This window comes from Mustela putorius, unplaced genomic scaffold, assembly GCF_011764305.1.
Source record: "Mustela putorius furo isolate JIRA1106 unplaced genomic scaffold, ASM1176430v1.1 tig00000127_pilon_pilon_pilon, whole genome shotgun sequence".
Classification (NCBI taxonomy): domain Eukaryota; kingdom Metazoa; phylum Chordata; class Mammalia; order Carnivora; family Mustelidae; genus Mustela; species Mustela putorius.
In genome coordinates this window covers 3,596,097-3,668,185 of record NW_025421288.1, presented here as the reverse complement: position 1 = coordinate 3,668,185, position 72,089 = coordinate 3,596,097, and the positions used below count along the sequence as shown (strand labels likewise).

At 38.3% G+C, this 72,089-nt stretch overlaps 6 protein-coding genes across 6 annotated transcripts; 5 read left to right on the top strand and 1 right to left on the bottom strand.

The window, feature by feature from the left end:
• The first annotated feature begins 5,615 nt into the window (after nucleotides 1-5,615).
• Nucleotides 5,616-6,560, top strand: LOC123388650 (olfactory receptor 1002-like). The gene has a single exon (XM_045068439.1). The coding sequence runs from the start codon at nucleotides 5,616-5,618 to the stop codon at nucleotides 6,558-6,560; it is 945 nt and encodes a 314-aa protein (XP_044924374.1).
• A 12,134-nt stretch (nucleotides 6,561-18,694) lies between these two features.
• On the top strand, nucleotides 18,695-19,639 carry LOC101682288 (olfactory receptor 1009). The gene has a single exon (XM_004777564.1). The coding sequence runs from the start codon at nucleotides 18,695-18,697 to the stop codon at nucleotides 19,637-19,639; it is 945 nt and encodes a 314-aa protein (XP_004777621.1).
• Nucleotides 19,640-33,454: 13,815 nt separating this feature from the next.
• On the top strand, nucleotides 33,455-34,396 carry LOC101679765 (olfactory receptor 1009-like). Its single transcript, XM_004777647.1, has one exon. It carries the CDS (start codon nucleotides 33,455-33,457, stop codon nucleotides 34,394-34,396), a length of 942 nt encoding a protein of 313 aa, XP_004777704.1.
• Nucleotides 34,397-53,212: 18,816 nt separating this feature from the next.
• On the top strand, nucleotides 53,213-54,151 carry LOC101679471 (olfactory receptor 1013). Its single transcript, XM_004777646.2, has one exon. The coding sequence runs from the start codon at nucleotides 53,213-53,215 to the stop codon at nucleotides 54,149-54,151; it is 939 nt and encodes a 312-aa protein (XP_004777703.2).
• Nucleotides 54,152-59,431: 5,280 nt separating this feature from the next.
• Nucleotides 59,432-60,385, top strand: LOC101679170 (olfactory receptor 9G4). Its single transcript, XM_004777645.3, has one exon. The coding sequence runs from the start codon at nucleotides 59,447-59,449 to the stop codon at nucleotides 60,383-60,385; it is 939 nt and encodes a 312-aa protein (XP_004777702.2). The 5' UTR covers nucleotides 59,432-59,446.
• Nucleotides 60,386-62,444: 2,059 nt separating this feature from the next.
• Nucleotides 62,445-63,380, bottom strand: LOC101678865 (olfactory receptor 1013-like). The gene has a single exon (XM_004777644.2). The coding sequence runs from the start codon at nucleotides 63,378-63,380 to the stop codon at nucleotides 62,445-62,447; it is 936 nt and encodes a 311-aa protein (XP_004777701.1).
• Nucleotides 63,381-72,089: the final 8,709 nt, after the last annotated feature.

Here is a 72,089-nt window from a genome sequence, read left to right as displayed (position 1 = left end):
TTCTTCCAGAAAAAGATGAAGACAAGGAGATTTAAAAAGTTATATTATTCTGATAAGATTTTGCAAAACTATACAGTCAAAAAAGTTGCTGTTGAAAGGTATCAACAAGAATCACTTCTTTGGAATCATGCAGTGTACTTGCAATGATAGCTTTTGAAAATAGGTTCTGATAAACACTTTCAGAAAATTTTAGTGTATTTTTGTTTGGAAATAAAGATATACTGTGAGTGGCTTTGTTGACAACTGTTTTCTTCCTGTATGAATACCATTCTCATGTACATGATGACTCCAAACATAGAGGTGTATACCTATAAGGACTTTGATAATGCCTGTTGAATCTTAAAATATGATAGTTGCCCTAGCACAGTTTTGTAAGCAAAGGAAAGAAAGGAAAAACAAAGAATGATATGACATGGTGACATTTCTAAGTACCGTGTGGACAATAAGTGGATATTACCACATTACACAACATACACTGAGATGAACTCCTGCTTGTTGGGAGATCAGGATGTGAAAGGCAAAGAAATAAAACAAAAGACAATTACAGAGAATATCTCTATGAGCTTGTGAGAGGACATTTTGGCAAGGAGATTTTCCTTGTTCGACTAACTACAGAAAATCGTAAACGTGGGGCACCTGGGTGGCTCAGTCAGTTAAGCATCTGACTCTTGGTTTTGGTTCAGGTGATGAACTCAGGGTTGTGAGATCGAGCCCAGTGATAGGCTTGCCCCTGGCCTTGGAGCCTGTGTAGGATTATCTCTCTCCCTCCCACTCTGTCCCTTTCCTAACTAATCTGCTTTCTCTCTTAAAGACAAAAACCTAAAAGCAAACCCTAAACATGAAGGAGAATAATATTCTTCTGACTCCATTAAAAACCAGGAATTTGGGTCCATCAAAAGGCACTATTAAGACCATAAGTATTCAAGCCATTGGATGTGAAATGTACAAACCTGACTTATCTCTGAAGTATATGAATACCTATTAAGAATAATAAAGAAAGAGACAGCCCAGTGATTGAAAAAGGTCAATACACTTGGGCACTGCAGTGTTTGAACCTCACTAGAATTCAGGAAAATGACAATTAGATGTGCAATGAGATACCACTATGCACTCAACAAAATGGCTAAATTACAAAATTGGCTCCCATACATTATATGGAAGTGTGGTGCTACCGCTTTGGAAAACTTGCATTATTACTCAGTTTGAACAACCATCTACTTATTGACCGACACTGCCTCAGTGCTCCTCTCTGAGCTTGGCTAACCTTGAGATAGGCTTCTTCCTGACAGTAGGCCCATGACTTCTTTGTGTCTTAGTGCATGTAGTTCAGAAAATGTACAACCGTAAAGTCTTTATTTGTCCCTTTGAGGTATAAATCTTCTTCCAGTCTCTTACAATTTCAACCCAGACAGATCCTTCTTAAGGACTGGAGACATCTCTTGATTTCTCTACCTCTGTCAGAAGGTAGGAGACAAACTATGAAAAACGCAAGTGGAAAATATAGATGGTCCAATCACATTGACCAACCCATCACCTACAGTCCTCCAACACTTCTTTCCCATCCTACCTCATCCCAACACTTAAAACAGTTCTTTTTTTTTTTTTTTTTATGACGAGGTGAGTTCAGCTTCTCTCTCTTATTGCACTAATCATGAACAAGGTCCTCCTCGTTTGTATGAGCTACACTTGATGTAATTTTTCTTTGATGGTACTTTCACTCCCTGATATATTCCTACGAGAAATGCATGCTCAAGAACACTAAATGATATGCACAAAAACGTCCATTGAGAAAAATGTATAAAGGTTACAAACTGGAAAGAACTCAAATGCTCCACAACAAAAGAATGGATAAATCATTCATGGAATATCCATATCATGAAATGCTAACAGCAATAAGAGTATATTTTTTCAGCAAAAGATCAATTTCACCAAGAAAGTGTGGATGTGAAAATGCTTTATTTTCTTTTATGTTATTGTTACTTCCAATTTTATTAAGTATAGTTGAAAAATATTAATTGTATATATTTAAGATATACAATGTGGTGAGTTAATAAATGTGTACGCTGTGAAGTATTTACCACAGTCAAGGCAATGAACATATCACCTCACGTAGTTACCTTTTTTTGTGTTTGTTTTTTTGTTCTATATTGAGAATACTTAAGATCTAATATCTTAGTAAATTTCAGGTATATAATACTAGTTATTAATTATAGTCACCATGCTGTACAGTAGATTTCCAGAACTTATTGATCTTCTACCCTTTGACCAACATCTCTTCATTTCACCCACCCTGACCCCTGACAACCACTGTCTTAATCACTGCTGTCAGTTCCACGTTTTTAGATTCTACATCTAAGTGACATCATAAAATATTTGTCTTTCTCTGGATGGCTTATGTCATTAAATGTAATGCCTTCCCTTTTCATCCATATCATTGCCAATGGCGGAACTTCCTTCTTTGTTTTTCATGGCAGGATGCTTCTTTCCTATGTTTTCTTCTAGGAATTTCAAAGGGAGGGGACAGTACCAAAGGGAGAGAGAGTTTTATTTTGTGTAACTACCCTTGACTCAAAGTCCCCAAATTATTTTCTCAAAAGATATTATATTCCCTCTAGGTCTGATCTCCTGGGTTTTGGCTCCTTGAGGGAGTTAGCTCCAATGAACTGAATAACCCTTTAGAAAAACCTCTCTTGTGTGTTGTGCAGATTGAGTTAAGTCTTTTTAAAAGTGCTATCGGAATGCCCAGGTTTCAAGATGGTATCACTGTATAGTGTATCTTCCTAGACAAATGGAGAAGCTGAGAAGAATGAATGGTCTCCATTTGTAGGGTAATTCACTTTTATATCAGGGAATGCAACTTTCATAATTCACTATTAAATAGACACGCAATAGATCTAGGGCATATTTCTTCAGGTAGGTGTGTTAAGTGATTTCCTAAATTGCCTTTAGATGTCTAGATATTTAAAAAATTGGTTTAGACACCTGAAAAAGCATTGTATCTAAGCTTACTGTGAAGCATAATTTGGTATAAGTCAAATATTTAATCTGTGTCTTTTGACTTAAGGACCCAACTTGAATGTCTATGTTGGTTGAATTTTGTGTCTGGCATAGATAGTGAAATGCTCTGTGGGATTTATGGCTCATAGGATGTTAGACTTAAGAGGCCTTGGCTTCTCTGGCTCTTAATTTCTTCCCTTTCCCTATATTGGATCTTACAAGTAGAAACCAACCTCTGAATTTGCTGAGTTGAATTCCAACTTCTCATGCCCAAAGTCCCATGTGAAGATTATATTATGGTTCCTCTGCTTTAGAATCTTAGCACTGGGGATGCCCAGGGCAAAATAATGTGATAGGCATTTCTACATTTAGGAACTATGGTCTTTACACAAGATTTCAACTTGAACCCAAAAGTTTTAAAAACATAATAATTATTGGTGATATACGTACTTACCTTTGTTCATAAAGGCAATTATTTGAGAAAATAGATGTGTGTATTCTAGCTCGAGTTTTACAAAATTTTATGTCCTGAGCTTGCAACTCTCCATCTTCCATGAGTAAATATCAAATGCAAATATCAGCGCCTGGGATGAGTTTGTATGTCTAGAAAATATTAAATTCTTGAACATCTCACTACTAAAGTATTATTTTCTTCTAACTGACCTTGGATACCACCCACCTAGGCTTTTTCCTTCTAAGCTCCATTTCCTCTGAGACCACAGGACATCAGCAGATTTTCACTTCATTCCTTTCCTGTTAAGCAAAACCCTTTCCAAGCATTCTTACCAGGGGAAAGTGATTTTAGATTTCTGTCAGAACTTTCCCTGTTGCACAGCCCATTGATCTTTTTGTATGATTGTGCTGTTGAATCATTGTGATTATTTCAAGGTCCAAAACATATACCCCTTTTCCTCAGTTTCCCATTCCTCTCACTTCTCATTCATTCACGCATTTTTTAAAATTTTCTTCTGAAATAATGATCCACAGGAAACTTCAAAGATGTATAGACTGGCTCACATACCCTTCACCCAGGATCCCCCAATGGTACATCTTACCAATGACAGCACAACATCAAATCCAGGAAATTGACATTGGTGTGATGTGTGTGTGTACTGTTCTATGCCATTTTACCATGCCTGTAGATGTTTAACCCATGTGAGAACCAGGGTGCTGAACTCTTCCACTTCTACAAGGGTCTCCCTGTGCTAACCTCTTAGAGCCGCACCTCCACCCCCCTTCCCAGCTTTCTGAATTCCAGGCAAGCACTAATCTGTTCTCCATCTGTATGATTTTATCATTTGGAGAATGTCATATAAATGGAATCCTAAAAGTTTTGAACTTTTGAGGTTGAAATTTTTCAACTCAGTAATTCACCAAGGTGTTGTGTGTATCATATTTTGATCCTTTTCCTACTAAATAGTTTTCCATGGTATGGATATGCCACAGTGTGTTTAATCATATACATATTACAGGAAATTTTGATTCTTTCCAATTTTTAAACTTGTATAAATAAGATTGTATATGTTTTGTTTTGTTTTTGTGAATATAGATACTCATTCCCCTGGGATAATTGTCCAGACATACCCTCTAATTCTTAAAATTTTTATATTTTTCTCTTGAGCACTTAATAACACTAGTTGGGACACAACAGCTACTCGATATTTAAAAAGTGGTCTTTTCTTTCCTGGCTTAAAATTTCAATGGACTCACTCAATTAGTGAGAAGATACAGCATCAATATGGTAGCTCACAGGTGTTTTGGAGAAAGAGTCATAGTAAGGATAGTGTTGAGGTTGTGATCATGTTGTAAAGCTAACTTTTTTTCTTCTCAGCTTACCCTCCTCCTTGGACATAAAAACATATACTTTAGACTGCTCAAGTAATTATAAATGCTATCGTCTAAGGGGATTGAGGAACAAGCTGCATTGCCCAAACTAGTTTACCCTTATTTGGCAGTGAGAATTGGTATCATGCAGAATTCATTGAATTCACACTGCCTGTTTAAAGAGTTTTCATTAACATATAATGTATTATTAGCCCCAGGGGTACAGGTCTATGAATTGCCAGGCTTGCACACTTCACAGCACTCACCATAGCACATACCCTCCCCAATGTCCATAACCCACGTACCCTCTCCAAAACGCCATCCCCCCAGCAACGCTCAATTTGTTTTGTGAGATTAAGAGTCTCTTATGGTTTGTCTCCTTCCCAATCCCATCTTGTTTCATTTTTTCCTTTTTCTTCGAAATGTTAAAAAAAAAAAATCCTTGGTTCAAAGCTAAATACTTGTATAAATATAACCTAGTGTAATTAGAAGAGTTGCTTTAGATAACCTCCAATATTCATTTGTAGTTTAAAAATCTATGATTCTATTAAAAAATTCTCTTTCTGTGGAAGAAATTAAAGTCCCCGTGAAGTTTAGTGACTTAATCTGTATTGCATAAATCATTTGCAAATAAATAGCATGACTTAAAGATGTAGAATTCAAGAGAGTTGAAAGTAATGATATCCTTTTTTAACTGACAAAAAAAGAAGTTAAATTCATTTTAAAAATAATTTCCGTACAAGTTGATTGTAAAGAAAAGATTTTCTCTTTTTCATTGCAGATTAAGTCAGAGAATGGATTATGGAAATCAGACTTTGGTGACTGAATTCTTTTTTGTGGGCTTAACAAATCACTTCCAGCACCAGGTTGTTCTCTTTTTGACATTTCTCTTGGTTTATCTTGTCACTCTTCTGGGAAACGTGGGGATGATCACCCTCATTTGGATGGATCCCCGAATCCACACTCCCATGTACTTTTTTCTCAGCCACTTGTCTTTTGTGGATATCTGCTCCTCTTCAGTCATTGGTCCTAAGATGTTGACTGATATTTTTGTGGAGAAAAAAGTAATTTCTTTCTTGGGTTGTGCTGCCCAGTTCTGGTTTTTTTGTCAGTTTGTAGTGACTGAATGTTTCCTCCTGGCCTCCATGGCATATGACCGGTATATGGCCATCTGTAAGCCCTTGTTGTATACTCTCATTATGTCCCAGCGTGTCTGTGTGCAGCTGGTGGTAGGGCCTTATACCATTGGTCTTATGATTTCCATGACCCACACAACCCTTGCCTTTCACCTGCCTTATTGTGGCCTCCAAATCATCAATCACTTCTTCTGTGACCTTCTTCCTGTTCTGTCCCTGGCATGTGCAGACACCCAGGTTAATCAGTTCGTTCTTTTCATCCTGGGTGGAAGTATAGCAGTGGTCAGTGGTGTGATTATCCTGGTTTCCTACATTTACATCATCATTGCTATCCTGAGGATCCGCTCTGCTGAGGGGAGGCGCAAAGCCTTCTCCACCTGCTCTTCACACCTGACAGCTGTCTCCATCCTGTATGGGACACTTTTATTTATCTATGTACGTCCCAGTTCTGTTTTCTCCCTGGACATCAATAAAGTGGTTTCTGTGTTCTACGCAGCTGTGATTCCCATGTTGAACCCACTTATCTACAGCCTGAGAAACAGGGAGGTCAAGGAGTCATTCAGAAGGAGGTTTGAGAAGAAGCAATGTCTCATGTGTAAGTAAACTAGATTCCGTTTGTACTACAGATTGAGAGGTGATATTTACACAAGATGCACGAGCATGGACTGAGTGATGGGAGTGCATATTTTATGTTGAGTCTCACTATTTATTACTTTATATCTTTTTTTTTTATATTTTAGTTATTTATTTGACAGAGAGAGATCACAAGTAGGCAGAGAGGCAGAGAGAGGGGAAGGGAAGCAGGCCCCCTGCTGAGCAGAGAGCCTGATGTGGGACTCCATCCTAGGACCCTGAAAAGTCACTCAACATCTCTAGGTTGCAATTTTCTTTTTTTTCTTTCTTTTTTTTTTTTAAAGATTTTATTTATTTATTTGGCAGACAGAGATCACAAGTAGGCAGAGAGGCAGGCAGAGAGAGAGAGAGGAGCAGGAGGAAGCAGGCTCCCTGCAGAGCAGAGAGCCCAATGTGGGGCTCGATCCCAGCACCCTGGGATCATGACCTGAGACGAAGGCAGAGGCTTTAATCCACTGAGCCACCTAGGCGCCCCTCTAGGTTGCAATTTTCTCCTTTGTCATTGGTGAGGAAGGTGTTTTAAATCATTCAGCTGACATGAGAGGATTATTGAGCTTTAGTGCTTTGAAAATACTTCTAAGGATTATGAGTAGGATATGAGAGGTTCTTTGTTAAGTCCTGAATAAGTCTGATCATCATCAGTGACTGGACAGTACTTCTGTTTAGCTCACAAGGTTTTGAGATCTCTCAGTTGTCTGCAAGGTTGGCCTTGATTCTTTAAACATAAACCATTAACAAATGTATTATGGTGAAAAGTTAAAAACTTCAACTTATAAGATAAATATGTCTTGGGAGTGTAATGGGAACATGGTGACTCTAGGTAATAATTCTGTCCTGTACATTTATACGTTGCTAAGAAAGCAGATCTTAAATGCTCTCTTCACTTGAAAAAAACGTATAAGTACATAAGGTGATTTATGTTAACCAAACTTACTGTGCTGATCATTTTTAACATACACAGGTATTGAACTAGCATGTTATACACCTTGGACTAACACAATGTGATATGTGCATTATATTTCAGGAAAATGGAAAAAAAGTGAATGATTCAGAAAACATATAACCATAGTACTCTGCTATGCTACCTTCGTGTTTGGAGTAGGCATTTTACGAAGGCCTTGTACATCCCCAATACTCCTCTCATAGCAATGACTGTTGAGATTTTGCTGCTGTAGTTACACGAGTCGTGCATGTGAAAGGCAGAATGCATTTCAGTTCTTTAATAAAGTGTTTATTGCTACTGTGATTTATTGAATTTTGTTTCATAAGCAGAATGTGATTTTATTTTTGTAGATGTTCAGTCTGGCACACATGAAAAATCAATGTATTACCCATGACCACATAACTTTGGTCACACTTTTATTTTCTCCAGGTACTATATTCTTTCAACCATACTTTTGGGTTTTATTTCCTGGAATGTAGTAACAAGTCTAAGAAATGAGGGTGTTGACCATGTTTTTGTGTGACTGTAAACCTCTGTCTTCTCTTGAAGTCTTTCTTTAAAGGATGTAAATAATCTCTAAGTCCCTAGAATATGTTTGCTTGTTTTGCTTGTTTTTCATCAAGCTTTCTTTCAGTTTTTGTGACTGGGCTGGGTAATGATGTGGGTCACAATGCTATTTAATTAAGAAGATATGGGAGTCAAAGAATTCCAGCATCAATCACTCATTTAACTATTTTTTTTTTACGTAGTCCTCTTTGCCTGACCCTGTACTGGGTATTATTCATATTTAGAGGAAAAATCCCCCTGGAGGTTACAGGCTAGTGTAGTGGAAGGACAAACAAACAAGACTGAAAAGTATTTACACATGTAATCAAGAAAAGAAGAGGTAGTATATTTTAGGAAGGGTAATTAAAAAAAAGAGTTTCTTTCAGAGTCCATAGTGTCTCATGGTTCACCTGAGCTGAAAATAAATTAAAAAAATTAAAAAAAAAAAGAACTAAATAAAGTTAAAGATATACCATGTTCATGGTTTGAAAGAATGAAAAAAAAAAAAAAGAAGAGTTTCTTTTAAAAAAGGTTGGGAACGGCAAAGTTGAAAAAATTCTTATAGTATGGCTTTCCATGGAATCTAGAGGTTACTATTTGGTCATCAAAGGAGAAAGTATCCCCTCCCCCATATAGTAACAAGGCTTCTGAGTACTCTAGCACCTTGTTGGGTGGGGTGGGGCTAGAGTTTACAAACTAATTCACTTTAATTCTCAGAATACTTTTGTTCATTCCTTTATATGGTGTACGTTTTGGGAATGGGCACGGTTGAAAGTTGGAGGACACATTAAATGTTTTATTGGGAGAAGGGATTTATTATATGCCATGAAAGCACTGATGAAAATCATCACTTTCAAGAATAGATTAAAATACTTGTTAACTTTCACCAGGCGACTCCTTGCTGCATAAATCTGTAAGATCTTCCAGGCATTTTATGATGGATTAACTGTGGTCTCTTTCATACTCACTCCAGGCCTCCATGTGCCATGGAAACAGGACCATGCAAAGAGCTGAGCTGATTGTCTTGGTAGCCTTGAGCAGTGCAGTCTGAATGCTTTTTAGGGGAGAGGGCAGCAGACTGCTTAGGCCACACTCCCCTTCAGTGAGACATCCTTTGTGGGATTTCTTCAGTTATTCTTGGGGTTTAAGTGGCCTTTCCATTTCCTGTTTCCTCATCCTGGGACAATGCTGCAGGCCAGCCCTTACCATGTCTGAGTCTCTGCTCAAATGTGATGCCATCTCAGATGTCCTGTGGACCTCTTTACCTAAAATAATTCTCTGCTTGTCCTGTATATCAACTGTTTCCTTTTTTTTGATTATTATTTTTTGAACATGCTCCTACATCCCTTTCTACTGTTGCATAAGAAGTTGCCACAAAGCTGGAAAATTATAACCACCTAAATTCACTGCCTCACAGTTTCCCTGAGTCTCTAGTCCAGGTCCATCATGGCCTGATTCTCTGCTCAGATTCTTACAAGGCTGATATGAACTTGTTGCCAGGGCTCAACTCCCTCCTAGAGGCTCCGGGGAAGGCTCATTTCCAAGCTCACTGGTGTGTTTGAGAAAACTCAGTTCCTTATGGTTGTAGGACTGCGGTGCCTGCTCCCCAGTGGCGGTCAGGTGGAGCCTCTCTCAGCATCTTAGGGTTGCTCACCTGCCTTTTGTCATGGCCCCTTTGGCTTTGGACCAGCAGTGACTTGTCTATCTCTCCATATATTTCCAACCTCTCTGACTCTTCTGCTCTGAGCTGGAGAAATCTTGGGACCCACTGGTTCACCCAGGGTCATGTCTTTCAAGAAGTTTAACTGTGTCATATAATGTAACATAATCATATGTGTGGTATTTCATCATATTCAGAGATTCCTGGAATTAGGGCAAAGATTAGGGAACTTTACAGGAACATTATAGGAAATCTTCCACCCACACTAATGCTCACAAAATAAACATCTATCCTAAAGAACAGTAGTCTATGAAGGGGAAGAATTGACATCCGAGGTTGTCTTTGTTAATTTGTGTTTGTGTGTGTGTTTTCTTTACCGGATTTGCAGTTCTGACTTTTTTTGTTGTTGTTGTTAGTTTCTATGTTAACATAATTTTTAAAACAGTTATTAATGTAGAATTTTAATTTTTAATAGTAATGTTATTTTATATATTTGGTGAGGATCTGCTATATCATAATACTGTACTAAACATTTTGCAAATATCTTATTGAATATTTTACTTGCCATTGGTGATAGGTATTATTTGATCCACTTTATAGCTGGAGAATCTGAGGCTTTGGAGATCCTGAGCCACATGGATCACATCAGGCATCTTTTAAATGAAGGAGGTGCCTCTTGACCCTTCCAAGCTCCAGTGCTGGGACGGGACTTATTACTCTCTCTTTCCACTTGTATTTCTCTGAGTTCACATTTGCTTATTCCAGGCAAAAATGAGGACATTTTGATATAGACAGTTATCCTTTAAGATTGTAATTCTGGTAATATTTGTAAAAAGATGTAACTGAAAAGAATTTGATGTAAAGTCTCCAAAGGTAATCACTCCTCTGTGATCATGGAGTGCCCTTTGGAAAATACAGAATTTGCTTAGATTATGATGAACAGTTTCTTTTCATTTTAGTACATTTTCATTTTGGAATCAGGATTTCAAATTACTCTTTGAGTAAATTGGTTTGACTATAAGGTTCTTCCTTGTAACCAGCATTCTCATTTTGTCAACAACTCAGAAAATAGAAACATATGTTTACTAGGACTTTTGATAATGCCAGTTCAATCCAGTAAGATATGACCCTTCATCTACTAAAGAGTTATTAGTGAGGGACTCAAGACATAAACAAAGAATGATATGTGGTAGCATTTTTAAGTGACAGAAGAGAGAAAAAGATGCTGTTAAAGTTCAAAAAGAATGATTATTTTTGTCTATAAGGTATCAGGGAAGGCTTCCTGGATGAAGTGATGATTCAACACACCTTGCAGAACAGATGGAATTTTGAGTCCTAATATTTCAGTAAGTGAGAAGGGATAGTCAGAAGGGTTGTAAGGAAAGAGGGACATATGGGTCTGTGTGGGAACAGCAAATCAGCAAGTGTGCTTGAGTCTTATAATGTTCCCATGGTGTGAAAGGAAACTGTCAACGTAGGTCCTGCAGGACAGAAGAAGCAATGTTATAGTGAATCCAGACTTAAACCTTCCCAAGATATTGCCATGATTCTGAAGTTTATATGGAATGCAAAGGATCCAAAATATCCTTGAAGAAGGATCTTGACGATCTTGAAGAAGACAAGTCAGGTGGGATGTCTTCCTCTACTGAAGACAGACTTACAAAACTATAGTAATTAAGATAGGATTGGGGGCATCTGAATGGCTCAGTCAGTTAAGCACCTGACTCTTGATTTCAGATCAGGTCATGATCTTAGGGTCATGAGACAGAGCTCTGCTAGGGTTCCATGCCAAGAGTGGAGCCTGCTAAAGGATTTCCTCTCTCCTTCCCTTTTGGCTCCTCCCCTCTCCTTTTTCTTCAAAAAAAAAAAAAAAAAAAGACAGGATCAAGAATAGACTAATAGTCCAGTGGGACAGAGCAGAGTGTCCAGGTATATTAATGAATGCATGCTAATACCTTTATTATTAAAGGATATACAGACCCAATACATGAACACTTCATTTATGGCAAGGGTGACACAGCAGGGTAGTGGGGAAAGAAAGGACTGAAAAAAAAAATAGTGTTGGCTCCATTGGATGTCTGAATGGGAAAAAAGTAATTATATTCTTATCTCACAATACACATTAACATTAATTCCAGATCATTTGGAGGTTGCAATGTAAAAGGCAAGGAATTCAGGCATCCAGAAGATAATATTGGAGAATACCTTTATGACATATGATAGGAAATTTTTAAAAAGTAGGTACAAAAATACTAAATATCAAGAAAAATATTGATTCCCTGAACTACACTAAAATAAAAACTTAGGTTTATGCTTAGGAGTGTAAACATGGAAGCCACAGGAAAAGAAAGTGTATTTATAAGGCAGAAAAATGAGATAATTGAAGTATATGAATAACTATTGTAATTTTTAAAGAAAGGCAATCCAGTGACAAAATGTGGGCAAGACTTCTAACAGCCAATCCATGCAAGTGGTTATGGAAATGACCTTTAATACTGCAAAATTTCTCAAATTCCTTAGACGTGGCAGCTAAAGGCACATTGAGACCCCACTAGACACTCACCAAAATGGCTAAAACGACAAACACTGACTCTCATACAGTACTTACAGAAGTATAAGCAATGGGTTTGGGACGACTTCCTAAATTCTTAGTCAATATGAACATATCTGTACCCCATAACAAAGAAATTTTACTCTCAGGTATATTCTCAAGAGAAATGCATGATCATGAACACCAAAACACAAGGTGGTCATGGGATGCTCAGTCGAGAAAAAAAAAATCACAAAAGTTAAAACCTAGCAAATGCCCAAGAAAAAAGTAATCGATAAGTCATTTGTAGGATTTTAATATAATAGAGTGCTAGCATCAATAAAATACATGACCTAGAGATTTATTCAACCAAAGAGGAATTTCACAAACATGATATAGATGGTGGAGATGTTCTAGTTCCTGACTTGGGTGGCAGCGTACGTGCATGTGCTCACCGTACAATAATTCAAGGGTACGTTTAAGATTTTTCACTTTTCGGTGTGTTATTCAACAGCTGAAAAACTGTTGGATCAGGCTTGAATTTGTCAGTGAACAATTTGTCTCAATGTCTCATAAAAAATCCTGTGTGAATATGATGGAGATTCTTTATACATTATGATTTCGGTGATTTTTCTATGAGTATTAGAAATGGAAGATGAATGATCACAATGCTAATTGAGTTATTCTGGTAGCTGATCCTCTGCTGTAGTGATCTCTAGGCGAATAGTTGCAAAAATTTTGTTGTGCTTCTCATGGGGAAAACAGCAGTTGCTACAACACGGCACTAAAGTTTACTCTTGAAATGTTTTCTTGTGTAAGAAGGAGGTAAGAAATAAAAGAGTTTACTCAGTCAAGTACAGAAAACAAGTAAGATGATCCCAGTGGATTTTTTTTTTGGAGTTTAAAGTAAAAAATAAAATTTTAATTTAATTCCCTATTATCAAATTCCCAAGGTATGACATGCTTTGAGACCTAAGTTCTCCCAGAACAAAGGAATGATGTCACTACTTCTGGAAACTTTGATCCAAGGGAAAAGACAATGTGTTTTGGAGTGGAAGCTTACCATATTCTCATGAACACTAAGAATAAAACAAGTAATTCTAAGAAAGTCTGACCTCTTCTCTGTGCAGAGGCACAGATGATAGTGGGCAGAAGGAGCACATGCTGAAAAGAGTACAATTTATACTCCACTTTAATTTTAATTCTTGGAAGAGGAAAGGAACTCATTGGAATGTAAGTTTAAAGCACTTTTAAAAATCCACTTTGGTCCCTGCATTTACTCTTCAAGAATTTTAGTATAAATGGGCTTATGGGAAAATGAAAATGACTGACATCTTGAATGTGGGGTGTGTGGTTTTTTTTTTTTTTTTTTTTTTTTTGTGGTACATAGAGAGATATCCACTGTCAGACCATAATTGGTTAGAATGTAACCAATGCAGCAAACTTAATATGAAGTAATGTGAAATTCTGTAACAGACACAAAGAGGTTATAGTCAAAAATGCCTCTTCAAGTTCAGTGACTGTCCAGAGCAGAAGTCTGGCTACCTTCTCCAGGTGGGGAGTCATCTTCATGGAATGTTGCCCTGTATTATGAGCCTCACACTCAAAGCGTGGGTGCAAAGGAGGCAACTGTAACTGAGAGCCCAGCTGCAGATGTTTGAGAGCCCTTGTCCTAGAACAAACTTGGACTCTGCACAGGTTTTCTCTGGAGCTTCGTTGCTCTCCTTGTCATCAACAGCCCCTCCACTGATAAATTCTCATACAGGTACTGCTTGATTCTCTATCCCTCAAACAGCATGCAGAACCAGGTTGAGACTCTGAGGCTCCCGCTTGGGAGAGTGGCATCTTTAAAAGGATGGAGACTCTGCATCTAGATGGGGCCGTGTCTTAATCTCCAATGACTCTTACGAAATACTAACTCTGGCACTTCAGGCACCCTTTTCCACACTTCATAGCCTCTTCTGTAAAAAAATAGGTAGCAGCATGTTTCTTACCTAGGTTTTGGTGGAAAGCAAATGGGCTGATGTTGCAAAGCACCTGGGGCACAGGTGCTTTGCAAAGTCTTGAATACTCACAAAAGCTTATTGCCCCTTTGTATTCATTGTAACCTTAAAAATACTGAATCATGTAGCCAATCATTGCTTTGAATTGCAGGTGGAAAGTGATTGTGTATTTGCCACCAGCTCTGTGGTCCTGAGTCAGACATCTTGGAGCCTCAGTTTTCTTATTTACAAACAGTGAGATTGGGGCCAGAGTTCTCTCTGTTTCCTATAATTTTAGAAATCTTGAACTCCAAATGCATAGCTTGCAATTGTTTCTCACTTTCTACCTCTGAGGCTTCCTAGATTTCTTCCTTGTCTGTTTTTCTTCTCCCACTTGATTGCAGCTAATTTGTCTTCTCACTTTTTCTTTTTAAATGATGAAATAAATTTCATATAAAAATAAATACAATTAATAATAAATAAATAATAAATGAAGGCAATTAAGGAATTGCTTTAGATTGATTTGTTTCCTTTTTTTGGTCTTGTTTTAAAATTTTTTCCCAAAGATTTTATTTATTTATTTGAGAGAGAGAGAGAGAGAGAGAGAGAGAGAAAGCAAGCAGCAGGAGGGACAGAGGGACAAGCAGACTCCACACTGAGTGAGGCATCCAATGTGGGGCTTGATCCAAGGACTCTGAGACCATGACCTGAGCTGAAACCAAGAGTCAGAAGCTTAGCCAACTGAGCAACCCAGGCACCCTTAGATTATTTTTAATTGCAAGGGTAATGCATGTGCATTTTCTCTTTGTATTAAATCTTAAAGTTGTGGTTAAATCTAGAGTCCCTTTGATTACCTACCTACACCCCAGTTCACTGACCCTCTATTTTCAGAGGTAATGAGTACTCCTTTGGTGCCTCATCTGTCCAGACTTATTTACTCTCTCTCTCTCTCTCTCACACACACACAGAAACACACTTAAATAATTAAAGTTAAAGAAAACATTGAAAATGTTCCTACTATCATACTGTACACATCATTCTGTGACTTGCTTCTCTTTCACATATTTTGGGATAATAGCCACGTTTCTACCACATAATTTTAATTTTTAATTCCAGCATAACTCCCATATAGTGTTAGTTTCAGGTGTACAGTAGAGTGATTCAACAGTTCTGTACATTACTCAGTTCTCCTCAGTGTACATGTTCTCTTCATTCCGTTTACACATTTCACCCGTGCCCCTCCTCCGACCTCCCCTCAGGTAATCTACTACTTAATTTTCAACTGTCTGTAAAATAGTCCACAGAATGGCTATACCAAGATTTATTTGCTGTTAATGCCTTTCAGAGACTATTCGTATGGATTTCAGTTTATTTTTTAATCACTTGGAGCAACGCTGAAGAGAACATCATTGTTTTTTCCATTCTGTGTTTCCTCAGGGTGGATGCTAAGTAATTTTAATTAAGAATTTCTGAGGCCTCAGTATGCACTTAAAAAAAATTTTTTTTTTCAAGAGACAGTAAAACACTGCCATCCAGAGGCTGTGGTCTTGCCGCAGCCCCTGATTTCCTGTGACCGTTACTGTCTCCCGGCTTTGTCAGTATTTTACATTTTCTCATTTCTGAATATCTTGTCACTTTGATGGGTGAAAATAGCATATAATTGTTGTTTCAGTTTGGTTTCTGTGATGATCTGGGATATTGAACATCCTTTCGTATTCGTCGGGACTTCAAGCATCCCGTCTGCTGCAGGCCAGTCTGCATCTATCTGCCTTGTGTCACAATGAGTATTTTAGTATCTAATGTGTGGCAGTTCTTGAAGTGATCCGATTATAATCCTTTGTGACATATGCTCCAGTATTTTTTCCATCTGTGTGTCTTATTTTTACTTGGAGTGTATCCATCTACTTAAAACTAGGATGTAGTAAAAATGTTCACCATTTTCTTCAGGTGATTTTTATGTTCCGTTTTAGAAGACCAACCCTACAACACATCATAGTGTTATTCCTCAGTGTTTTCATAGGACATGTTTATAGTTAGAAGTTTCCTTTTTAGTTTAGTGGTGTGGGGTAGAATTTTAATATTATCTATTTTTTCAAATTTTTATACAAATATTGTAGCACTTTTTTAGCAGTAATCAATCCTTACTTTGCTGATTGAAAGATGACTTATTTATTCTAAATTGACATCTATGCCTAGATCTGCCTATGGTTTTTCAGTTTTTCTGTCTCCTATTCATCTATTCTAGTAACAACATCTTTTTTTTTTTTTAAAGATTTTATTTATTTATTTGACAGACAGAGATCACAAGTAGGCAGAGAGGCAGGCAGAGAGAGGAAGGGAAGCAGGCTCCCCGCTGAGTAGAGAGCCTGATGCAGGGCTCTGTCCCAGGACCCTGAGATCATGGCCTGTGCCAAAGGCAGAGGCTTTAACCCATGGAGCCACCCAGGCATCCCTCTAGTAACAGCATCTTATGGGTTTAAGTGCAATGGCTTTATTGATGTGTTGATATCTGGAATAGAATATCCCTTTTCTTTGCTTTCCTTTTTTGAAATTGTCTTTGCTATTTTTGAACATTTTTCTCTTCCACAAATTGAAAAATCAGATTGTCTCTTCAAAAATTATATTTTCATTTAATTTTTCCAGTTGGTTGAAATTGCATTAAATTTGCCACATAATGTGTTGGTTGTTCCAGTCTTAAATCAGTTTTAGACAGCCAGGAGCAAGTTTGTAGCCTGACCCAATCAGCTTTGACCCAGTGCAATGTGGGAGACCATACAGCATAGCTAGGAACTATGGATGTTTCCTTGAACAAAGGAACTACTTAACTCAGTAAGAAGAATCTTCTTGAAACTCCCAGAGAATATATGTGCACAGGGTAAGCACTGCAAACATTCACACTATAACCAAAAACTAGATATTATCACATTTTGTACTATTTAACATTATATTGGGGAACACATCTGAAATACTAAACCATAAATTAAAAGAAGATGTTATTACAGGATTTTGAGAAGTGGGGCTGTTAGGTGGAATTTAAATCAAGAACAGTTCTGATGAGCTCAAAACAAAGCAGGGCTGTGTAAAGGGGCCAACATTACAACATCAGAATAGGCCTAAACCAAACAGGTAGCACAGTGTCCTGTTTCCTTGAAAACTATAAAGGTAAGACCCATGTAGAGAGTTGTATCAGACAGCCCTCACACGGAGTTTTGTACCTGTGCTGGGAACTGAGACTGTTTTACTCCGTCAGATGGTCTTAGATAGTCCAGACCAGAGTAGAATATTTCACCTTGCTGATATAATTCCAAACAAAAATTTCAGATAGTCTATAATTTTAGAAAATAAAATTTCTCATTGAGTAATAAAATATTTGTCACCCACCCCCCGCCCAATGTTGTTAGGGTACTTTATATCTGTAGTCTATCTGTGAGGGAAATATTGTTTCCTATTCACTTCACAATTGATGTATCTGTGTCTGTTATTTCAACATGAGAAATGACCATGAAGATTCTCCTCTCCCTGTTAGAGCTAAGTTTTGTTTTCTCAGGAAGAAATGAATCTTAATAAATACATAGGCATTTGGGCATTTCTTCCCTGGCACACTAAAGTCCTATAATTTATATTTTTCTTCATATGAATCTTGAACATTCCTTATCAGGCTTATTTATAGCTATATTATCATTTTGAGTCAATGATTCCATTTCATTATAATTCATAGGAAATTACTGACTTTTTTACACTGATCTTCACTATTTGGATGAACTCCTTCATTTTTTTTTTCTAAGAAAGCTATTTTATTGGTTGACTATTGTACACTTTTGTCTGCAAATATTATCCCTGTTTTCTAGAATTCTTACATCTTTTTTAAATTTATGGTTTAGTACTTCAGACGTGTTCTCCAGTATAATGTTAAACAGTACAAAATGTGAGAATATCTAGTTTTTGGTGATAGTGTGAATGTTTCCAGTGCTTACCCTGTGCACATATATTCTCTGGGAGTTTCAAGAAGATTCTTCTTACTGAGTTAAGTAGTTCCTTTTTGTTTCCAATTTGGGAAGTTTTTCTTTTCCTTACTTCCTTTTATTCTTTTCTTTTCTTTTCTTTTTTTTTGAGTCACATTTTATCAAATTATTTAAAGAATTTTATTAAAGTAATTTAATGCATTTCCTTTCAATATGTAAATGTGGTGAGAAATTTTATAGGTTTTCAAATGGTGACCCAATTCCTAGTTCTAATCTCTTTAAAACATTTAAGCCATATTGCTCTTAAGAACTTTACTATATTTGATTTGCTAGCATTTAATTTAGCCTCTTTTTATATTGATGTTCCCAAATTGGACCTGTATTTTCTTTTCTTGTGTATCATGTTATGTTTTCAAATTATTTAAATTTGTGCGCATCATCTATTTTCTGCTTTTCTCACTTTAGAAGACCAACGCGATCAATGGCTGATGGGAACCATACAAGAATCACAGAGTTTATTTTCATAGGCTTAAAGTATCATCCTCAGATGCAAGTCTTCCTTTTCTTGCTCTTTCTATTTTTTTACCTCGTTACCATGACAGGAAACTTGGGTATGATTATTCTCATTCAGATGGATTCCCACCTTCACACGCCCATGTACTTTTTTCTCAGTCACCTGTCCTTTGTGGATGTCTGCTTTTCATCTGTAGTGGGTCCCAAGATGCTCACGGACTTCTTCGCTGACAGGAAGGCCATCTCCTTCCTGGGCTGTGCTTTGCAGCAATGGTTCTTTGGGTTCTTCGTGGCCATTGAGTGCCTTCTGCTGGCATCCATGGCCTATGACCGCTATGTGGCCATCTGTAACCCATTACTGTATTCTGTAACCATGTCACAGAGACTTTGCATACAGTTGGTGGTTGGACCCTATACTGTTGGCTTCCTGAGCACCATGACTCATACAACAGCTGCTTTTCAGCTTCCCTTTTGTCGCTCCAACATTATTAATCATTTCTTCTGTGACATGTCCCCTCTTCTTTCTCTGGTATATGCCGACACCCGGATCAATAAATTGTTGGTTTTCATTGTGGCTGGAGCTGTCCTGGTTGTCAGTAGCCTGACCATTATAATCTCCTATTTCTACATCCTTACTGCCATCCTGAGGATCCGCTCTGCTGATGGGAGGCGCAAAGCCTTTTCCACCTGCTCCTCCCATCTCACGGCGGTGTCCATCTTATACGGGACTCTCTTCTTTATCTATGTGCGGCCAGGTGCAATTTTTTCCCTAGACGTCAACAAAGTGGTGTCGGTGTTCTACACCGCAGTGATCCCCATGTTGAACCCTCTCATCTACAGCTTGAGAAATAAAGAAGTGAAAGCTGCCATGCGCAGAACGATCGTCAGGAGCAAGTTTTGTATCAGAAGTTAAATTCCAATCTGGAATACAAAATAGATAGAAGGAAAAGCTTCCAGACATGGTTAGTCTATCTGGTCATCATCCAAAGAGACTAGCAATGTGCAGAGTTTAGAGTGTGGAATCCTTGCCAACTATTTCTTTAAAGCTCCCTTTCAATCATGTGCACGTGGATAATAAAAATCCCCAGTCATCAAAAAATCAGAGCAATTCTGTTTCCTCAAATAATTTCATTATTGAGCATAAGATAAAAATCTAATAAGTGCTGGATCATCTAGCTACTAATGCTATGGCACTAGTTGGACCAATATATGTGTTCAGACCAGCAGAGACTCATTGGAATGACATATATGACCTCCATTCCTAAATCCAGAATTTAAAATAGAAAACAGAGCAGGTCACTTAGCTACAAATTATTATTATTATTTTTAAATTTATTTGACAGACAAAGATCACAAATAGGCAGAGAGGAAGGCAGAGAGAGAGAGAGAGAGGAGGAAGCAGGCTCCCTGCTGAGCAGAGAGCTGGATGCGAGGCTGGATCCCAGGACCCTGAGATCATGACCTGAGCCCAAGGCAGAGGCTTTAAACCACTGAGCCACCCAGATGCCTCTACTACAAATTATTATTTTTTAACAAAAGGAACTCCTCATATCATATTCCTTCAAATATCTCTTATGTGTATTTTCTTTGTCCTTGCTTCTGAGAATACTATGTCACAATGACTGCAGAAAAAAGCAAATACAAGCAGAAGGTGAACAATATTGACGATACAAAATTTTATTCTTAATCTTCCACCAAGTGACAAGTGACAAGAGAGATGTCTCTTTACATATTTGACTCTGAAGCTGTTCCCACTATTACTTTAATATCTATATTTGGTTTTTCTATTTCTTTCAGACAAAAATAAATTGGCATCGTTTATTATAGAAATTAGAAATAAAATGCAAACGGGTGAAGGAGAGAACAAGGAAATTCTAAAAAAATCAGAGGCAATAGGTGTTGAGGAGCCAGAGGTAAACTAAAATGAAGAAAATGTATATCCTATTCTCATATTAGTCTCTTTTTGTTGTTCGAAATTAGAAAGAAAAAGAAATACAATAAAATGAAATTTAAAATATATTTTAACACCTGTCTGTCCCTCACACAACAGTGGAACAATTCAAGAGGTATTATAATTACATCAGAGAAGAGAACGTGATTTTTTGAAAAGTGTTTTTTTGCTGCAAGCCCGAGTGGTTTGAGCCCTGATCACTGAATGTGATCTAAAAATAGAGAACTTATCTCCAGTTTATAGAAAGATATAAGGGGAAAAAGCAGAGTGAGACATGCCTCAGGAATAATGTGGGGAGAACTAAAGCAAAAATGTATCTCAAGTCTGTGCCCTAATAAATTTCATGATGGCGTTAGTGGATAAATAAATAATTTCTTTACCAGTATTGGTGGAATGATGGTGTCCCAGCCATTCCTTCTTGGGATCATGAGCCTGTTTTGACTAATGCAGTTATTACAGGCATAGAACTTTGCAAGGACTGGCATAGAGTGGCTTGAGTTCCGAGGGAGTGAGCGGGTTGTGGAAGGATCTGACCACCAAGACAATGAAGTGGCATATAGGCTAGGGATAATCCTGGTTTCAATGAGGCGACTGCCTCAGACAGCAGAAATGAGTCACGGGCTAGGAAACAGGAGAGACAGAATTAGTGCCGATGGAATGCTCTGAAAAGGATTCAGATTTTACCTCAGAAATTCCTTCCATTTAATTTACATCCCTTAGTTATTTTTGAAATAATTGATTAGATAAAGGCTGGGATCAACATTCTCAGGTGTGTGTGTTTGCTCCAACGGCGAAATAAGTGATTTCATTTTCTCTTGGTGAAAGGAAAATTATCAGTGTTTTAGGCTGTGCCTTTACAGCACAGATCCTGCACTGAAGGAAGGTTCTTGGGCATTCTCTTTTTTTCCCCCTTCTTACTGAGTTTTTTTGGCAGTAGAGTCTTTAATTTCTAAGTTTAATGCTTCAGGGTACAAATATGAATCTGATCTGTGTTCTCTATGATTTTTGGACTAGGAAAATTATGCAACATTAAAAAAAATAACTACAACAAAACATCCCAAACATTTTTCACCTGAGTTACTGGGATCCAGGTAGATTTGGTTCAGCCTGGGGTCTACGGGGAGTTTTGTGAGCCTGAAGTACCCTACGGCGTATGACACGTAATCCGCCTGAAGCCATCTGGAAGAAGGAAAGCTACATGAGGTGATGGCAGGAAATGCATTCCCAGTCATTTCAGTGGCCACTCTGAGTCTCAGCACGAGTTGATCCAAATCACAACCCAGCTCCTCTCTTCTGTAATACTTGACTCTTACAGCCTTGGGGGGGTTTGCTGATGGACAAATAATGTGGGTCCCCGAGTCTTTTTTTTTTTTTTTAAGATTTTATTTATTTATTTGACAGAAAGAGATCACAAGTAGGCAGAGAGAGAGGAGGAGGCAGGCTCCCCGCTGAGCAGAGAGCCCGACGCGGGACTCTATCCCAGGACCCTGAGATCACGACCCCAGCCGAAGGCAGTGGCCTAACCCACTGAGCCACCACCCAGGCGCCCCCCGAGTCTTAAGATTTTGTTCATCGCATGATGTTGGTGACAACACCAGACAAGCTATACCACGTTTTATGTTTCACTCAAATAATGAAACTTTAATAAATGTCCTAAGAAAAAGTTTCCAGTTAAGAAAAGGGATGCAAAATTGATTATGAGCCCCGGTGCCTCTAAAACATCTCTTGATAAAAACTCGATCTTTGGAATGGAGTGGGTGACATCAGCTGTTCTTCAGGTGCTTAAAAATTCCCTGAAATCCACTGGGATCATCTGTGTAGACACTACTTTTGCCAAGGTTCTTGATATTTTATGGGTGGCTCATTTAAGGAATGAACCAATGGAGCTCATTTAGATGGATGTGAGCCATCTGAACTCAGAGTGGTGGGTCAGTAACTGTGATCTAGAATCTCATTTGAGCAATTCCAGTGCCAAATATAGTGGGGCTGAAGGGCAAGTCCCATGGGGCTAATGGAGAGCGCACGCGTCTGTGACCTAGCCAAAGTTCTCACTGAAGGTGACGAGAGGCTTTGTGCCCTCCAAGAGATCCACAAACCATTCTCACCATGGTTTGCCTCACCGCTTTTCAACGGTGAGGCACAACAGTTTTTTAATTGAGATGTTTCAATTTACTTAGGTTATCCTATCATTTCATGTATAAATCGAATCAAAAAGACTTTGAACTAATAAGTATAAAATATGAGCCTAAGTTTGAATTTTTTTTGCTGTTATTGCCTAGGAGAAAAAATGAAAACACATTTTGGGGGGGGCTTTAATTATTTTAGAGTGTTTGGAAAGTGAAAAGAAAGAAGAAAAAAATCGTGTCATTGCGCAATTGCATATAAAAATGTGTCTATTTTAATACACTTATTTCAGGCATTTTCTATTTCTGTATGCTTGTGTATAGCTTTCAGATATGCATAAATGTACAGTCTATTTTAAAGAGTGAAATCTTAAAAAACACGTGTTTTTGTAATATGATTTTGTCTATACAGATACTCTATGTTAAATATTTGGGTTATATTATTCCAGTAGTTTTCTGTGTGTGTGTGTGTGTGTGTGTGTGTGTGTGTGTGTAATTTTACAAAATTTTATATGAACTATTATTTTAGCCAGTTCTAAGCTAAATCACAGATCAAATATTTTAAATAAACTATTTTCTATTAAATATCCTTCTCAAAAATATTTTTAATTGCCAAAAAATTATAAAATTAATAATGATGGTGAGTGATGATTTCTAATTAGTAGGCATTATCTGGTTCTGAGGATACAGCAGTGAGTAAGACAGGCAAAGACCCTTCCTCCATGGAGCATCTATTTAAGGGAGAAAAGCTTGTAAATAAAGGTAAATCAGCTAAACATCAGTACTAGTTCTACAAAAATAATATAATGGGACAGTAGATGTCAGGATGCACCGTACAGCTAATGAGCAGTGGGGATGGGGTTTTAACTTAGATCCCAGAGAGCAAAACTTAAGCTTTTCGCTATTATGCTAATACCATCATCTTGATAAGATCATCTAGGAAAAAGAATAGCTAAGAAAAGAAACCAAGAGGTTCCCTTTGTCTCTACAGACAAAACTGCTGGAGAAGCATCCCGTCTTTCTTTCTCCTCTTCTTTAACAGGTGTCCTGTTTTTAGCTGAGCACACGGAAAGCACAATAAAAGACTGCAGTTTTCAGTCTCCTTTGGAGGCGAGTGCTGACACGCGATCAGGTCCTGGCTGGAGGAGTGGAAACTTCGTAAGATGCTTCTACCAAGTCTCCTTAGAACTTCAGAAAGTGCCTTTCCTCGCCCCTGTATCCTTCCTATTCCCTGGAATGCAGATTTAATGGCTGGACCTTGAGCACTCATCGGCTACCTTGGGGAAGCATGTACGTTCTTGATACTGTATTTCTGCCCTTACTAGTCCTCTATTGACTACCTCCAGATCTGTTTAATGACAGAGAAAATAAATTTCTTTGAATAGCTTTTTACAGTTACTGTTATTTTGAGTTTCCTGTCTTATATAACCACGTCTAATTCAAACGGATGGAAATCCCTCTTTCGAAGGCAGACCGTGGGAGTTAAACACCCACGCCGCACTTGGGTTGACTCTTGGCTTGACTTTTATGCTTTCATGCATTCAAGGAGAGTAAAATCAGGAGAACACACTTTAAAAAGGCATGGAGTTGAGGAGGAGTTTCTGTTCATGTTCTCTCTCCCCATTTGACACCCTTCCAGAGAAACAAATGCGGGCATATCTCATTTTATCATGCTTCACTTTACCGTCCCTCGCAGATAACCGTGCTTGTCAGGAGTTGAAGGTCTGGGGCAATTTGGCTGTGAGAGATTCTATCGGCAATTATTTTCCCAACAGCATTTTCTCACTTTGAGTCTCCCTCTCATGCTTTGGTCGTTCTTGCAATATTTTAAACCTTTTCACTATTATTGTTTTTGCTCTAATGATCGGTGGTCAGCGATCTTGGTGTTACTATGGTGACTGTTGGAGGCACCACAAACCATGTACATGTAAGATGGGGAACCTTGTCGTAGACGGGGGTGTTCTGACAGCTCCAGCAACTGGCTGCTGGTCCCATCTCTCTCCCTCTCCTTAGGCTTCCCTATTCTCTGAGACGTCGTACTGAAATAGACCAATTAATAAGCCTGCAATGACCTCTGAGTGGTTAAGTGAGGAGTCAACGGATGTGGCCAACTTCATGTTGTCTTAACTTTAAGAAATGGCCACAGTCACCCTGACCAGTGAGCAGCCATCAATGTGGAGTCAAGACCCTCCACCAGCCAAAAGATTACAGGTTGCTGAAAGCCCAGATGATGGCTAGCGTTTTTTAGCAGTCATGTGTCTTTATTTTTTATTTTTTAAAAAGATTTTATTTATTTATTTGACAGAGAGATCACAAGTAGGCAGAGAGGCAGGCAGAGAGAGAGGAGGAAGCAGGCTCCCTGCTGAGCAGAGAGCCTGATGCGGGGGCCGATCCCAGGACCCTGAGATCATGACCTGAGCCAAAGGCAGAGCCTTTGTATGTATTGTATACAAATATAGTAATGTATTTTAAATTAAGGTATGTACATTGTTCTTTTAGACATAATGCTATTGTACATAATAAACTACAGTATAATGTAACTAGAACTTTTACATACATTGGAAAAACAAAACAAAAATGTATTTGATTTGCTTAATGTAATACTCATTTTTTTGCACGGCTCTGGAAGGGAACCCACAATATCTCGAGGGTGTGCTTGCACTATGTCCCTGCCCTCTTCCTCTTGTATCCGCCTCCTCCTCATCCCCGATCTGGCAGCTATGTCCAGGGTGTTGGGATTCTCTGACTGACTTCCTCTCCTGGTGCAAGTGTTATCTCTGAGGTTTTGGAGAGTCAGAATCTCGTGATTTACAGCCCCCACCAGGTGTGGGATGGACACGTCACTTACACTGAAAGAGTCATTCTCTTGCCAAAAAAGGGAAAAGGGACATCTGGTCTATTCCAGATGGACGCATTTGAAATGGAATTTTGAGGAAAGAGAGAGAGAGAGGTTTAAGGAAGATGTCTGGAGAGAGGAAGAGATGCCGTTTTCACACATCCTTATCCCCTACCAAGGTGAAAGACAATCAAGAAAAAAAACAAAACAAAACCCTGTTTTTAAATATGCTTAGACTCGGGTGTGTGAAAGATAGAGGGAGAGGGAGAAAAAGGGAGAGAAGAGAGAGAGAATTTAGATAGGAATGGCCTAGTTATATTCATTCTTCCCAAGTAAAACTGCATGGTGTGAAATTCAAAATAAGGAGCTATATCCAATAATACAGAAAATTTAAACAAACAATTTCTTACTATACCCATCTATGAAGTGGAGATAACATTATGTAGGGCCCTTTATTATTATAAAATTCAGAAAACTATTACAGATAAGTTCTCAGAAGGTTGTGACTGGCATTTCTAATTTATTATTATTGCTTGTCTAATAAAAATTTTATATGATCGTCTTTATGGATGTTAGGAAGGCATAAGACACCGTCTGTTCCCAATCAAATTTCATAAAATTTTTGTAGCCTAAACAAAAAGAAATTCTTCCTTATCACGTGTCCTGGGGAGATACTCCTTTATCATCAGAGTCTAGCACAATATCTGACCCAGAAATGATTCAACAGAAGTTTGTAAAATCCATCTGAGGTCATTTGGAAAGGAATGTGATGATCATTAACTTCTGAGGCTGATATTAGTCTCTCTTCCATTTCATGTTAATAAAGATTCCCTCAAAATGACCTTATATCCTCGATTCTGAAAATCCTAGTTTTACATATTTAGTTTTATTTTAGAACAAGTTTTGCTTTAAATATGTATTTTCAGTACCATGAAAGGCACAATTTCACATTAGTCATAAAATATATTTTATTATCCTTCTTGTTTTTAAAAGTCATCTATTAACATGGTCTCAGTGAATATAGGATTCAAACAAAAGGAAGACAGGTTTCCATAGTGAAGTAGCATTTTAAGAATTCCTCCTTAAGGTGTAGCTAAACTTGGCCACTAGATGGCAGCATCAGCTTATAAATCACAATAATTTTGTCCACAAACATTTCCTTTAATAATTGAAAGCATTATTAAGATAGGAGGCTTGGGAAAAAGTTTCAAAAAATCCCTAAAAATTAATTTTAAAGGGTTGTGAAATCATAGATACATTTTGTGTGTTTGGGCCTATATACACTAGTCCCCCCATTACCTTTGGTTTTGCTTCCTGGGGTTTGTGTTACTTGCAGTTAGTTGCAGTCTGGAAGGAGATGATCTTTCTTCCAATGTATTGTCAGAAGGTCAGTAATAACCTAAGGGCATGTTGCAATGCCTGTAGACATTTCATCTCATCCTGTAGACATTTTATCTCACATCATCTCAAGAATAATGAGTACAGTGCAGTAAGATATTTTGTGTGAGACCGCAGTCACCTAATTTTTTTTTTTTATGGTATATTGTTTTGTTTTATTTTATTATTATTTATTGTTATTAATCTCTTACTGTGCCTAATTTATAAATTAAACTCAATGCTAGGTATGTACGCATAGGAAAAAATGAGGTTTATAGAGGGTTCAGTACTATTCACAGTTTCGGGCATCTACTGGGGGTTTTGGAATGCATCCTCTGTGCATAAAGGGGGCCTACAGGAATGGGTACTTTACATGGAATCTCTCATCACATTTTTTTTTTTTTGCATTTTTTTTCTGCCTTTCATCACATACTTTAACGTTCATTGCACATAAAAATTTAACATGTGTGATCTACTCTCATATTCTTATCTTTCAAATTTTGAGAGTAAGGTACAAAGGAGGAATGATGTTCTACGATGAGTAACAAAGTTATGACACACTTGTTCTAGAAGACATAGCTCAGAGATTGTACTCAGTCATCCAACATTCTTGTAACTCCGTACATCATCATAACAATAAACAAAAAGCTTTTGTAACATTAGCTGCAAAATACTTTTCCTGGTTTGTCCTTTGCAACCTTGAAAATAAATAAAATTTTATGGATGGGTTTGTTTCATGCTTATTACGACGTCCATCTATAAATATTGAACATAGATTAGAATATTTGGCAAACATTTATTTTTGAGTTTTTACGTTTTTATGTTTTTTTCATATTTGTATTTTAATTATTCAGGAACTTAAGAATATTTAAAGAATCATCCCTTTCCTCTTCATGGGATAAGAGTTACATATAAATAATAGTAAAATGCTATTGTCAATTGAGTTATAGGAACCCTGAAATGTCTATGGCATTGACTGTGTTGTGGTCTCTCTCCTTTATGGTCATATAGTAAATGTAACACAAAATCTTCATAGGAAAAGATAGCACCAATAAATTCTATATAAAAGGTCATTACAAGTTTTGAAATTTACAGGGAGAGATCGCTTTAGACTGTAGTTGTCAGAAAGAAGGCTTACATTCCAGCTAAAAATTGCATCAGTTTGAAACATTTTTCAAGATTCATCTGACATTATTATAACAAAAATGCATAAAATTAAAAAAATCAACTTATCCTATTGTCAAACAAAAGTGTGCAAATCTTTTGCAGCAGAGGTTGAATGCTCTGTGGTGAAGCTAAAAATAGTATATTTGTATCTTTTTTCCTTTGTTCATTTTTCCCTGTGTAATATTAGTCACTTAGGTTAAGAAGAAAATAACTTTTAAGGACACACAAATATACATTAAAAATAATCTTAATTATTTGCCTTTTCTTTGACAAATGGATTTGCCTTATGAATTTGAAATTTCAACTTAATCAGCAGTGATTATATCAATATAGCTAAAAATAAACTATCTGCAATTTAGGTCTTTATGACCTCAGAAATAATTTAATTGACATGTAACATTGCACTAGTTTTAGGTGTACAGTGTAATAATTTGATATATGTATTGCAGAATGGTTACCACAGTTTTGTTAACATCTATCACCACAGAGTTACAATTTGTTTTTGTAATGAGAACTTTTAAGAATTTTCTCTTAGCAACTCTCAAATATGCATACAATATTACTGACAATAATCACAATTGGGTACACTATATCCTCAGGATTAATTTATCTTATACCTCATTTTGCTCACCTTTCCAGCCCCTGTCTCTGGCAACTACCAAACCACCAATCATTTCTCTGTATCTTTGAGTTTTTGTTTTGTTTTGTTTTCTAGATTCTATATATTAATGAAATCACACAGTATTTGTCTTTCTTTGGTTTACTCAGGAAGTAAATTTTAAAGATTTTTAATGTTTATTATGGGTTTTTCCTTTATTTTTTATTTTTATTTTATCTTTTTTAGAGAGGGGGGTAGAGATGGAAGGAGAGGCAGAGGGAGAAGGAGGAGAGAATCTTAAGCAGTCTCCATATGCATCACACAGCCCGACTCAGGGCTTGATCTTACAGCCCTGAGATCATGACCTGAGTCGAAATCAAGAGTCAGATGCTTAGCTAACTGAGCCACCCAGGCACCCCATTCAGGAAGTAAATTTTAAAAGAAATCTTAGAAATATATATTCTTAAGATTCAAAACAGAGATACATAAAGGAAATAAAAATAACTATGAGATAAACAACATAGGAAGAATTAAAATGTTCATTTCCACTTACAAATTCACCCCCAAAGAGAAAATATAAATATGCTTCCAGAACAAGCATTAACCAGTTCTTCAAAGAACATTAACCAATCATCAGGAAGACAGTCAACAGGACCAAAGTGACTCCCCAAATCCTGACTAATGACAAACACTTGTTGTAGACACTTTACCTAAGAAAACACACATATACGCACACATATATAAATCTTTATTGATATTGAACCTATAGACTCACACTGTCATATAATAAAAAAGGATTATTATCCAGACAACTCATTATCAACATTATCCAAATTATGGTAAGAGCCCAAAGGTCTGTCGACCGATGAAAGGTCAAGAAGATGGACTATTACTCAGCCGTCAAAAAGAACGGAATCTGGCCATTTGCAAGAGCTTGGATGGAACTAGAGGGTATCATGCTATATGAAATAACTCAGTCAGAGAAAGACAAACACCCCGTGATTTCATTCATATGTGTAATTTAAGAAAAAAAGCAGATGAACATGGGGGAAGAGAAGGGAGAGAGGCGAACCATAAAACCATAGAACGGACTCTTAATGACCCTGAGGGTTGATGGAGGGAGGTGGGGGGAATGGTCTAGATGGGTGATGGGCATTAAGGAGGGCATTTGTGATAGGCCCTGGGTGTTTAGGTAAGTGTTAAATCACTAAATTCTATACCAGAAATCAATATTACACTGCATATTAACGAACTGGAATTTAAATAAAAACTTGAAATAAAAAAAAAAAAACAACAAACAGAAATAAAAGGGCGATATCTAAACAGTTTTCAGTTTTCAACATATGTCTTTCATATGTAGAGAGAACAGAAAGTTGTTATCAAAGACTAAGGTCTCATGGAAAATTTGCTCTAAAGACTATAGCAGCATGCTGAGAAATTAATAAAAAGTCAACAAACAAAGTCTCCTAGAGTGGGAAGTTGTGTTGCTGGCTGAAGGGCTTACGGTTTTTGCCATTAGGCTGGAATCCGTTTCGACTCTGTTTTGGTTGGCGATGTTTGTGTTGCAGAGGAAACAGAGCCCTGAAGCACTTTGTTTCATGGGTTTTTATTTCTTTCTTGGTAATAAGAAATGTATTTCCCTTGCCATATGTTAACAGTTCAAATATAATATAATGTCTTGTCATTCAGCTTAACGATCATTAATATATTCTCAGAAATTCTCTTTCCAGCCCTTGCTTACAGTGGTTAAACGCTTTGTATGTTTTGGGCAAAGTCCTGGGAAGATTAGTTTATTTGGCTACATGTCATAAATGCTATCATTGAGAAAAGTTAATTTTCCACATTCTCTGCCCTTGTTCCCAAGATATGAAGGCAATAGAGGGAGAATCTGGGGGAGCTAAGTTTCTCCTGTGGCCCACCCTCTCCACACTACGTCAATTTACCTGGGAGTCCTTAGAGGTTCCTGGCTTAGCCTGGAAATAGAATGGAGGGAGTACATCCAGTTAAAAACAAATATAAGACAATCAGAAAACAGATCACATCAGACTTAGTGTATGAAGCAAAACTTTGACTGAACTTTCCCTGAGGGCTTCATTCTCAGGCTATGGTAGACTTTGGGGACAGAGGAGTTTCCATAGCAACCACAAAGAAAAAGTGATGCAACTAGTTCAGGGAACTTTTATCTAATTGATGAAGATTCTGAGTATGTTTTGCAGCAAGTACTCCACATTTTCTTCTTGAAAGGAAAGAGAGTAAAAAAAGTAAAACCAAATGAGCACTGAGAAGTCTGATTTATTGTGCATGAGAAGGCAGCCGTGTTGGGGGAGAGAGGAACGCTGACACCCTGGGCTCATTCCTACTTTAGTTTTCATGCCATCTTTAAAGAGGAGAGAGCATATTAGAATGTAAGTTGAGAACTTCTAAATCATTTTCTGTTCTTTCTACCTGATTTTCAACAAGTTCAAGAGAGCACAACTTGTTTTAAGTGGCATTAAAATAAATTATATATTTGAGTGACGGCCAGGATGGGCATGATCCTCCTGTTTGTTGGATGACTGAGAAAAATTTAAGAAGAGGTAATTTATGTAGAGATAAATCTAGGTTTGGCAACTGGATCGCAGTCTCTCACATAAGTATAAAATGGGACCGATGCTTTAGCAGAAGAAGAAGGGAAAAGAGATTGCACTGAATTCAACTTGCATCCCTGTCTATACCACCTGGGTAACTTCTTTGCTAAGGAAAGATTATCACAGGCTATGTTGTTATTATGCTAGTGCTCTGAATACGAGAGCTGGTTGTGCTTCCCCACTCTGTGTGGTTTGATTTTTATGGAGTAAGCACCAAATGCAGCAGAGAACTTGAGAAATTAAAATGTGCGTGGAAGGTTTGGGTAGCTTTAGAAACCAAGGTTGACAAGGTACTGTCTGGGAGCTTTGGGTGACTGCCGAGTGGAAGACCGAGAGGTAGTGTTGGACGGACCCTGGAGGAGTTCCTAGACTCTTGAAGAGACCTAAGCAAGAGCTGAGTGTGATGGGTGGACTGTCTGCCCGGCCATCGGATCTTTCTCTTTAATGGCCTAAAGCAAAGAATCTAAGGTAAGCTGCATTACTGGTCTCAGAGAAGACATTGCTAAAGTCAAGTAATACATTTCAGATTAGAAAACTGGAGGAAAAGTGTCTAGCCTAAGTATGATGTTGCACTCCAATAGTCCTGGGCTAATAAAACTTTTTAAAAGTAAAGTATAGGGGTGCCTGGGTGGCTCAGCTGGTTAAGTGTCTGACTCTTGATTTCAGCTCAGGTCATGGTCTCAGGGTCGTGAGATCAAGCCCTGCATCAGGTTCCCCACTCAGCGGGATGTCTGCTTGAGATTCTCTCTCTCTCACCCTCTGCCTCTCCCCCTACTCTCTTTCTCTCTCTCTTAAATAAATAAGTAAATAAATCTTTAAAAAATAAGTTAAGTAGGGTTCAAGAGTACTTAAACATCTTCCTCTCATGCTAAACCGATGAGAGAGTTCTAAGAGAGTAAGAGTTTTAGTTACACTGAACATGTGAAGCAACTCATGTTCAAAGACCAGCTGACCTAACCAAGGGCACCCTAAGAGGGTGTCAAGGAATAGATGGAGGGTATACAGGTGGGAGAATTTAGGCTCTTTTCTAGAGTTCTTCCCTGTGTGTTTCCATAAAGGTGATATTCAAGGGTACCAGTCTCTTATCCTACGGGCTTCCCACTAGTGGCCATTGGCGGTAACCTCAACATCAGGAGTAGGCAGCCAAACACACATTATTCCATACTCATAGTGGAGCGGATTTTGCATCTCTTTGTGAGGAGTGGAATTGTGAACACACAATTTCTGCAGCAATAAAGGAAAGAGCACAGTCCGTTTGGACATAAACATGTGCAAAGCCCATCTCTGCCAGTCACCAGCATGAATGTGCATCGACCTTCAATTTTCCTCCAAGTTAAAGGAGATAATGATACTTACCTTGCACACTTATTCAATGAAGCATGCAAGGCAAAAATACTAGCAATTATTGTGCACTTAGTAAGGTGCTCAGTGAGACTCTGCTAAGTGCTTTGCATGTGTTATTTTGTTGTACCCTCACACCAAATTTACAAGGTGGGTGTTATTATGATCATTCCTGTTTCACAGTGAAGACTTTCCCAGGGTCAGAGGCGGCGGGCTCCAGAGTTGAAGACCATGCATTTAGTCTTGGGTTATAATCGCCAAGTGCACGGTGTACCTTCTAAAACTGAGTGGCTGCTCATTTCTTCCGCAGCTTGCCTCACTTCCACTCTGCGGTGTGTGTTCCCCTGGTGAACGCAAGCAAAGTTCACTGAAGTGAGCGCTACTGGACATCTGCTCTGGAGCCATTTCTGTGATCAGCTGGCCATGGGACCTTTAGCAACCTGCTTTTCTTTTCCTGGATTTTTGTCTTCTCCTTTCGGCATTGATGGATTTCTGCAGAGTCTTAAAATATGACAGCTTCGGATCTGATCTTCTGTCTGGGTCCCTATCTCACTTGCATTTCCTTGGCCACAGGATGCAATGAAGTCATATCACCTCTAAGGCTCGCCCAGTTACCGGTATATTTTTTTCCATGTCCCATTTTTGAAGATGTGTTCACCAAATCTGTTGTGACTCCTCTGTTCTTCTAGTGGAAACCAGAACCAGCCAATGGCCATTGAAAACAACACGAGGGTCACTGAATTCATTTTCACAGGTTTGAGTTACAACCCCCAGTTTCAGATCTTCCTCTTCCTGCTCTTCCTGAGTTTCTACCTTATCAATCTCACTGGAAACTTGGGTATGATTATTCCGATTCAGGTTGATTCCCGCCTTCACACGCCCATGTACTTTTTCCTCAGCCACTTGTCCTTTGTGGACATCTGCTTCTCCTCTGTTGTGAGCCCCAAGATGCTCACTGACTTCTTCATGAAGAGGAAGGTCATCTCTTTCTTGGGCTGTGCTTTGCAACAGTGGTTTCTTGGGTTCTTTGTGGCAGCAGAGTGTATTCTGCTGGCGTCCATGGCCTATGACCGCTATGTGGCCATCTGCAACCCATTATTGTATTCCATTGCCATGTCCCAGAGACTGTGTATCCAGCTGGTCGTTGGTCCCTATGTCATCGGGTTCGTGAACACCATGACCCATACAACGAATGCATTTCGTCTTTCTTTTTGCGGCCCCAATGTCATTAATCATTTCTTCTGTGATATGTCCCCCCTGCTTTCCCTCGTATGTGCTGACAGCAGGCTTACTAAGTTGGTAGTTTTTGTTGTGGCTGGAGCCGTGGGCGTCTTCAGTGGTCTGACTATCGTGGTCTCCTACATGTACATCCTCATTGCCATCATGAAGATCCACTCTGCTGAGGGCAGGCGCAAAGCCTTTTCTACCTGTTCTTCTCACCTGACGGCTGTCTCCATCCTGTATGGTACTCTTTTCTTTATTTATGTACGGCCTAGTGCAAGTTTCTCGTTGGACATCAATAAAGTGGTGTCGGTGTTTTACACAGCTGTGATCCCCATGTTGAACCCACTTATCTACAGCTTGAGAAACAAGGAAGTCAAAGATGCCATCCACAGGACAGTTACTAGGAGGAAGATGTGTAGGGTCTAAATTCCTATGTGGAAAGGAAATTGGGGAAGAAATCTAAAAAGACAAACTAACTGTGTGGATTCCTAGGATTCCAGGCCATTTGCAAGTGTTGGGGGTTGGTTTGCAGTCTTAATTCATCTTTCCACTTACTCCTTTATCTAGTCAATTAATGGATTCATTCAGCCTTGTATATGATCTTTCATCTGTGATATACCAATATTAGAGTTCACATCTATTGTCTGCTTAATTTTGCTTCTCTCAGACATCTCACTACTCAAATATTTTAAAAGAAGCTTTATTGGGGTACCTGGGTGGCTTAGTTGGTTAAACGTCTGCCTTTGGCTCAGGTCATGATCCCAGGGTCCTGGGATTGAGTCCCATATCGGGTTCCCTGCTCAGTGGAGAGCCTGCTTCTCCCTCTCCCTCTGCTGCTCTCCTGCTTGTGCTCTCTCTCTCTCTCTATCTCATCAAATAAATAAATAAAAATCTTTCAAAAAATAATTTTAAAAGTTTTATTACTTAATTTCAGTTATTAACTTTTTGCCATTCTGCTAATATACTTTCTTTTCCTGTTGACTCACTGACATTGGAATTTTTAAAATGCAGTGCTCTAGGGGTGCCTGTGTGGCACAGTTGGTTAAGTGTCTCATCCTCGGTTTTGGGTCTGGTACTCAGGGTGGTGAGATCAAGCCCCACCTCGGGCTCTTCACTGAGTGTGGAGTCTGCTAAAGACTCCTTCTCCCTCTGCCCCTCCCCCACTGCATTTTCTTTCTCTAAAATAAATTTAAAAATCTAAAAAAAATTGCAGTGCTCTGGATTTTGCACTTACATCTAGCTCCCATCAATAGGAATCTATTAAAAAAAAAAAAAAGATGTGGGATTTTAAGCTTAACCTCATGAGTGGAATGAAATCCTTGGCTGTATACACTAGTTTTTTTGGGTGACCTTGACACAAAGAACTATGTATATCTCAGGCACTGGAAATGGATCTGTGTCCACCTCCAGCAGGTAGCTGGTTCATAGGGATTGTTTACAGTCATAGAGACTTGTGTTCATCTCTAATGCATTCAACACTGATAGAGCTTGCGATAGAAGGTGTTAAGCCTATATTTTCTCAGAATTCAATTTTCTGGAGGATGTTGAGAGGTTTCTTACCTAATGTTCTGCAGGTTGGGACTTGGTTGTGCCCGTGATGGTACCTTTTAAAACCCTGGTAATAAAGCTTATTACCCAGCCAAGAACATACAGAGAAATGCCAGAGTTGAAGGTAGACTCTTAGTCTAGACCTACCTGTTTCTAGTAAGGTCAGTAGTTTTGTATCATCACAAGGGAGTTCATACACACAGCTCAATTTCTTGTTATGACTCCAGGGTCACGTGAGTGATGGGCAGCCTTTGGGTCTGAATGCCGTCACTGTGTATGGAGACTGGGCTCCCATATCAGGGTCTCTGTGTCCTCTCAGAGACCCAACAAAATAACCTGATTCTACCTTATCTTTCTTGATATAGCTTTACCTCTTGATTTTATGATGAAGACAGAAAAAGCAGAGAGTTTCATGGAGGAAATGGATCAGCATTCCTACATGACATTATAATATCATGGCTTAATCATTACAGAAATGTCCTCAGGATTTTAAGGAACTTCCATATCCATTAAGATGATTTTAGCAAAGTTGATTAAGAAGCTTTAAATAAATAAGTGAATGCATATTCTAAACTTCTGAGTACTTTCTATGTACAAAGTATTATGGGTTATTTTCTGTTGATTATTGTGCAGCGCACAGTCTCTGAAAATCGAAAATTGATCAAAGAGTTTCCACAAAATCATGGCATGCTTTGTAGCTATGGGCCTTTAGAGATAATTTAGCCTAACCAGATTACTGGCTCAGGGAAAAAAGGTTTTTTTTTTTTTTTAATTAATTTTTTATTTTTTATAAAATTAACTTATGTTTTATAAAAGCCCCAAATATGACTTGCTATCTGATGTATTTATGATAGACTCACTCACTTAAAAATTTAGAACGTTGTTTTACAGTGAATTTCCCAAATGGGATAAGGTCTTATCAAGACCATTCATTGGTAGAGAAGCAACATAGAAAATTTAGAATTGGAAAATGTCATGCATTCATTGATTCAACAAATAATTATTGAACTTCTTCCATGTGCGGGGCATGGGACTTCTTGTCGCATATAACAGCGAAGAAAACAAACATCATTCCTGCATCTGTACAGTTTGTAGAACAACAGATCTAAGATATTATTCTGTTCATTACCCTTTTGATGGGTCAGTCAAGTCCATGATGACATACGCAGAAGTAATGATAATACCAGCCTTATCATAGATTATCATGAAGATTAAATTAAAGGATGGATGTGGAGTCACTTCTTAAACTATAAACATGTTTTGTTGTTTCCCAATAAAAACCATTCAATGAAAACAGTAAAAGTCTGGAACCAAAGTGTTATTGGAAGTGTGTCATGTAGTATGTTGGGGCCCCTGGGTGGCTCAATCTGTTAAGCGGGTGGCTCTTGATTTCAGCTCAGGTCATGATCTCAGGGTCCTGGGATCGAGCCCTGTCTCAGGCTCCTCGCTCAGGAAAACAGAACGAGCAGTGTGTGAAGAAGGAATATTTTTTTTTGGGGGGGGTCAATCTTTACTTTGAAAAATGACTCAGAGCAGGATGAGCAAAGGTAAGGCTAATGCCAAAAAAAGATGTAGCGGTAATGGTGCATTTTCTGGCTGCAAAGGGGTGCAAAAAATGAAAGATTTGACTATTATTGTAAAACTTCCATGGGTCAAAGAATTAAAAGTCTATATTTTATTTTATTTTTTAAGATTTTATTTGCTCATTGCACAGAGAGAAAGAACCCAAGCAGAAGGAGTGGCAGACAGAAGGATAGGGAGAAGCAGCCTCCCCACAGAGCAGGGAGAGCCCAGTGTGGGGCTCCATCCCAGAATCCTTGGATTATGACCAGAGCCAAAGGCAGTTGCTTAACGAACTGAGCCAACCCAGAAGCCCATAAAAGTCCATTTTAAAAAGGGAAGAATATTTGTAGGAAATACATACTTGATACTTTTCTTATTAAGTATTTTTGGAAAGAGCTTGTAGGTATGTGGAAAAAAGATTCTGAACAGACTATTAGGAGAAGGGGAAATCTTAATGGAGGTGGGAAACTGTCTCAACATGATGAGTATAAAAGGGACATTAGAAAAAAATGTGTTTTTTTGTCAACTATTGAATTAAAAGGTTTTTTTTTTTTTAAATAAATGTTGAAAGAAATTTCAAAATATTTAACAAGTGAGTCAAATGTTCTTGTAATAGGACTTCTAATGCCAGATGCAGGATTATGGCTCCTTCTCTTGGGGCATTCTTTTGTGGGTTCCTCAGAATAATCCAGTAATCCCAGTTCAGATAATCTGTCCTAAGTAGATAATCCAAAATGCAGGGTTGGGTTGTGGTAGCAGCTTTTATTCAGAGGTGTGGTTGTATGTGTTCATAGTCTAAGTACACCCTGGTCTCATTAGCTAGTAGCTAAAAATGGCCTTCTTTTTCATTTAAAGCCTAATTATGATTGGGCTCATCTTTAGTGGTTTAGAGAAATGTAGGTGATACCAGAGTCTCTTATCCCTGCAGTTCAGAGTATCCCCAGGGGAGGAGCACACAGGTACTGTTGCTCTCCTGCCTTCAAGGCTGCCTCACACGGCTTCTGCTCCACCCACGGGTTCTGATTCTCATTGTGCAAACCTTCTCTTCTGCTTCCCAGGGATGGCCACTCTTCCCAGACCCCACCATTTCCTCCTGCACCTGAAAATACACTCACTTAATTCTAAGCCACCCACAGCATAGTTGAGGCCAATCTGCCACTTCTGATGAGACTTTAGTAGAGAATGGAGGTAATGAAGAGTAGTGTGATTCTGAGGGATAATGTGGTGCTACAACATGGCTGCCTTGAGTCACAGGTGGCTTGTTTGGAGACTCCAAAGGGGCAATACCACAGGACAAAGGAGTCCATCCACAGACCTTTTGTTTAAGGTTTGGCAACTCCTGGCACAACGCCACATGTAAACCCTCACAGCTGGGTCCTGGCTGAGTTTATCCAACCTGAATTCACTTCATCATGTAAAGGTGGCTTTCTATGGAGTTTCAACCCAGAATTTCTAATTTAAGGAGAACATACTGAATACTGAATTAACCACAATTCACAGGGGTACCACATGATCACACTTAGAAAAGAATAATTTATCACCAAAGAATCCTGTCCTTCAAACATGCCCCACAGCAAAAATACATATACACATATACATACATACATGTATTTTACACAGAGATAACATAACCAGTGGAGACATGAAGCGTTTAACTGAAAGAAGAGTGCCATAAAATATACTTAGTTTTACCACCTGCAGTACACCTTGATTGTTCAATTTCAGGGACTGGACACCTGTAGTCTGGGGGCCAAATCCAGCCTGGTACCCATTTGGGTGTTGCTCAAAAATGAATCCAGATGAGCTCTGTGGGTTGAAAACATGTAGGTTACAAACCCCTGGTTTGCGGCTTGCCTGTGGCTGCTTTGGGGTTGAGTAGTTGTCCCAAAGACAGTCTACCAGCAAAGCCTAAAATATTTCATATTATACATCTTTTTATGGGAAAAGTTTGGTGACTCTTGCTTTACTTCCATTATTCTATTCTAGTCTTTCCATCCCATTCCATTCCATTCCCTCCATTCCAACCTTTTTCATTCTATTTCTTTAAACAATGCTGGTCATGACCTACTTAACTAATTTCATTTCCCACTAATAAGACTCAACCTATGCTTTGAGAAACTATTCCTAAGCAGCTCTGGAAAGACAGTCTACTGAGTATTGGACAAGAACATATGCCTTACGACCAAGCTTGGGTCCAGATTTTGACTGTGTTGCTTAATAGTGAACCTGGTCAAGTTACTGAACCTCTCTAAGCTCCTATAACCACATACACGAAGTGGGGATGGTAATAATAATAGATACACAGTTAATGTTTGTTAAGACTAGGATGGGGCCATGGTACATCCTGAGCACTGGTCATTTGCTACTGTCATTGGTGTTTGTCTTGGTCAGGGTCTTCCAGAGAAACAGAACCAATAGAGTGTGTGGGGAAAGATAGAATGAAATTTATTTAAAGGAATCGACTGATCAGTTTATGGAAGCTGGAGTTCCAAAATCTGCAGGGTGCACTGGCGAGTGGAAGACCTAGAAGGAGTTGATGCTGTGGTTCCAGTCTGAAGGGAGTCTGCTGCCGAATTCTCTCTTGCTCAGAGAAGGTAAGTCTTTTACTCTCTTCAAGGCTTCAGTGGAGTGGGTGAATGCATTGCCCATTACAGAGGGCAATCTCCTCAAAGTTCACCGATTTAAATGTTGATCTCATCCAGAGACACCCTCACAAAAGCATCCAGACTAATGTGTGACCACATGTCTGGGAACTGTGCCCCAGCCAAGTTGGCAAGTAAAATTAACAGTCACAGTCGTTACCATCATGTCACAGTAAAATAAAGAAAAGTAATAATTGTTCAGAACAGTCAAGAAATTGGGAAAGGACTGGGGTATTTCACTGGGGTTTGTTTAGACAATTTATTATTTTAGAATATAATATACTACTAATAAAATTAAATACAAAATTATAGAGAAGATGTTTTGAATTTGCATAAAAATCACAAATAATTTCTCTCCAAGTTTTTGAATGGGAAACTCGGGAAACTCAAGTTTCCTTCCATGAACACAACAGTTTTATTCTAGGATTTTAGTTGAAATTACTGTGAACAATTCCTGATGAACAATTTTCAGTCATAATTTTGAAAAAAAATTTTACAACAGTCATATATTTAAAAGAGCTCTAATTAAGGTTAGAGAAATGATATTAAAGCTGTTTTTCCCTTTGTCCTTTTGACAAATGCAATGCTGAGGTTTCTCAGTGTAATGAAAATGGAATTCAGATCTACTCTAATGCTAACTTATTATGTATTTCAAACTCTGATGCATCTCTAATATGAACATTCATGGGTTAGACAGGCATGTGGAAGACTAGACAGAAGTCAGTAAAATGACAATCAGAAGAAAACCACAGATTTATCTGGTAAATGTGGAGACAGATTTGGGAACATGGGAGTGACATTTACCAGAGACCCCACCACGCCCACCTATTCACCAAGTCTTACTTGACCATATTTCCATGGATATTCAATGATGTCACCCAGCACCATGGTCCCTTCTCCTCAGTGGGGCTGTAGAAGTGGTTGGTCGGGTGCCTGACTTAGGCCATAGGAGTGTGTTGCAGTGAAGCAGAGAGAAGAACAGTGAACGCAAGGGTTAGTCCCTGTGGGGCCCATGGGGCATGCCTTCCGACCCTCTCTGTATGAACTTTCTGAAAAATGCCTACAGAGGCCACCCACAGTTGGAGTCTCCCAACGGGCCGGGGGGGGACCCATTGCCCCATCTTTGTCCCCATGTGTCTTGGCACTGTTATACTTCGCAAGCTGATTGAAAAACTCTTTTTGTTCACCAATGTCTCCCCAGTGGGGTGCCTTCTACAATGTAGGTACTAAGCAATATCGTAGAATGGATGGTTATAAGCTGTCTGATATTTAATTTTACCATATTCATCCTTATCTCAGAAGAAAATCTTTGCTTTGTCTTTGCATGCCTAAAAAGCTGACTGACATTCACAGCAACACTCTTCACCATAGCCTAACGCTGGAAACAAAACAAATGTCCACTCAAAACTGTTTGGATTTTGAAATGTGGTCTACCCGTACAGTGGAATATTATCTAGCTTTGAAAAGGAACAAGAATTTTCTACATGTTACAACATGGGTGAAACTTAAAGACATTATGTTAAGTGAAATAAAAATAAAATGATATGGGCATGTGTTAAAAGCACTACATAGGGACGAAAGACAAAAAAAGAAAGAAAAGAAATAAGTCATCTAACTTAGTAGCAGTTATATTTGTGTGGTGAGACTTGCCAAACATGACTTCTTAAAAAAAATTTCTCTTTATGTTTCTATAATAAGATAAAATTTTTAAAAAAATCTATTTAAAAACCCCTGGAAATCTCTTCAAAAGTCCACTCAGTTCTCCACAATTTATTTTTAATTGAGGCTGAGATTTGAGAAGAACCCTGTTTTACCAATGATTCTTCATTTTCAGTCAATAGCAACGTTTTAAGCACAGTCTTGCCAATGTATAGACTTCAGGTAGTTAATCTGCTATTTGCTGGTGTAAAAGATACATCATCATTCCTGCCCCTTATCTCAGTTTACCTGATTTTATACCTGAGGCCCCTGTGCCACAGGTTTTCTACCTGATGAGAGGTTCTTAGGAGGTTCTGGGCTTCTGGACCCAATGGTGGGAAAGACTGTGTCAAGGAGCAGGGGAAGGAGCAAAAAGTGGAAGTGGGGTGGGGGCTGGGAAGTGACATGTTTACAGTTTCATGCAATTTTTTTTTTTTGGTATAATTGAGATCCAATTAATATTCTGGAGCATATGTAAGTAACTGTGTGGGAAGCCTGAAAGCATAAGGATCATTGACAGCATTGATAAAGGACCATCAGTCTCGTCCACATAAGATCAAGAAAATGTTGGGTTCAAAAGATACCTGGATATGAAGTCAAAGGAGTGGAGTTTCGGGCTCTGTCACTAACCTTCGTTGAGATCTCCAGAAGCTAACTTGCTTCCAGGAGCGCTTCATATTCCTTGTCTATAAAACAGAATTAAAAGCATTCACGAATGATGAAATAGGAGTTATTTATGGACGTTAAATCGTATAGAGATTTGTTGGTGTTTATCATTACTGTTGATCAAAATAACCAGAAAGATAAGGCCTCCGCCCTCAGGAAATTTCCAACCGAATAAAGCATAGCTAATGTATAAATGGCTAAAATTGATAGCAATAGAGTTAGTCATCAGAAGCAAGCACATGGCTTCATGGAAGCTCAAAGGAAAGAAGGCGGGAAGCGACAGAGGAAGAAAAGAAAGAAAGAAACCATATTGGATTAGAGAAGTGGATGATTTCATGGAGGAAGTGATTCTTGGGATTGAGCGTGAAGGTAGGGGTGGGATGTCTAGCCATGGTGAGGATACCAGGTGGTGAGAACAGCACAAAGAAAAGCTGAGTGATGTGGCAGAGAGGGGATCTGATTTAGCTGAGATCGTAGGAACTGTGAAGGAAAGGGTGGGGGGGAAGGAAAGAAGATGAGATGGAGTCAGATCCCCTAATCAGTGTGGGGGGTTGGGGCGTTATTCTTTCTATAGTAAGTGACCGACATTTATAACAGGCAGGGCAACCAAGTGGAGAGGCAGCTTTGTGCAAGGTGGCAGGAATGAGGAACTGGAGGTTAGAGACCAGGTAGGAGCTAGGACAATGGCCAGGGTGGGAGGAGTGATGGCCACACAATGAGCACTTCATATTACGCTTGGGTTCTTACTCCATCCCAGGCACATTATATGCCTTGCTTCTTTTCCACTGCAGGCAATGCTATTTAGCCTGCTGTTATATAGAAAGGAACTGAAACGAGTTTTAAATTTAACTTGTTCAAGATCAAGAGACCGTGTTCCAACCAGAAGTGTCCGTGTACAAGACACGTGTTCTTTGACATAGCTAGGATGTGAATTACAGCCTTTCCTACTATAGCTTTGGATTCTTATAATTAATCTCCTGGGTTTGCCAGATATTGCTGAATTGGGAGCAAATTTTATTTTGTTTTGTAAGGCAGGGGGCTAAAATTGCAAGAAGATGAGATTGCAATCAAGGGAATGATCATGCTGGAAAGTGCCCCCCCCCCCGCTCTGATCAATGTACAAAAGGACCCCTCCCCAGGCTCAGTCCTTTTTTGCTGCCTCTCCTGTGCCAGGCCCTGGGAACCAACTTTCAGAGTTGAACAGCCATTATCGCGCAGGAAGTTTTCGTATTTAAAATTGCCTCGATTAATTAGCTCCTCTGAAACTTGTTTAGGAGTGAAATAAATTCTTTTAAGTTCGGTAATTGCCGATCTCTGAGCACCCAATCAATCCTAATGATACCCAAGGCATCTTGTTAGAGAGGGATCAGTAAGAATGTTGGGCCTCGAAGCGTTGGTCTCACACAGGCAAGAAGAGTGGGAGTTAGCATTCTGCTGTAATGGTTTCTCTGAAGAGTTAACCACTGATGGCTCCGGCCTCCAACTCACATATGGTTTTTTTGAGTCACAGAGATGTTAGGAGGGAAAACTGCCTTACACCTGCCCTGGGCTGAGCCCTTTCTTTGTTGAGTGAGGGAACTGATCTGCTCAAGGTCATGGAGTTAGAGGCACAACTCACTCAATAAACCTGGTCCCCCTGATATTTAGAGCAATTACTCCTTGTCAGGTACCTTGACACCTGCTCCTGAAAAAGAAAGGAAAGAAAGAAGGAAGACAGGAGAGAAGTCGATGGAGAAGAGAAAGCTCCCGTAACTCTCACAATGGAAGGGGGTATTAGACATTTTATAAGTTACTCATGACTATTTCCAAAGAACTACCCCCCCCCAAGATAATTATATTCTTATGGAATTTTAGAAAGTTGTGATAAAACAGTAAAGGAGAACTTTTTAAAAAGACAGTTAATGCTTTCTGGTACTTTCTGATGAAGCCAATAAAGAGAAGGCAATAGTTTTCAGCACTCAGGGAAATAATGAGTCTACCTTAAGACGTGACTTCTATTCGATTCTCTTTTTACCCATTTTTTAAAAATTAGATTTTTTTCTCTGAGAAATATGTGACTGTGCAAATATATTTTGTGTTTTCTTATATATGTAGACTTTGCACATATGTATGATACAGCAAATATATGACACAGCAAACATTATACTAGGTTGGTGTGGGTGTGGGGGGAGGTCCTGGAATGAAAACTTTAAATAAATATTACAGTGCTAAGGTTTAAGATAAAAGATAAAGGTTTAAGGTTTAAGATAAAAGTGAGAAAGCTACAACAAAAAGCCATGTGGGATTATGCAAAACAGTAGTAAGGGACCCTGGTTTTATAGCATACGCACTCATCAACTCAAAATGGATTAGAAATCTAATCCAATGGATTAGAGATGTAAGACCTGAAAGTCTAAGAACTCCTAGAAGAAAAAGTAGAGGAAAAGCTCCTTGACATTGGTCTCAGGAATAATTTTTTTTTTTTTTGGATTTGATATCAAAAGTGTAAGAAACAAAACACAACAAAAAAACAAGTAAGTGAGACTACATCAAAGTGAAAAGCTCCTGCACAGCAAAACAAATAATAAACACACTGAAAAGGCAAACCATTTACTGGGAAAAAAACATTTGCAAACCATAGATCTGATCAGAGGTTAACATCCAAAATATATAAAGAACCCTAAATCTCAGTGGCAAACCAAACCAAACCAAACCACAAAAAAAAAAAAAACCAACCAAAACTGATTAGTAAATGGGCAAAGAACATTCACAGACATTTTTCCAAAGAAGACATATAAATGGCCAATCCGTGTATAAAAAGATACTCAAGACCACTACTCATCAAGGAAATGCAAATCAAAAGGACAGCGAGGTATCACCTCATACCTGTTGTGATGACTATTATCAAAAAGACAAAAGAGGGGCACCTGGGTTGCTCAGTTGGTTAAACGGGTGACTCTTGATCTCAGCTCAGGTTTGATCTCAGGATCAAGAGTTCATGTTCCACAACGGGCTCTCTTAAAAAAAAAAAAAAAAAAAAAAAAGACAGATGCTAGCAAGTGTTGTCAAGGACATACAGAAAAGAGGATCCTTGTGCACTTTTGGGAGGAATATAAATGGTTACAAGCGTTATGGAAAACAGTATGGAATTTCCTCTAAGAACAAAACTACCATATGATCCAACAATTCCACTTCTGGGTATATATTCATAGAAAACGAAATCAGGACCTTGAAGAGATATTTGGACTCTCATGTCTTTTTTCCCGCTCTTTCTTTCTAAGAGATAAATTTTATTGAAAACACTGCAAGGGAGCAGTGAACAGGAGAGACCTGGAGGGGTTGTGGTGAGGGGCCACAGTTGTATGGTGGAGTGGGGAAGTTTGGGAATGAATGGAATCCCCCCCCCTTTTTTTTTTTTTTTTTTTGTAAATGTGCCTGGGTGTAAGTAGTTCATTGGTTAGTTGGGTCTTGTGGCTATTTTGGGGTGGGTTGCTTATTCACTGCATCCACCTTGGTGGTCACTGTCTGCCCTTGTGCCTTGCTCAAGTTTCCATTGTTTAAGCCTGTTGCCTAAATGCAGCCTCTACATTCCCTGCTGACAGGTGGACAATGACAAATCTTTGGCATTTGTGTGTGTGTAGTGGGGGAGTCTCATCTTCGGTAGCTTCTTCCTGATGAATGAGGGGGGCAGAGATGTCCCTACCTACAGATCAACATTGGTCAGATGGGGGAATTTATATATAGGAGTTGCAAAACGTAAAGGCAGCTGAATCCAAGGTAGACAACATGTCTGAATCTCCCTGAATAGAAAGGATTATGCGTGGGCTGGAAGTTATGGCAGTGAAGGAGTTTTGTCTCCAGGAGGAGAGATATCAGAAAAGACAAATTGGGGCACCTGAGTGGCTAGTTTTGCTAAGCATCCAACTCTTGATTTTGGCTCAGGTCATGATCTCAAGGTCATGGGATTGAGCGCCTCATTGGGCTCTTGAAAAACAAAACAAAAACTATGAAATGCTATATACGAATTTCAACTATGTATAAACTCATACATAAAACAAATAAAATTAAATACTGAAAGGGACATAATATTTTCGACATTCCATTACAGATTTTACAGCTCACTCATGAAGGGTGTTAGTTTCACAAAACCCATTGGAGATCTTCATCAATTTCCTCAAAGGTTTCTCTTAATTTGTGTATCTCAGTTCTCTTTGAAGCTCTCCTAGTCATCATCAATTATTGGTTTTCCTTCTTTTAATTGCTAGATGGCTATACGTCAGAGCCTCAGAGCTAAGCAGATATACTTGCAAGGGGAATATGTATCTAGCATGACAATCCCCTCCTGTCATCAGCTTTCATTGTGTTTGTGTTGTATCCTCGGAGGATAATATAACAAAGAAAACAAAACTTAGGTCTTCAAATATGTTGACTTTTTGTTTAGGCATGTTAACTATTATGAAGTAGAGAGGTTTATTTCAGGGTTCAGAATTTCTTAAGGGGTTATGTCTTTGAAAAAAAAATATATATTTGGTATGTGTGTGTTAGGCCTTCTGTTTCTTAACATAACTACATAATGTTTGGGATTTGGATCATAAATACAGACCACAGAACCTCTGTGTATATTCCATTTCTCTATTATCCTGGCTCGGGGTCTCTTGCATTTGGGAATATGGTAATAGAGTTTTCTTCTTCTGGTGGGTGGCTGATTGTATTGTCAATTTGTCTCCCCCACTTTCCCGTTATTATACTCTCCTTAGGGTGCTACAGGGTGAGATTTTACAAAAATATTAGTCAGCAATTTCACATCACCGGAAAAACTTCAATTTCTGAAATTTTAGTGCCTCACCTCCTTGAGAAAGATATAAAATGCACTGCAATGCTCAAAGTAGAGAAATGAAACATCAGGAGCAATATGAATATTAGTTCTAAATTTATGTATTGATTATTGTGTGTTCTAAGCAAGGCTCTAAGCACTTTACATGTATTAACTAATCAAATGATTTACAGATTTAAATGCAGTTGCTGACATTTTCTGATTTTTAAAAACAATTTTATTTCTTAAAGAACTGTTATAATATTTTCTGTTATTTTTTTTCATTTATTTATTTTCAGCATAACAGTGTCATTATTTTTTCACCACATCCAGTGCTCCATGCAATCCGTGCCCTCTATAATACCCACCACCTGGTACCCCAACCTCCCACCCCCCGCCCCTTCAAAACCCTCAGATTGTTTTTCAGAGTCCATAGTCTCTCATGATTCACCTCCCCTTCCAATTTTGTTAATTTTTTTTTCTGTGAGTTTCTGCTAATTCTGTCAATTTCTGTTATATGTTGCTTAGGAAAGTTCTCCACTGCTCTACACAGGTTTTTCTCTCTTTGAACCGTTCAAGGTTTGAAGGAGTTAGCATCCATAAAATGCTCCATCCTGTGCCTGGCATTTCACAAACACTTAGAATTGCAACTTATTCCTCTTACTAAGATTTGAGAATGGCAGACAGGTGTGGAGTGCCCCTGAATTCCTGATGTTATACACTATAGTTTATACAGAGTGCATTGGTTGGTGATAACCTAGTACAAAGTTCAGGGAGTGATTAATTTTGTTGGATTAATATACTGTCATATAATTATTTGATTTCTTCCCTCATGTGGCAGTAAGTTCCAAAAGAAAAGGCACTCTATCTCTATTTTGTTTTAATTTTTACTTGTTTTTTTGATTTTAAGTGATATTTATTAAAACCTTTATATATGTTTTCTTATTTCATCCTCACAACAATTATATGGGGAAGACAGGCTATTTCCATTTTATAGATAGGAAATCTGAGGCTAAATGAGTTCAAGTGCACTGTTCCTGATCACACAAAGTGCATTGTAGACCTGAGGTCCATACTTAGGCAATCTCTGTTCTGGGCTTGCTTCTTAGCCATTATAGGCTCACCTAAGACCTTATCTTGACTCATGGTTATGTCTCCCCCAACATCTAACAGTGCTGGATACACATGAGTTGCTTGATAAATATATTTCAAATGCATAAAGATAATCACAGTCCGATGTAGAGAAACAGTTTGCTCTAACTATGTGACTTGCTTCTGTCTCTCAGTTTCATTTCTCAAATTCCATCTCTCAATTTCATTGTTTGCAAAAGGGCACATTTTATTAAGTGGTACTCCATATGGTTCAGAGCGAAAATTCTGGTCTTCATTATCTTTGTTATTACTGTTGTTATTATGGACTACAAATAATTCCTGAGCATCTATTATGTGCAGACAATTCTATTGGTTATTCTTTCTGATGAATTCTATTCTATATCAAATATAAAAGTGAAATTCACAAAGGAAATGGACTTTACTGGTTAATTGGACCAATTATATTCATGATAAATGATCTCTCCCTCCTTCATTCCAGAAAGATAACTGAGTATTATAATTGTTCACTTGGCACCAGAATAGCACATGAAGATATGATTTGCTTTTAGTGGCACATCCCAAAGGGAAGCTCAGGCTTATATTTTCTCCCAGCATTGTTACCATTGGAAGGAGGATTCCCATGGAGTAAACAGAAGGCACTTTTTTTTTCCTAAGGTAAAATGAAAAGTTGTGGACTTGAGTTGAAATTCAAATGAAGTTACTATTTACGTTCATGATGTAAGTACTGTGTTTAACCAGAGGAATTCCATCTGTATATCACTATATGGACAACACCCCCCCCCTACAATTCTTAATGAAGTCAAGCCATAACATAGTTTGGTTTTCTGAAATACAGTAAGGTTTTCTTCCTTTTTAACATATGTGAAGAGAAAAGCTGAAATGTCTCCAAATATCTTGTGTTCAATTCCTTTCTTTTTCAGTGAAACAGGCAATTAGATATGTATGCGATGGAGGTTTTCCTTCTTGTGAACCTTCTATAGCTCTATGTACTTGTGTTTGGTCCCTCCTTGCATTTTGCAGAAAACTTATTAGCCTTTAAAGTAGATCAGAGTAGAAATGTTAACTTGAGTCAACATTTTCATGACCTTAGAAAAATTCTTTTTCTATGTTAGGCAGTGCAAGGAACAGGAGCTCCTTAAGAGGAGGAGTACAACTGTATCTATCATCTATTATCTCTATCTATCATCTATCTATCTATTATCTATCTAACATTTATCATCATTTATCTATCCATCTTCTATCTATCATCTTTCTATCATCTATTTATCATCTATCATCTATTATCTATCACCTATCTTCTCAATCATCATCTATCATCTATATCGCTACTCTATCTCTACCTCTATGTATATGTAATATATTTATATATATTTCTCTCTGTATGTCTGTCTGTACCTATAACTGTATCTATGTGTCTCTATTTTTCACCTTCTTTAATATCTGAGATCTTTTTATGGAAATAAAGATATAGATTTGATGGCAGATGCATGTGGCCTGGAGAGGATTGAGAACTCAGAGCTCCGTTCCTTGTGGATGACCACTCTCAGAAGCATCTATTTCTTAGAAAGTTATCCCTATGAGGAGGTATTTGAAAGATGGGGAGCAGAGATGTTTTATGGGGAGAAGGTTTCTGAGCACCCTGTGACTCTAGCAAGGCATGCAGCCAGATTTAAGTCTATGAATGAATGACCAACAAAGGTAGCTCTAAAAGGTTTTTTTTTTTTTGTTTGTTTGTCTGTCTCCATATATAAGAATACTGTTCAATATATTTTGCATTATATTTCATGCATTCTTTTCACAAGGATTCTTGGAAGAAATGATTTCAAAGTTGGTAACAAGAACGGTAATGTTTTGCCCAAATTCTAGGTTGATTTACTTGTCTTTTGGATGCTACTAATTGTGTAAATGAGCTGGTGAAAAGTTTGAGGGAAATTTGTGGTCTGTATAGAACAGTGGGTTGGACTTGCTCGTGGGCAACAGTTTTTATTCTTGGCTCTATTTTGTGTTGGTCTTGCTTTTCCTTTTCATGTTTTCTTATTTATGTTGTTTACCTGTGTTTGTATCTCATGCTAGACACCCTCAACCTTTTGTTAATTTGTAAAAGTATTCACATACATAGTCACATATGTATATATTGACATGCCTGTTTATTTTATATTTTGATAACTGGAGAGGCAAACAGGAGCGATTGGGGAAGAAACATCTTTTACAATTCTCATTCCCAATTTAGTTCTGCAGTCTAGCCCAGCAACTTCCCAGCTTGTGTGACAGACACATACTGAAGATGGGAAGGTTTCTGTATAGTAACATGTGAAACTCTGAGGAGTCAGTATAGGTACAAGTGAAAGTCCTTGGGAGGTAAAGCAAATATATCTGAAGGAGAGACTATTGAGGTGAAGAAACTGTAAAGTCAGAGAGAATGCAAGTCATAGTTTCAACTTCCAGTTTTCATAGGGCTTAATCACATTTGTGGCTTCTTGAAGGCCCACTGAACTAAGAAAAGTAGGTGAGACAATAGTTTTAAGTATACCATGTAACACAAAAGCAAAATTAAATACCCAACTTTTGTAGCAACATGGACGGGACTGGAAGAGATGATGCTGAGTGAAATAAGTCAGGCAGAGAGAGTCAATTATATGGTTTCACTTATTTGTGGAGCATAACAAATATCATGGAGGACAAGGGGAGTTGGAGAGGAGAAGGGAGTTGGGGGAAATTGGAAGGGGAGGTGAATCATGAGAGACTATGGACTCTGAAAAACAATCTGAGGGGTTTGAAGTGGAGGTTGGGGTACCAGGTGGTGGGTATTATAGAGGGCACGGATTGCATAGAGCACTGGGTGTGGTGCAAAAATAATGAATACTGTTATGCTGAAAATAAATTAAAAAAAAAGCATGATACGCTCTAGTTCCATCCATGTTGTCGCAAATGGCAAGATTTCATTTCTTTTGATGGCTGCATAGTATTCCATTGTGTATATATACCACATCTTCTTGATCCATTCATCTGTTGATGGACATCTAGGTTCTTTCCATAGTTTGGCTATTGTGGACATGCTTAGCGAAATAAGTCAAGCAGAGAAAGACAACTATCATATGATCTCCCTGATATGAGGAAGTGGTGATGCAACATGGAGGCTTAAGTGGGTAGAAGAATAAATGAAACAAGATGGGATTGGGAGGAAGACAAACCATAAGTGACTCTTAATCTCACAAAACAAACTGAGGGTTGCCGGGGGGAGGGGGTTTGGGAGAAGGGGGTGGGATTATGGACATTGGGGAGGGTATGTGATTTGGTGAGTGCTGTGAAGTGTGTAAACCTGGTGATTCACAGACCTGTACCCCTGGGGATAAAAATATATGTTTATAAAAATAAAAAATTAAAAAAAAAAAAAAAAAAAAAAAAAAAAAAAAAAGCAAAATTCAGTTTTTTTCTCAATCATAAGAGGTTTTAATTTTGACTTTTTAGAAAAGATTTTGTTTATTTATTTGAGATAGAGAGAGAGAGAGAGAGAGAACACAAGCAGAGGGAGTGGGAGAGTGAGCAGTCTCCCAGCTGAGCAGGGAACCCAATGCAGAGCTTGATCCCAGGACCCTGGGATCATGACCTGAGCTGAAGGCCCATGGTTAACCAACTGAGCCACCCAGGTGTCCCTCAAACATAAGAGAATTTTAAAACCTTGGATCTAAAGCAGAAATATTAGCTCAGAACCCTGACAGTGATAATTTAGCCTTTTTTTTCATTGTGCTGTGCTGGAGAAGTTAGCATCCTAGGGGCTTAACACAGACAAATGGAGATGTTGCTTCCCACTTTGCTGGCAACACACCTGCCTCCTGCGTCTGCCTCAGAAGGAAAGAAGACTGTCAGGGGTCGAATTCCACAACCTCTTGTACTAGCAAATCATCATCAGCTTGGTGGCACAAAACAACACAACTTATTTCACAGTTCTGGAGGTCAGCTGTCCAAACTCAATATCACTGGGCCAAAATCAAGGTGTTGGTGGGCTACTCTCCACCCAGAGGCTCCATTGGAGAATCCTCACAGGCCTCATAGGCCTGGTGGTGCTGGCAGTCCCCATGGCTCTATCTCTCCAGTCTTTGCTTCTATGGCCACACTACCTCCTCCTCCTGTGTCTGTAGTCAAACCTCCCTCTGCCTCCTCCCTATAAGGATATTTGTGATGGCACTAAGGGCCCACCCTGATAATCTCCCCAACTCAAGATTCTTAATTTTGAACCCAATGAGTCTTTCCCCATATAAAGTAATATTCCCAGGTTCCTGGAACTAGAACCTGCATGTCTTTCTGGGCCATATGCAGCTTACTGTTTTGCTCCAAACCATGCACTTTGTTTTGTTTTAACATTTTCTAGGATATTCAACCACATCATGAACACAGTTAGCCACGGATTAACATTTTGCTTCCTTTACCATCCATGGTGGTAGCTATGGCTCACATTCCTATTATTAAAGGAAAACTGTTATTCAAATTATATACTTTTTACTTGATGCATAGCTGTGTTCCTGGTTTTGTGGATAAAAAGTTGAATAAAATAAAGTTATTGCTTTCAAGGATATTCCAAAATATGATTAGAATAATAAAAAGTATCCTTCTGGGTGTAATTCTCTAGTAAAGACAAAAGGAGTCAATGACCAGCAGAGAAACCAGAGCGTTACTTCATGCTTCCTTTTTTAACATCTATCACAAGGCACTCTATCAGGTGCAAAGAGAAAAGATAACTCAATCACCCTCTCTGGTAAGGAGGAAAAATTAATTGAGAAATATATGGTGACAGGGAATAAAGGGAACAGCATAGTGAGTACTTTAAATGGTATTTTAATAGCTTTGTATGGTGACGGTTGGTAGCTACACTTGTGGTGAGCATAGCATAATGTATAAACTTGCTGAATCACAATGTTGCACACCTGAAACAAATGTAACATTGTGTGTCAGCTATACTCAAAAAAAAAAAATATGGTGGTGCATGCTATGTTATGTGCCTGATAACTAATCTCTCCCCCACAGCATAGAACTGATTTCTCAGTAGTCTGAAAAAAGTGATATCCACTATGGCATGAACATGTCTCGCGTTGAACAACATACATGCATCTCTTGGGTATTTCAGGGATCTAAAATGGCAAATGATAAGGGAAGTTGATATATGGATGTATTGACATATTTATTAATCTTTTCACAGAAAAGGACCATAGAAACCCAAAATCAATGGATGAGAAAAATTTCACCAAAGTGAAAGAGTTTATACTTTTAGGGTTTACATCAGACCTGTGGTTACAGAAAGTACTCTTTGTCATTTTCTTCATCATCTATGTCGCTAGTCTTTCAGGGAACATCACCCTGATTTCTCTGATCTGTGCTGATTCTCGGCTCCACACAGCCATGTATTTCTTCATTGGGAACCTGTCTTTTCTGGATCTCTGGTATTCTTCTGTCTACACCCCAAAAATCCTGGTGACCTGCATCTCGGAAGACAAAAGCATCTCCTTTGCTGGCTGCCTAGCTCAGTTCTTCTTCTCTGCTGGCTTGGCATATAGTGAGTGTTACCTGTTAGCTGCCATGGCTTATGACCGTTATGTGGCCATCACCAACCCTCTGCTTTATTCACAGGTGATGTCCTCAAGGTTATGTGCAAGTCTTGTTGCAGCTTCATACCTTAGTGGCTTTCTTAACTCAATCATCATTACCAGTGAGACATTCACCCTCAGCTTCTGTGGGAGCAATGTTATTGATGATTACTTCTGTGATCTGCCCCCCCTTGTCAAGCTGGCCTGTGATGTAAAGGAGAGCTACCAGGCTGTGCTCTATTTCATACTGGCCTCCAATGTCATTGCTCCTGCTGTGCTCATCCTTGCCTCCTACCTCTTTATCATTGCTGCCATCTTGAAGATCCGCTCCACCCAAGGCCGCCTCAAGGCTGCCTCTACCTGTGGCTCTCATTTGACAGCTGTCACCTTGTACTACGGCTCTATTCTCTTCATTTACTCCCGTCCAAGTACGAGCTATGCCCTGGAAAGGGATAAAGTGGTGTCGGTGTTCTATACTGTGGTGATACCATTGTTGAATCCCTTGATCTATAGCTTAAGAAATAAAGATGTTAAAGATGCTCTGAAGAAAATGTTAGATAAGGCACCAATTTTTAAATGAAAATACTTGGGAAATATGACTGTATCTTTTTTCTCAGTAATCTCCACATCATTGTTATTAGCCTAGACTCTCAGAAATAACAAAAATAAATAAAAAAATTACTAGATAATATGGAAACGCTTGACTGCAATTGTCTTTTTAAGTTGGCACTAATGTCTTTGAGTAGGTGTGTAAAATAAACACGGTTGGTATATTTGGAATAACTCTTATGCCTGCTACCTGGGACTAGTCTAAAATTCCTGAGATTCTGAAAAGGGTGAATAAGAGTTTTTGTTTTGTTTTGTTTTATTTTGCTTGTCATGATAAAAAGGTTTTTTTGGCAACAGATACAGGGCAGAGCAAATATCTCAGAGTCAGAGTGCACTTTCAGTGAAAGAGTATTTCCTCAACAATTAGAAAAATCAAGGGTAAAAGAAGAGCAGTTGTATGAAGACCAAAAATGGAGATATAGATAGAAATAGGTAGGGAGAGAGATAGAGAGAAAGATTTCAAAAAGCTTTTACATCCATGAGAAGATTCATTGTGAAAATCTCTGCTAAGTGAAGAAATGAATAGTCTTTAAGGTTCTATGAATGTTTGTGTTTCTTTGCTTGTTCACCTTTATGTATGAATTCATTACAACTTAGAGAATATTTCATTATGGTGTCTCTCACTTCCTAATTTTCAGTCTTTTTACATATAAAACATGAAGCTGTGCTCACACAACAAAAGCCCTAGTGTTAATTAGCCAAGTATATTCATTTGCTAGGGTTGCCTTAACAAAATACCACAGACTGGGTGACTGAAACAACAGAAATTTATTTTCTCACAGCTCTGGAGCAGAAAAGGCCAAGATCAAGGGTCCACTCAGGTTGATTTGTTCTGAGGTCTCTCCTCTGCTTGTAGGTGGGCACCCTCCTGCTTTCTCCTCACTTGGTCTTTTCTGTGCACAGGTACCTCTTGTACTTCTTCATGAGTCCAAATTTCCATTCTTCTTTTATGAAGACTTGGATTGGATTAGGGCTCACCCTAACCATCTCATTTTAACTTAATCACTTTAAAAAAAGAGATTTATTTATTTGTTTTAGGGAGAGAGATAGCATGAGAAAAGGGGAGAAAAGAGTGAGGGAGAGAGAATCTCAAGCAGACACCATGTTGATCATGGAACCCAACAAGGGGCTTGATGCCATGACCCCAAGATCAGGACCTGAGCTGAAACCAAGAGTTGTACTCTTAGCCTACTGAACTACCCAAGCACCCCTTAACTTAATCACTTCTATAGAGGCCCTATCTCCAAACACACATTCTGAGTCACTATTAGTCAACATACAAATTTTAGAAGGTTGCCATTCAATCCATAATAACAGGTTTTAATAAGAGTTTTCTGATGAATGAGACAAGGAAAGGTAGCCTGGAAGCACTGTACAGACAAGGAAGCATAGGAGATCTGGCAGTAGAAAAAATTATAAACCACAAATGATACACTCTAAAAAAGCTTATTTAGAACAATTTGGGGAGTTTCTATTATCAGACACGTTTGTGATTATATTGTGATTTAATGGTAAGACAGTGAGATTTTAGTAAAATATTTTTCATTTCATCATGTCCTAATTAACATACTATCCCAATACTGTAAATGAACTCTAATTGATTCTTTAGAGACTGAAGTGTATATTTCTGCTCTGTGGAAGAGGTCTCAAAGGTCTATGAGAAAATGTACATATCAAGTCCAACAAAGCATGCCAAAATGTCAGAGGAAAGAGAAAAGCCTGTCACTTCCAGCATCGGTCCTTCCTTGCCAAGGGTAAGCAACTAGAACCAGGGGTAGATAAGTGTTTGGTCTCTCTTTGGACTCAGCTAAATTAGAAGGGAGATACAGAGTCAGGCATGGCTCTCAAAGGATCATTGTTATGCCACACACACATACAGAAAGACACAGTCTTCTAAATAAGAGTCCACTAATGAGATGCCTCATGTTCATCTAGAATTTGCACTTCAGTCTGGTAGTTATGTTGGGTCATCATGTATTTACTAACACAGTGGGGTAAACAAAAAGAGAATATGGTTGACCTACTTTTGGATTATAGTGTCCAAGCTACACTGTGTGATATTTTCACTTCTTGCTACTAGTTTTCAGGTATTAGAGGGACACATTCTTCCCCCAAATGTTTAGTCCTCCAGTGGAAGAGCAGGAAACAGGAGAATACACATCTTGAGAAACCATTCTACATGGGTGCTTTAGCATGGTTGGCTCAGACTTTTTCTGTGTCTTTTATTCCACATCCACATTTTCATTGCAATTTATTTTAATTGTTTTATATTTTTAAAGATTTTATTTATTTATTTGACACAGAGAGGGAGAGAGAGAGATTACAAGTAGACAGAGAGGGAGGCAGAGAGAGAGTGGGAAGCAGGCTCCCTGCTGAGCAGAGAGTCTGATGTGGGTCTCGATCCCAGGACCCTGAGATCATGAACTGAGCGGAAGGTAGAGGCTTAACCCACAGAGCCACCCAAGTGCCCTTCATTGCAATTTGTTTTAAATTCAAGATGGATTTTAGGACATCCTGATGGTTATGAGGGTAATGATTAAGAGTCCTTTAATCATCTTCCTGCTGAAGTGATACAGTACACTGAGTAATAAAAGTCTAGATGAGGGTAAATTTGTCTTAAGTAGTTTGTATGAGGTTAGAAGTAGACAATACTTTGGGGGAAAAGGGCTTCAAGATATAGAGGTAATTACCCACTCATTCATTCTAGAAATATTTATAAAGTGCCAATTAGTTGCTGGGAACAGTTCTATGTGTTGGGTTCTATGTGCTAGGTACAGCAGTAAACAAAACAGAGAAATCATACTGACCTGTGTGCTGTATGTTGTATGCAGTATGCTGATAGGGAAAATGGACAACAAACTATATCCCAGAGCTAGAAGATGACGGTATGTCTTGGGGAAAATAGACCAGAATGGGCCTCACACCTCATCTCCTGCAAATCCCATTCAAATGTCATTTTCTTATGAAGACCCATTCTTGTCACTCTATTTCAAATCCCTCTTGTCACCAGCAATACCCATCTTCTTGTTTTTCTCTAACTCTGCTCTATTTTCCCCAAAACTATTTGTGTTCCTGTAATGCCAAAATCCTTAATATGTCTTCCAATAGGCTTTGTAAGCTGATCGCTCTTGTGGCTCACCTAATGGTTCTTCTGTACATCCCATCTTTACTTAACCCCTCTCAACTCTTGGAGTTCACCAGACTCTCTCTCATGTGAGGGCTCTGATATACGTTTTTTTTTTTTTTTTTTTATCCTCATGGAACTTCTTTCCTCTCCTCCTTATCTTTACAACGGGCTAGCACTGGACTCATTTCTCTGGTCTCTTTTCAATAGCTCTTCTTCCGTGAAGACTGACTAATAGACCAAAAAAATCATTAATTCTTTTCAGTTATTTGCCTCTCTGGAGGGCAGGAGTAGAAGGGTAATAATAGACACTGTCAGATATTTTCATTTTCCCCCCAAGGTTTATCGCATTGAAGGTGAACTTCATAAGGCACAGGTATTTCTCATTGTGTAGGTAAATAATAACACTGCAGAGGAGGTTCATAGGAACTACTGAGATGATGGCTATCATCCACCGGGTTGTACATTATCAATATAATGACCATAAATCCCTGCCAAGATAACTATTACTCAAGCTTGAGCAATTTCAGAAAAAAAAATTATAGTGTAGGAATGAACACAGTGTAGCACAATACATGTGAAGCTCCTAGGATGTGAGATTTTTAAGGGGAGATTTTGTGAGTAATTTAGTTTGGTTGAAGTCCTAAATAGGTGAAGACAAGTAGCAAGAGAGAGTTGTAAAGGTTAAGTTAAAGCCCACTTAGGGAAGGAGGTGTAGGACTAAAGCATCTGTGTTTTGTGTGCTAATGAGATGAGATCCATTATATGGAAATAGTTGGAGGAATGAGTGATCTTCAGGATTCCAGGCTTTATCTACTAAAGTTTATCAGTCAAATCATGTCCTCTCTGAACATTGTAAGCTACATCTGAAAGATAGCAAGAGTTAATATTTAAAGATTAAGATACTTCCTTTCCTTATTAAAGAGGAACAGTGAACTTTGGGGTAGAACATTACAATTGACAGTCCAGTTACAAATGGATTCTGGCTTAGCTCAAAGGAGAATGTTCTGAACATGGAAGTAAATCACAATCTTCTCTTGGTTTTAACTTTCTCCCACTATCTTTTTAACTAAGGGATAGTCTACCGGCTACTGGCCCAATTCCATATGTTTTGAATTAGATTCCTCCTTTTAGCTTCTCCCTCAGAGTTTTAGGGCTTTGGGATAATTTGAAAGGATTCATGGCTTCTCAGTCTGTCATTGACACCAAAGATTGTGCTTTGCCTAATATTCAGCATTTACAATATCCAAAAATAGCTCAGCTATGTATATGAATCTCGTTGACCAACAAGAGAAAGTGGGGAAAGAATGTTCTTTAAAAAGGCTTTTTTAATGATCTTTTTATTAAGTAAAGTAATTCAAGTTGTCAGAGGATTATATATTGCCTTAACCAGGAGAGCAAAAGAAAAACCATTTAGTTATAAAACACATAAATGGCTTAACAGTTGAGAGCACATACTCTTGATAAAGAAAACTTTGTTTTTAAATACCAGCTCTGCTATTGATCTGTTCGGTGACTTTGGACTTGTTTCTTAAACACCATGAGAATCATAATAGTGCCTACTTTATGAAATTATAGAAAGGATTAAGTATTTCAAGATTAGAATTTAGAATATTAATTGGAGCACAGTGATTATTACATTATTATATTATATTAATTATATTATATACCATATCTAATGTAAATGTTGTATAGATAGTTACAAGAGTGGTACAGTACGTTGATATTTGTGTAATTATCAGCACAATGCCAGACACATAAATTCTCAATAATACTTGAAGGATACTAAAATTTTTTGAGCACTTACTATGTACTTAACATTGGGTTGGGTATTTTCATGCATGTCTCCTTCACTCAATCAAACAACCAGTTGGGGGCTTTGTTTTTCTTCTCTCGTTGGAATAAGGGCCTTGCCCTGTGGGAAAGCCCTAAGTTCACAATCAGATTCTAACACTAATACCTGTGGTCTACCCAAGCCACAGACTGAAATTCTATCATTCTAGGTAATCATGGATAAAAGTCCATAAATGTCCTAATAAGTACTGACTTAACTTAGGCCTTTGTTTATTTATTTCAATAGAACAACTGCAAAATGATTTTTTCCCCCCTCAAAGTCTTTATCAGGCTTTCTCCTCTGTGGACATGGAGGTAGGAAATCGTACCATTCTGACTGAATTCATCTTGGTGGGTTTCTCAGCAAACCCACAGTGGCAGCTGATTCTATTTGGAATATTTCTGGTGCTCTATTTGATGACTTTGTCGGGGAACATGACCCTGGTTATTCTAATCCGAATTGATTCCCGCCTACACACGCCTATGTACTTTTTCATTGGCAATCTGTCCTTTTTGGATTTTTGGTACACTTCTGTGTATACTCCCAAAATCTTGGCTAACTGTGTCTCAGAAGATAAACGAATCTCCTTGGCTGGATGTGGGGCCCAGCTGTTCTTCTCTTGTGTTGTAGCCTACACTGAGTGCTACCTCCTCGCAGCCATGTCCTATGACCGGTATGCAGCGATCTGTAACCCATTACTTTATTCGAGTTCTATGTCCAGGTCTCTCTGTACTGGGCTGGTCGCTGGCTCCTACATAGGAGGGTTTGTGAATGCCATAGCTCATACTGCCAACACTTTCCGCTTGAGTTTCTGTGGTAAAAATATTATTGACCACTTCTTCTGTGATGCGCCACCATTGGTAAAAATGTCTTGTACAGATACCCACGTCTATGAAAAAGTCCTCCTGGGTGTGGTGGGCTTCACGGTCCTCTCCAGCATTCTTGCCATCCTGATTTCCTATAGCAACATACTTCTGGCTATCCTGAGGATCCGCTCAGCCTCAGGAAGGCGCAAGGCCTTCTCCACCTGTGCTTCACACCTCATTTCAGTCATGCTCTTCTATGGATCCCTGCTCTTCATGTATTCAAGGCCAAGTTCCACCTACTCCCTGGAGAAAGACAAAGTGGCTGCTCTGTTTTACACTGTGGTCAATCCACTGCTCAACCCACTCATCTATAGCCTGAGAAATAAAGACGTCAAAGAGGCCTTCTGGAAAGCAACGCAAACCATAAGACTGCAGAGATGAAGGTTATATTTTGTGGAATGTTCTTATTGCATAGTTTTCCAAATTATTAGCGTATATGTATGCTGGTAATCATTGCAATTTTCAAGTAAATACAAGTCATACTTAAAGCAATGACACATTGAAGAAACCACTCTTCGTTTATCACTATTTGGTGATTAAACTATTTTAAACTAATTAATTTTGGATTGTTTGATGCTTTACAATATTGTATTTTGCTCTTTTGTAGTGATAGATTTACATAAAACTTACTCTCTTGATTATCTTTGGGGTATTTTGGAAAGAGAATAGGAATTGGATAGTTTTTGTGTATGCAGTTTGTCTTTGAACCTTGGGAAGCAAATTTTATTGTGTGGGGAGAGGATCTGAATGGTTAAACTGCTGGAAATTTACTCAAGATTTTATAAATATTTATTTTTAGTAATGCATTCTCTCCATGCTTCATCATAAAGCTCTGAGTATACAGATAATATCTTTGTAAACCTTGAGTCTTCTACATCAATTGACTATTAGCAATATGTTTAAGAGTTCTTTAGAATGAAGAAATAAAAACAGCCAAAATATCTTTCTACATCCATGAAGAGATATGTGTCTCTGAAACTGTATATCACCTCAGAAGAGTGAACTCTCCACAGAGAATAGAACAAGTAATCTGCTTTACACTCTTTCACTTCATAACACCACATGTTCTCTGTGAAGGAAAAGGTCAAGACCAAGTGGAACAAGCCATAACCAATAAGTTGACTAACAAAATTCCACTCTGTTCTAGACTCACTACTTCTTTTTTTTTTCTCACCAGAGGATTTTAAGCATAAAGAAAATTACAGCTCAATATTCAGTACATAATAAACTTAATTGATTTTTTTAATACTCCTTAAAACCACAGTGAAAATTCAGGATTATTAGTTACATGTGACAAATGAGTAGCTTGTGCCTTACCAGTCAGTACTTTATTATTGAAAGACTATAGCTATTACTCTAACGGGCATCGTCATTAAATAAATAAATAAACGGATTTATTTATTTATTTTTCAAGATTTTATTTATTTTTGAGAGAGAGAGAGAGAGAGAGAGAGATATTGAAAGAACAAGTGGGAGGAGGGGCAGAAGGAGAAGCAGAATTTCTGTGGAGAAAGGATCCTGATTAGGACTCAATCTCAGGACCCTGAGATCATGACCTGAGCTGAAGGCAGAACTTGAACCAAATGAGCCATTCAGGCACCCTATAAAATGCATGTAAATTGAAATTTTACACAAGTAGGTGGAGTCACTTCAACATTTCTGTTTGCTCTGACACTTCTGATCTTTCTTTTCCTCTGCATTCATCAAATAACACCTTAATGCCTTCTCTTTTCATCACAATATTCTTAATATTTTAAAATTATTTTTTATAAAGATTTTTATTTATTTTCTTTGAGGTAGAGAGAGAGAGAGATGAAGAAAGAGAGAGAGAGAAATAGCAGGGGGAGGGCCGGAGGGAGAAGGAGAGAATCTCAAGCAGACTTCCTGCTGAGAACAGAACCCACCTTGGCGTTGGATCCCATGACACTGAGATCATGACCTGAGTTGAAACTAAGAGTCAGATGCTTAACTGAATGAGCCACCTAGGCTCCCCTATATTAAAAAAAAAAAAAAATTCTTCTATTACAAAAGTTCTGTAAGTACTGAATGAGAAGGATTTGGGGTGTATTATACAAATCTCCAGAATTTACTCACATTCCCTTAAAGCTCAGTATGTAGGGGGAAAAAAATAGGTAGATCTTAAGGAGACAGTGAAGGAAAATTTAATCTTTTAGGATCTTAGGAACAATATATATACTTCCATTTTGCATTAAGCCCTGAGGCTGATTTTTAAAACTATGTTAATATTCAATTGAACCGATATTTTATAATATAGATTATAGTTTGATCACTAAAGCAAGTCAAACTAATATAAATAAAACTTTCTTCGCTGTTTTTGACCAGAAAAAAAGCTGTGCTGTTTAAAAAAAGCCAGTTCCCCATGCTGCTCCTGAAGCAGCCCATTCTCCCTGAGCACTGATTTGAGAAATAACAGGTCAACTCAGATTTCCGATTGTGTTAACCAGACCAGTTTTCTCAGGGCTTCTTTCACGTCCTCATTCCTCAGACTGTAGATCATGGGGTTCAACATGGGGAACAGGACAGTATAAAATGTTGATACCATTTTATCCCTCTCAAGGGAATAGCTGGAACTTGGGCGAGAGTAGATGTAGAGAATGGAGCCATAGTACAAGGTGACGGAGACCAGGTGGGAGGAGCAGGTGGAGAAGGCCTTGTAGCGGCCCTGGGTGGAGCGGATCCTCAAGATGGCAGCGATGATGAACAGGTAGGAGGCGAGGATGAGCAGTGTGGGGGCGATGACGTTGGAGGCCAGGAGGAAGTACAGCACGGCCTGGTAGCTCTCTTTCACATCACACGCCAACTTCACCAGGGGTGGGACATCACAGAAAAAGTCATCAACGACATTATCACCACAAAAATCCAAGGTGAATGTGTTGCTGGTGAGAATTATTGCATTGACAAAACCTCCAGTATAGGAAAATATAACCAAAGAGATGCACAATGTCCTTGACATGGCCTGAGCGTAAAGCAGGGGGTTGGAAATGGCAGCATAGCGGTCATAAGCCATGGCGGCCAATAGGTAACACTCACTATATGCCAAGCCAGCAGAGAAGAAGAACTGAGCTAGGCAGCCAGCAAAGGAGATGCTTTTGTCTTCAGAGATACAGGTCACCAGGATCTTTGGGGTGTAGACAGAGGAATACCAGAGATCCAGAAAGGACAGATTCCCAATGAAGAAATACATTGCTGTGTGTAGCCGGGAGTCATTACAGATCAATACCATGAGGGTGGCATTTCCTACCACGGTCAGAGAGTACACGCCAAGGAATACCACGAACAGGACCAACTGCATCACTGGGTCCGTTGTGAAACCCACTAGGATGAACTCAGTTACTGTATGATTGCTTCTCTCCATGGTTTAAGGAGACCTCACCTGCAAATTAAAGAGTGAAAAGTTTAATTCCCTCAACCCATACTACAGGAATGCAATCTCTGTGATAAGCCTGTGAGATACAGTCAAGACTATAAGCTGTTAGGGCAAGTGAGATCAGAGCAGGAATTTTGCCTGACAAGGGCAGGTGATGGGAGCATTAACATATTCATTTCAATGAAATGCATTTAATAATAGGAAAGCTTGAGTGCTCTTGGTTGCTTACTTATTTTTCAAGAAAAATATTTCTTGAGGTCCAGGTGCCTTCTTGGTGTTGGGATACAGCAGTGAGGACAATAGGGTTGACTCCTATTCTACAAGGACTTTATTTAGAGTCCTACATGATGAATAAACAAATAAATGTGGAAATATTTTCAGTTAATGTTAGAAATATTAGGAAAAGCAAACTAGATGGTGTGGTGAAAATGAACTGGGAGAGGAACTAAGTAAACTTAGACCCTGAGAGGAAAAAGTCTTTTCTTATTTCCCAGCTATACGTGGACAAGTTTCTTAAAGCCCATGAGAGATGGGAAAGTCCCTGTAGTTTAGAAGTGGTGACATTTGAGAGATGGCAGAGTATACCACCTGCAAATATGCCTTTTTAGAACATTTTTCTTTTTCATTAATGTTGTAGCATGTATCATTCCTTTGTTTTAATTGCCAAATAATATCCCTTTGTATGGATACACCATATTTCATTTACCTATTCATCAATGGATACATGTTTTATTGTTTCTATTTTTTGGCAGTTATGAACAATGCTGTTATGGGAATCCTAATACAAGTTTTGTAAGGACATATGCTTTCATTTATCTTGAGTAGATATCCAGGAGTAGAATTGTTGAGTCATATGGTGCATCTATATTTAACATTCTGGGACATTACCCAACTGTCTTCCAAATGAATCCTGCCATTTTTCAATCATATCAGTAAAGCATATGGGATCCAATAATTCCTCATCCCAATACAAGTTACTAACATTTTGATTTTAGCAGTCCCATTGGGTGTGAAGTGGTATGATATTGTAGTTTTGATTTACACTTTCTTTTTTTTTAAAATGGTTTATTTATTTATTTGGGGGGCAGGGAGGGGCAGAGGGAGAGTGAGAGAGAGAATCTCAAGCAGACTTCCTGTTGCGCTCAGAGCTGGGGGGGGCTTGATCCTATAAGTCTGAGATCATGACCCAAACCAAAATTAGAAGCCAGATGTTTAATTGACAAGCTACATTTTCTTAATAACTAATAATATTAAGTGACTTTTCATGTACTTATTAAGTATCTTCTTTGGAGAAATATGTATTAAAATCTTTTGTTCATCTTTTAGTTTATTTTGGCTTTTCATTGCTGAATTGTAATACTTCTTATACATTCTGGATACAAGTCTTTTATAAAATTTATTATATGCAAATATATTTTCCCATTCTTTGTGTTTTTTTTTTTTTTTACTTTCTTGATGATATCCTTTGGCATGCATGAACTTTTAAATTTGATAAAGTTCACTTTATCTTTTTTCTTCTTGCTTGCTCTTGATATCTTATTTAAGAAACCATTGCCTAACCCAAGGCACAACAGTTTGTTCACTCTCTTAATTACTGTAAAGCTTGTAGTAAGTTTTTTATCTGTTTTTTAAAAAATTAAATTATTATTTTTATTAACATATAATGTATTATTTGCTCGAAGGGTATAGGTCTGTGAATCATTAGGCTTACACACTTCACACCACTCACCATAGCTCATACCCTCCCCAATGTCTGTAATCCAGCCACCCTATCCCTACCTCCCCAACCCCCCAGCAACTCTCAGTTTGTTTTGTGAGTTTAAGAGTCTCTTAAGGTTTGTCTCCCTCCCAATCCCATCTTGTTTCATTTTTTTCCTTCCCTACCACCTAAGCGCCCCCCCTTCTCTGCCTCTCAAATTCCTCATATCAGGGAGATCATATGATAATTGACTTCTTTCTCTGATTGACTTATTTTGCTCAGCATAATACCCTCTGGTTCCATCCACATCATTGCATATGGCAAGATTTCATTTCAATGACGGCTGCATAGTATTTCAGTGTGTGTGTGTGTGTGTGTGTGTGTGTGTGTGTGTGTGTGTATCACATCTTTATCCATTCATTTGTGAACAGACATTTCTGCAAAGAAGACATCCTGATGGTCAACAGACACATGAAAATGTGCTCCATATCACTCAGCATCAGGGAAATTCAAATCAAAACCACAATGAGATACCACCTCACACCAGTAGAATGGCTAAAATTAACAAGTCAGGAAACAGCAGATGTTGGAGAGGATGCGGAAAAAGGGGAACCCTCCTACACTGTTGGTGGGAATGAGAGCTGGTGCAACCACTCTGGAAAACACTGTGGAGGTTTCCTCAATTTGGAAATAGAGCTACCCTATGACTCAGCAATTGCACTACTGGGTTTTTACCCTAAAGATAAAAATGTAGTGATCCGAGGGGGCAAGTGCACCCGAATGCTAAAATACTTATCTTCCTTTAACCCCACCCATATATTTTAGTTATTCTTCTACAGTTGTCTTTTTTTTGATTCATATAAAAACATTTAGATTTTGTTGCTTCTCAGGGTCTTCATTCCCTTGTGAGGCTCCCATGTCATGTAACATTTATGTTAAATACATTTGTATGTGTTTCTCCTATCACTCTGCCTCCTGCCAATTAAATTCTGAAGCCCAGCCCTAAACCCTAAGGTAAAATTTTGTGTCTCCTACACAGTTTCCCTCCATGATCATGGAGCAACCTCTCTCCTCACTTACTGTGAAGTCTTTGGCACATTTATCTTATGTCACTCGGAGAGAAACAAATCGAGAATCAGAGAGAAATTTCAGAGTGGAGACCAGCAAATCAATCCATCTGGTTATGTCAGGTAACAAAATAAGTGTGTTATTGTAAATCTTTTGGGTCTAAAAGCCTGGGACTTGACATTATTCTCCATGGAGAATAGTTTTATAACTAGCCATGTACAATGCTTAAAAAGACAATTATCCCACCTTGATATTATTTGTAGCAATAGTTCTCAATTGAACTATTTGAATTTTAAAATTAAAATTGTATTTATCACATTGAAAAACATCCACTCTATAACAAACATTTAAAATGCTTCCCTTATAGTCCTATAATGAAATTTGTGGTTAATAAACCTACCTATGTGCATATGTGCACATATGTATATAAAACATCTAATTATAATTGTAAAAGTATATAAAAGAAAAGTAGCTCATAATACAACTATTGCATGGTAATAATTATAGGATTTTTTTTGAAATAGTGTGAATTTTAATATGTAAATCCTGCAACATTTGGTGAAGTGGTTATACATGTATGTAGAATCATCACGAATGTATTAGTGATCCAAATATCAGAACTGGCATTTCCATCAGTGATAAGATTTTTCTGACAAGGTGAATCATTCTTGATAAAGTTCCAACAAAATAAATGACACTCGTCCCTCAATTTTGAATTCCTAGGTGAGTTGATTGATAGTATAACCTTGCAAATACAGTGTTTATTTGTAAAATGGAGTAGATTTCAAACTCACAAAATTACAAAGCTCTTTTTTCAATGCACAAATGTCCATCAAGACACTGTAGAGAGTATAGACATTTTTTTCTCCCGATGGGATTGCCCCATAGGTGCAAACCATGTTCGTCATTGTCTATTGCTTATTAAATGGGCCTTTGATCTTTGTGGCAGTCAAAAATCCAACTGGACATTTCAGAAATGTTCCTTAAAGGATGCTATCACTTTTTGAAGAAACCACAGTCCACAGCTTTGTATTTTACTCTGTGACTTATTATAGGGTCTTCTGGGAATTATGGAAAAAATAGAAACTATCTGAAGAATATCTCTGAGTAATAAATTTCTATTTTTCATAGGCATACTGGGTCACTGGAGCCAAGAAGAGATAAGATCTCACTAGGATATAAGTTTCATGAGAGCAGGAAGTTTTGTTTCTTTCATTCATTATTATATGCCTTGTGCCTAGAATAATAACTGGTATGTAATAGACCTACAATAAATATTGAATGAATGAATGAATGAATGAATGAATGGGCAGCCCTGAGTTGGAAAAGAAACAAACCAATAGAAATGAATTTCTGGGTGGCTTCTAATTATGTCATTTTCCTCTTAAACCATCAGCAGAATTGTTTGATATCCCATGTGCATTTTCTGGCATGAGTAATCCCTGCCTTCATCTTTGCAAACAAAAACAGGAAAACACAAAGAAATCTGCCTGCAAACAGCTTTGCCAAATATTTCTTTGCCTCAATGGAGTAAGTCTGTGAAGATTTTTTTTTCACATAATCAACAGATTATCCATTGTGATGAACATGAAGCCTGATTTTACAATGAGAGTTGAGTGGTCTAAACCAGAGATACCCAGGATATCATGGAAAAAGCGTCTGACTTTCAGGAGATTAACAAAGGTTCAATTTCTCCACCACTAGCCAATGTTGTAAAGCCTCTATTTCTTCATATATAGAGAATAACTTATCTCTCCTTTGGGTTGTTGTAAAGAAGGTAACTCAAGTAAGGACTAGGCACACTACCTACCACATCATAACCACTCAGGCAGCCAGTGGTTCTCAAATTCTGAGCCTGTAAAAATCACCTGGCCCAGCTCCAGAATTTCTAATTTAGCAACCTGTGGGTGGGACCCAGTAACTTGCTTTCAGTAAAGGAGCCCAAGGGTTTATATTGTACATTGTCCATAGATCAAGTCTGACAAATGCTGAAATAAATATCATTTATATTCTTCTTCTTTTCTTTTTAAGTAGGCTCCACACCCAGATGGAGCCCAACAAGGGGCTTGAACTCATGATCCTGAGATCAGAACCTGGGCTGAGATCAGGATTCAGGCACTTAACCGACTGAACCACCAAGATGAGATGTCCCTCAGTTACATTATTTTTATTCTTTACCATGAAGTCTGTCTGCCATCATAATGGCAGAATGTGAAGAATTGAGGAATTAAAGATGTGTTGCGTAATGTTATACATAAAGAGATGAGCTATGAACAGATCTACTCTGACTGCCAGTGCTAGGACAAAAACATTTTCTTGGGAAGAGATGGCTTGAAGAATTCTGTTCTGTTTTGTTAATCCAACTGCAGTAATCCAGCTGTGCTTGCTAACCACTGAACATATGATTCTTCTAACTGAAGTTATACTTTTGTATGATAAACTAAATAAAGCATTTCCATCCCTAATTACCAGAGCATCAAGGTTTGTGGTGAGCGATAGTTCCTTTTGTCTTGTATTCTTCTCAGAAATATCATATGATGTGATGCTTTTGAATTAAAGCATATCAAACTGAAAGAAATATGAACTTTCTGGGATGGCTTTAGCCCTAAACAGTCTCTAGTAATCTCAGCTACTTCATCTTGTTGCCCCAGCTGTTTTGTAGATATTAACCATGCTTTTTAAATTGGTTCCTGACATTAACTGTTTGTGCACTGAGGTGTTTCTTTCTCCTTTGTCTTTTTTTAAAACAATATTAATTGCCTTTTTGATCTCTAATAGTAAAATATGCTCTTTCTTCTTGTGAACTCGGCATTTCCAGAAACTATAATAGGAAGATAGTGAAGATGTTTCAAAGGAGCCCTTTCTTTAACACTTATGATAACTTAGTATGTACATGACCTTTGTCCTGATTGTGAGGAACAAGTAAAAAATTCCATCTATGACTAACATCTGGATCAGACAACTTACCTAAAATTCTCAGCAATGCCATCACCTCAACAGAATTCAAATCTGCTTGCCTCGGAAACTTTTATAACAGCTTCTATATCCCTAGAGTTGGACATTCCTGTTACCCCTCAGGATTTCATAAACTTGAGCAATAGTTAATCAGACAATTAAAGAAAATCGTTTGTTGACAAATGGGGTATTGTTTAATAATGGAGAATTCTTTTTTTGAGACTACAATTCCCTGGTGAAAATGCCAGTGACTGATCTCAGAAGTAGTATGAGGAGACAATCCAACTGGGATTGGACTGTTCGTATATTTAAAGGCTAGATATATAAATCCATCATGGTGAGAAATGGGACAATGACAAGTTATTGCAGCCACTAGCCTTAAACTTACTTAAATGATCACCAGTGGCTTTATGGAATGAAGGACAGGTGGTCAGGAAAGCACTTTTTTTTCTTGACACAGAAGTATGCAATAAATATCATGTAGTGATTTGGGTTCTGCTAAATTTAAACCCGGACTATCTGACTTAATCAAACAGGCAGTCAGAAAGCCATATTTCAGTGGATACTCGTCAAGAGAAGATGGAAGGAATTACCTAGTATGCCATAACTGGGTGGTAACCAAATATTATGTGCAGATGTTAATGGCACTGTGTCATGGATTAGGGGGTTCATAAGGAGTGATGTAGATGGGAAACCAACCAAGGTGATATTTTTCTTGAAAAGAGAAACATTTTATTTTTACTTGGATAAAAACTAGGTCAGGATATCCTGGTAGGGCTTTCTGCCTACTTATATAATTATATTACTGCTTTCTATATAATGTGAACAAAGCTAGTGTTACAGCCATTGAAAAAATAGACTTATGGTGAGGCAATACCCTTTGAGGAGGGACCTTGAAACTTAGCCAAAGTATATACTGTACATCTTCCTCCAAGCCTTCTTGTGGATGGCTTGCTGCCATTCATGAGGGTGACCCATGTTAGGAAAGTGGAAGTACCCAGATCATCTGTGGGTTATTAGATACTGGTTCTGAACTGACACTAATCCACAGAGATGGAAAACACTAGAGGTATATAATTGCCAGTGAGGAATGGGAACAATGTAAAAGATTATTTTGGCCTGAATGCATCTTTCAGCAGGTCCAGTGGGACCAGCTATATAGCCAATCATTATTACCCAGACCCAGAAATAATACTGTAGATACACATATACTGAGTGATACACAGACTGGAACAAGATCCTCATTTAAAAAAAAAAAAAGATCCTCATTTTAATTCTACCTATGACCCATGGAATAAGGGTTATTGGGTTCAAGCAGAATGTGATATTGCTCTGTTGAGTCAGTAAACAAAATCTCCACCTGGAGGAAGTTCAGAAATTAGTATTTCCAACAAAGATACAAGAAGTGGGAATCCCAATTCATATCATTTAACTCATTTCTTTGGAGGGAAAGGGATTGAGGATCTACAAGGTGGAAATCATGAAAGAACACATTTTTATAGATGGACATGCTCTGTGAATGTCAGTCAGCCTCTTTCTCTGTATACACACAGTCTCTTTCTCCTCTTTTGTTCATGCTCAACAGGCCCTTGTACAAATGGCTAGAGTAACTGGAATGGGCCTGACAACATGATTTTCTTCACCAAAACTAATTTCACTACTTCTACTGTTAGGTATCTCAAATGCCAACAACAACGATCACAGCTGTGCCTCTGCTATACCATCATTTTCTGGGAAGATTGGTGAACCAGTAGGATAGCAGGGTGATTAGATTACACTACTTCTTCACCGAGCCACTCAGGCACCCAGAATTTACTACTTCTTCCTAATCTAAAATTACAGAGCTAATGACTTTCTTTCCAGGAATAATCACATTTTGGGAGATTTGTTTGGTTTACATGCTCATTTTCCTACCAGTTTATCTTGCCAGCTCTTGCAGATGTAGACTTACCTAATGCCTTCTTCATGAAAATGGTATCCAACCAAGCATTACCTCTAAGAAGAAATATATTAGATGGCAAGGGAATAGTAACTATCTTCTCCAATTCACAGAAATAATTAGTTTTACTTTTTGCTCTATCATTCTAAAGTGATTCTATAGTAGTTGTCTGTACACACATTTGAAGTGTGATTGGCCTAATCAAATCGTGGAAGAGCTATATGAAAACTCATTCATGGTTGTTGAGGTGTCCTCTGAGTCTGCTGCATGCTTTAAAACAGCAGCCAATATATGGTTCCATCATGCTTTATCAAGAATATACATGTCTATGAACCAAGGGGATGAGTTGCCATGGCCCTTGTGGTGGCCAGGAAAATGAGCCTTTCAAGAACAGGGAATGTAATTGTGCAAAGGTCCTAACTGCTGATCTCTGAAATACATTTCCCCATTTGTATCAAGATCATGCTTCCCACAGACTGCTCCCAGCTAATTACTGAGAACAACAGGGATACCAAGGCAGGACTATCCCTCTTAGGCACTGGATTGATGGATAATTTTGGCTCAAGTACCTACCTTTGCTGAACTTACCATAAACTGAACAATGGCCTAGGATGTTTTTGCCCATCCTTCCTTCCTTCTCCCCTTCACTCATGCTCAGACTTTCCTCATGACTGAGTGCCACTTTTTGCTTCTTCTGGCTCCCTCTCCACTTTATCTTATACAGACACAATAGTTTCCCCTAATAAAATTCTTGAACTTTTAATTCTACCTTAGAGTGTTCTATTACATCAAATAGCCCATAAGAATTTAATTTCCTTACCCATAACCTTATACTCCATTTATTTGGAATCTATGTGCACAAATGTGGAATTCCCCAAGTAAATGCCCTCAATGCTCTGATTAATTGGAATCTGAGACTCTACACTGGCCATGTCGGGCTTCTCATGAATTGATCATGAATTGACAGTGGTCACTCCAGTGGGCAGAGTGATTGACCTCAATCACCAGCGAGGAATTACTAAGTGCTACAAAATGA

What these genes read in the sequence shown, in the direction of transcription:
- LOC123388650 (XM_045068439.1), top strand. Translation starts at nt 5,616, where the DNA reads ATGGATTATGGAAATCAGACTTTGGTGACTGAATTCTTTTTTGTGGGC.
- LOC101682288 (XM_004777564.1), top strand. Translation starts at nt 18,695, where the DNA reads ATGGCTGATGGGAACCATACAAGAATCACAGAGTTTATTTTCATAGGC.
- LOC101679765 (XM_004777647.1), top strand. Translation starts at nt 33,455, where the DNA reads ATGGCCATTGAAAACAACACGAGGGTCACTGAATTCATTTTCACAGGT.
- LOC101679471 (XM_004777646.2), top strand. Translation starts at nt 53,213, where the DNA reads ATGGATGAGAAAAATTTCACCAAAGTGAAAGAGTTTATACTTTTAGGG.
- LOC101679170 (XM_004777645.3), top strand. Translation starts at nt 59,447, where the DNA reads ATGGAGGTAGGAAATCGTACCATTCTGACTGAATTCATCTTGGTGGGT.
- LOC101678865 (XM_004777644.2), bottom strand. Translation starts at nt 63,380, where the DNA reads ATGGAGAGAAGCAATCATACAGTAACTGAGTTCATCCTAGTGGGTTTC.